Genomic DNA, 72089 nt, shown 5'->3' with positions numbered 1-72089 from the left:
GCTCGTTTTCGCTAAAAATTGCCTAGAAAAGATCGTTCTCCTAACTTCAAACATTCATATTCTACCATCAAACATCAAAATACATGCATATCATTCATGGGTAAATTTTTAAACATAAACCCTAACTCGAAATAATGGTAGAAATAGGTAGACCGAGCTACGAGGATTTCAAAAATGTAAAGAACATTAAAAACGGGGCTTGAATGCACTTACTATTGAGCTTGAAAGCTTGGAAAAAACCCTAGCTATGGTGAACATACAAGTTTCAGCCAAGGAAGAAGATGGATGGACAAAATTTTGGCTTATTTTTCCCATTTTATTTCTTTTAATTACCAAATGATAAAAATACCCTTAAGGCCTTTCTTTAAAATTTTGTCCTATTCATGCCCATTTTTGTCCATATAAAGTATAACGGTCTAATTTCCATTTAAGGACCTCTACTTAAAACCCCGATTTCAATCAAGTACTTTATGAACTAGAACATACATTTTCCACCTATTTCAATTTAGTCCTAAACATCAAATTAAACACCCAATCATAAAATTTTCAACCTCGGATTCGTGGTTTCGAAACCATTATTTCGTTTTGGCCCTAAATCGGGCTGTTACATGTTATTCAATTTATACCAAAATCTCATAATCTCAAATCAACAATACAACCACTTTCAACCATGCATCATTTATCCTAATCTCACAAACATACCAAATTCAATTTACAACCATTTAGTACCCCTAATTACCAAATATCATCAAGCATTACATATCCATTATTAAACACATAACCAAAACAATATGCACATATGAAAACACAACTAAACCAACCAAATTAAGCCAACTCTCATGGCTATATATACAAAACCAAAACATTAAGATTTACAAGCCATTTCAAATGACCAAATTCATTTTCAAACTATATATCAAAATGACCATCACTCCTATACATGTCATATTCTCAAAATACTTAAATTTAAAAATACCAAAGTGATAGTAGAATAGTGTGATGAAATCTCCGATGATCCCCGAATCCGAGTTAGCTTTGATTTCACTATAAACACAGAAAAATTAAACAAAGTAAGCTATAAAGCTTAGTAAGCTCATACAAAATAAACTCAATTAATTATAAATACACAATTCAACCAACTAAATATATCATCACATAACTCATATTAGCTAACAAACCTTCTACATAATCAATCACATGATCAGTTGCGAAATTCAAAAGTTTCATCGATTCCATGCTTATACAATACTTGTACATATATGTACCATCTCTTACTAGTCTCATGCTTATCCATGTCTTGGACATACCCTTTGAAGCATTCAAATTAATATAGGATACTTAGGAATCTCGCACCCTAAGTGCCGATATATATAGCCGAAGCTATCTTAATATCTATTGCACTGAAGTGCCAATTCATAGCCGAAGTTATCTCAATATCATATCTCAATAATGCTCACTCTTGAGCTATCAACGGGTCTGCTCACACAAGCTGATGGTCATGACGTAACTACACGGTGCTGCTCACACAAGCTGACAAGAATCCGCAACACATGCTGGAATAAATTAGCCACCGGTAGGACGTATGGACCAGCACCCAAAACAATAATAACCTCTAATGACATGTCATTCGTATCCTAATCTATTCCTAAGGATCAATCGGGATTTCACATTGCCAAACCGTCGTTGAATGTGTCTGTAAGGTTGTATTTACAATTTATGCAATATCAAAGCATTTAAAATACATTTATAACAATGCTTATTACATACGAACTTACCTCAGATACAAAAACGGAGAATTAAGTCGATTAATCTGAAACTTTGTTCTTTCCCTAACCTAAATTCGTATTTCACTTTCTTCATCTAAATATAATCAAAATTAACTTATTTAATAATCTCTCTATTCAATTTAGTCCGCAATATACATTAAGGAGATTTTACACATTTTCCCCTAACATTTAAACATTTTTACAATTTAGTCCTTATTTCATAAAATTAGAAATTCATGCAATTCAACCAAAACCCATACTATTCGAATTTCAATTAGGTCCCTAGCAGCCCATATTTTTCATTTATTTCACAATTTAACCATGAATTTTACACATTTCACAATTTAACCCCTAATTGATAATTTTGTCAAAAAACACTTTACAAATGTTGTTTATCTAACAACAACATGCATTTTCTCTCATCAAAACAACAACATGCATTTTCTCTCATCAAACATCAAAATACATATAGATTCATCAATGAAAAAACCCTAAACCCTTAAAAAAATTTCAAAATAGTCCCTGGGCTAGCTAGACTAAGCTGCAACGATCTCAAAAATATAGAAATCATTAAAAACGGGACAATATTTACTCACCAATTGAGCTAGGAAGCTTAGCCGAACATATCCATGATTTCTCTAGGTTAGAATCGGTTGAAGAAGAAGAAGATGGACATAAAATAGTGATTTTTGTTTTAATTATTTTAGTTTATTACACTAGTTACTAAATTACCCTTTACTAATACATTAAAACTTATATAAGTAATCTCCATAAATGTCCATTTGAACAACCAATGGTCTATTTATCACATAACCCCCTCATCTATTTAATTTAATAACCAAATAGTACTTTTAGCTATTAAAACATCACTTTTGCACTTTACGCGATTTAGTCCCTTTTATCAAATTAACCATTCAAATGATAAAATTTCATACATTAAAATAATAATAAAATAATGATTTTGACTTCGGATTTGTGGTCCCAAAGCCACTGTTCTGATTCGACTAAAAATGGGCTATTACACAACACATCACTATAAACAACATCTTTCCCGGATTCAGGCTGAGTCAGAACAGGAGCTTCTGTCAACATGTTTTTCAACTGATCAAAGCTCTGTTAACATTTATCTGACCAGATAAACTCATCATTTTTCTACAATAGCTTGGTCATCGGTAAAGTAACTATCAAAAAATTCTTAACAAAATGATGATAATAACCAACTAAGCCCAGAAAACTGTGTACCCAATAAATAGTCATCGGAGCTTTCCAGTTAACAATAGTAAAAATTTTACTTGGATCAACATGAATACCATTTGTAGAAAATTACGTGACCGAGAAATCCAACCTCACGAAGCCAAAAATTACATTTACTAAACTTTGCATACAACTCTTTCTCGCATAAAATCTATAGAACAATCTGTAAATGCTAAGCATACTCGAATTCTATTTTAGAATAGATTATGATATCATCAATAATTACAAACACAAATATATCTAAACGAGGTTGAAAAACTTGATTCATTAAATCCAAAAAAATAGCAGGAGCATTTTGTTAGTCCGAATGATATCACTAGAAATTCGTAGTGACCATATCGAGTTTTAAAAGTTGTGTTTAACACTTCAACATCTTTAACTCGAAATTGATAATAACCCGATCTGAGATCTATTTTTGAGAATATTGTCGCACATTTCAACTGATCAAATAAATTGTCGATCCAAGGCAAAGGATATTTATTCTTTATTGTAACATTATTCAACTACCTATGATCAATATATAATCTCAATGACATGTCTTTCTTTTTCAAAAATAATATAGGTGCACCCTAAGGAGACACACTCAACCGAATAAAACCTCTGTCTAACAATTCTTGTAATTGTGTCTTAAGTTTTTTCAACTCAGTTGGTGCCATTCTATATAGTGAGATTGATATCAACGCAGTTCTAGGCATCAAATCAATACCAAATTCAACTTTATGACATACATCTGTGAACTAATTTACATTCGATACCTGATTGAGCTTTGACTTTGAATCTCGAGTATCAAGAATATAGGCTAAAAATGCCTCACAACCTTTTCGAATTAATTTGTGTCGAAATAGCTGAAATAACTCCAGTAACACTTCTTGATCTATCAGACTCAACTGTAATCATTTCACCTATCTGACATCTCAAATCAATTTGTTTTTATCTTCAGTTTACCACAACATCATGTAGCGTTAACCAATCCATTCACATATCAAATTCCCAAAAGGGCAACAATATCAAATCAACAGGAAAATCACAACCGTAAATTCTCAATGGACATTTACAACATATTGAATTAACTAACACACTATGACCTAGTGGATTAGTAACTCTGACATCAAACTCTGTTAACACAATAGGTAAATTCTTATCTGCTACTAATACCATGCAAATATATGACTAAGTTGACCCAAGGTCAATCAATGCATACACAGTAACATTAAAGAGATAAAATGTACTAACAATAATGTCAGGTGTATCAGCTTCCTCTCTGGCTAGAATAGCATATGCTCGTGCAGGAGCTCTAACCTCTGATAGGCCAGTTATGTCTTTAGTGCCACTTTAATTTGCTCTAAGATTATTACTCTGACCTGGACGTCTACTCTTCTGAGGTGTTGACATTTGCTTTTCATTTTTTTCTTCATTTTCTCCGGCTAACCTTGGACAATGCTGCACAGGGTGATCTGTTGAACCACATCTGTAACATGTACCTATTTTAGCCCTGCACTGACCGACATGTAATCTACCATAATGTTCACACATAGATCTCAGAACATATAGGACACTAGCCATGATATCAATAGGTTTAATCTGAAACTTTGAATCATGTGTACTGACTTGTTTTTACTCGAAAATCTAGATGGTAAAGTAATACGAAAAAAATCTTCCTTTGGCTTCTTTGTCAATGGTGCAAAAAATGACTTGGAAAAACCTCCTTTACCAAAATCCCGAGTCTTTCTTTCTCTCTGTTTCTTGTTGTTGTACACTTCCTCCATCTTTTGAGCCCGATCAGATAATACCACGAATTATCATATTTTAGTTCCTCCAATCATCTTTTTGATTTCATCATTTAAACCATCTTCGAATCTAAGGCACATTTCTTCCCCATTTAGAACAATTTCACAAGCATACTTACTAAGATGTACAAACTCTCTTTCATATTCAACTACTGATTTATTTCCCTGCTTTAGTTCAAGGAATTTCTTCTTTTTCCGATCTAAGTAATGTTTGCTGACATACTTCTTTTTAAACTCAGTATTAAAGAAATCCCAATTAACATTATCTCTTGGTACAATAGTGGTTAACATCAACCACCAACTATAAGTTTCATCTTTCAATAACGATATAGCACATCTCAAATAATTGTTAGAAGAGTAGATTATTTCATCAAAAACTTGTTGGTTATTCTTAAGCTAGTACTCGGCTTTAGCAGGATCATCATTAGTTCTGCCCTTAAATTTCCCATCTCTACACTTTTTATCCTTATCAGCAGGGATCCAACAACTCGTTTCGGTCGTCTGAGAGGGTGGAATTATCAGAGGAGATACTACAAGGGGTAGAGGTTGTTGAGCCACTGGATTGTTTCACATGAATTCTGTGAACCATTGGCCCATTAAACCAAAGAAAATGTTTTTTACTTCATTTTTTGACGCCTAAGGAATCAGTAAACTATAACTCGCTTCCTATTCAATAGTCGGAATATTACTATTAACTTTATCAATGTTAGCATGTTTAAATTCTATCAATATCTTTAATATCTATAAGAAAAATAGGGGTTAGATCAAACCAATCAATATCACACTATCAAAGGTATATATGGCATGTAATTGATAAACTCCAAGCACGCTACGTTCATTCTGAACATCAACTAAACCATAGCTTTGATACCACTAAATGTAACACCCTTAACTCATCTCTGTCATCAGAATAGGGTTATAGAGCATTATAATTCAATTTAAGGCATTTACATTCAAACAAAAATAGTTATGAAAAAGGAATTATATCATTAAATAATTATTATAATTTGAAATAGATATACATTTCGAGCCTACTGAGCCCTAAAATAGTTTAGGAACATTTCAAGATCAATTTGAAACAAAACAAAAAAGTATGGAAAAACTTAAAAATTTTGAAAATAAGGGTCACACGGCCGTGTGGCTAGGCCGTGTAATAGACCCAAACCATGTGGATATTCGAACTCTAGACACACAGTCCTGTCCCAGCCCATGTGTCCACCCATGTGAGTATTTGAAATAAGGCCACATGACTATGTCGTAGTCTGTGTGTCAGCCCTTGTGTGCATTCGGGTCGTGTCGCCAGTCAGGTGCTAGACCATGCTTGAAATTTTTTTGAGACACACGGTCGTGTCGCAAACCGTATCTCAGACCGTGTGAAAGCTGCAACTAACACAATAAAGTTACATGGTCATCTGGAGTGGCCAGCGGTGTGACAACTCATGTCCCAGGCCGTATGCACCAAAATGTACCTTCAAAATCAAATTTACCATAATCAATTTACTTGGACGATAAGCAATCCAGTTACCATCAATTATACCTACTCAAAACATGATTAAACAAGCTCAAAACATGTTAAAACATCCATCCTAAGTGTCGAACCAACATGCTCTAGTTGACACTATAATTCAATAATCATATCAATATTTCATCTCAACTATATTACATGCAATCAAAATACTCAAACACTGTTAACATTTCATACCAAAACACCACTTCCTTCAATCCATAATTCAAATTGCCATATTCACACTCTTTTATAAGACGTAGACCACATATAACAAGTTCCATACAATCAAATATAGCAAACCAAAACCATATTCACATACACCTAAAAACTATATAAAGACAAGCATCATTCAAATTCAACCAACCTCCCATGTAACAGCCTGGTTTAGACTCTAGACAGAATAGTGGTTTCGGGACCACAAACCCGAGGTTAAAAATTATTTTATTATTATTTTTGGTGTTTATAATATGTTAATTGATATGTGTGAAAGTTTCGTGTGGAAATTTTATCGTTTGTTTGCTTAATTTGCAAAAAGGACCTAATCGCAGAAAATGCAAAGGATGTGTTTTAATGGCTAAAGTGTCAAATTGCTATGTTTTTATATATGCGGGGTCCTTATGATGCAATTATACCATTGAATTAATGCATGGACATTAATGGACATGAGATAGTGGAATTATAATGAAAATAATAAGGCTAAATATGTAAATGGCTTATTAATGTTTATTAATTAAAACAAAATATCAAATTAAGCCATTATCATCCATGGTTGTCGAAAGTTGAAGAAGAAAAGAAAGGAAAAAGAGTTTTAGGGTTTCGTCTAGGAGAATTTGTGATTAAGATCAAGAAAAGAAGAATTCGAATTTAGATCAAGGAAAATCGAAGATTATCGAGTAAATGATTCGAATCGTCAATTCCGAGTACGAGGTAAGTTCGTATGTGATAAATGATGTTACAAGTATGTTTTAATAATTTGATAATGCATAAATTGTATATATATTTGACTATGGTTTGAGTAAGATGATAAATCAACTATGTTTGGCACTAAGTGTGTGATTTGAAATAGCTTCGACTATAAATAGCACTAAGTGTGCGAAATGAAATAGCTTCGGCTATATGAGTCACTAAGTGTGCGATATCGAGATAACTTCGGTTATTTGAGATGGCACTAAGTGTGCGAGATCGTTCCAGCTTCGGCTAACCATTAAAGCACTAAGTGTGCAAATTCTTAAAGCATGGAAAGACTTTTGAATTAATTAATGTATTTGAACGAGAGGTGAGAATGAAATGAATAAGTACGAGAAAGTTCATGTATGTACGATACCTATGTGGTAGATGATACTATGTTTATGAAGCTTGATGAAATTGTATGAATATATTAAATGTGATGGAATAGCATTGATGGATGATTTATAAACTACTAAGTGTTTGTTATTTGATGTTTTCGTATTATATATACTGTTGATTATATTCAGTGCGAACTTACTAAGCTCTAAAGGTTACTATGTGAAATGTTCTCTGTTTTACAGTGTTATAAAGCTAGCTCGGATCTGGGAATCATCAGCGACTCATTCACACTATCAGACATCTATTTTGGTGTCATTTTGAGAGTTGTATATATGGTATATGGCATTTGTAGGCTGGAAGTATTTTAGTATGTTTTGTGATGTGAATATCTAGCCCTGAGATTTGGCTTGTAAATGTTGGTATGTATGGCCTTTTAAGTTAGCCTAAATGATGTGTTTGATAGGTAAGTCATATGATGTATATAATGTTCATGTGATGATTTGAATATGGAATGTTGAATTGGAAAGTTTTGTGGTATGAAGTATGTGATAAAATGATAAGTTTATGTATTTGAAACTTATGTAAGTTGTGATGATTTTGGTACAATGATTAGGTATGTTTTGGTTGTGAAATTGAGTAGTGAATTGAATGGTATTTCAATGGCATGAAATATATACAAAATGGTTGAATTGGTTGCCTATGAATGTATGCAAATAATGCTAAAATTTTGTGAGTTTTGAGTGCGTGAGATAGGTGGGAAATGTAGCTTAAACCAAGCCTAATTTCACCCCACACGGTTGAGCACACGGGCATGTGTCTCGACCATGTGTCTGTTGTAATTTAGTTATTCAAGTCAGTCTCAAGCACGGCCTAGATAGACGGGCATGTCTGGTGGCTGTGTGAGGCACACAGCCTTGGTACATGGGTGTGTGTGGCCATTTCGAATGGTACATGGGCTAGACACATGGGCCTGTGGTCAGTCGTGTGACCCAAGTCAGTTTCAACCACGGCCAAGCCATACTGGCGTGTCTTGTGTCCGTGTGGTGAAGTCAGTATATATGTCTTGTTTCGCCACGGCTTAGACACACAGGGGTGTCTAATGTCGTGTAAGGCACACGGCCTGCTCACACGAGTGTGTGAACTTTATAACTTTGAAAAATGTTTAAGTTTCGAAAAATTTTATATGTGCTCGGTTTAGTCCTAACCTTTTTCTAATGATTGTTTAAGGTCTCGATGACCCTAGTAAGGGACTTATTGTTGATGTTTTATTATGATTCGAGAATGATGTATATGATTTGTTCGTAAAATATTTCAATTTGTCTAGTAACGCCTTTAACCCTAATCTGGCGACGAATACGGGTTAGGGGTGTTACATCCCAAATAACTTATATGGTTTCAATTCACCTAGTACATGCCATATAACCCAAGTTAAACATTCAAAAACTACCACAAGACTTCTAGATAGTGTGATTCTTTGAGTCAATCCGATCTCCCGTTTCTACCAGAACTTATCTACAAGAAAATAATAGAAAAGACACAAGTAACCTTACTTAAGCTTAATAAGTTCCACAGATTAAAAACAAGTAACTTACCAAATAAACTTATCTACTACAGAATACAAAAAAGTCATAAATCATAATATTGTCATCCATAATCGAATCATAGTGAGTTTTAAACTTAATTACAAATGGAACAATCCAATCAATTACACTATACCATTGAAAATAAACTCGATGAACATTATAACAGACTCGAATACACAGTTAACCATCCAAACACTCCAAAACACTCAAATGAGCTAACTATTTGAGAACACACTTGGGCACTAAGTGCCAAGCCCGTAGGCTAACATCCTTCTGAAACACACCTCGGCACTTAATGCCAAGCCCGAAAGCTTTACATCTGCCTCTAGAACACACCTGAATCACTATAATGTAATTTGATAGTTCACAACAAATGTTGAACTTCGGTATATTCAGTAAATAAGAATAAAACAGAATCATCATCTCAACATCAATCTCTTACAGCACACGATAAAACCTATTGGCATGTCAATCGTATCATATCCTACATTCATTGGTTCACTTTTTTATTAAATAACAACATTCAATATGATTTCAATCTCAAATTAACCCACATACTACACTTCAATAGTTTTAAGCCATTTAGCAATTTCATTTCATAATTAATTAAATGCTTAAACTATACTAAAATTAAACTGTATGAACTTACCAGTGCCAAACTGCAGAAACATCAAAAGTTTAAGGACTAATCAACAACCTTTCGTTTTCCACGATTATCAACTTGCCCTTGATTTATAATACAATTTATTTTAATTATTAACCTCTAATTCATAAACTATTCAATTCAATACATATAATTATTTATTTACACTTTTACACATTTGCCCCAAACATTTACTTTTTATACAATTTCTTCCATAATACTAAACAAGCCAATTCCCATAATTAATACATAAACCCAATATTGTCGAATATTTAACCCTACATATACAATTCATAAATTCTAAAATTTCTCACAAAATCCTCTCATTTAAAATTTTAATCAATTCAATCCCTATTTTTAAAATGTATAAAAATTTACTTAATAAAATAACTCAAAATCCACATCAAGCACCCAAAAAAATACTCTTTCAAGTAAAAAGCTTCCAAAAACATTAACGGTAGACTTTCTAACATTCAGCAATTTCTCAAATTAATCCCTAAACTAGTTAGATATCAAGACAACGATCACAAAAACATCAAAAAAACATAAAAAAAAGGGGGCAAGAAATGCCTTACATGCAAAGATTCAACACCAAAAAAAGCTTGAAGCTCTCCCCCAGCAATGGCATTTGGCCAAAAGAATAAAAAATAGAAAAGATGATACCTTTTCGTCTTTTGTTTATTTCTTTTTATTAATAAATTACTAAAATGATCTTTTAAAATAATAAGAATTTCAAACTAACCAAGTTATCATCACTCATTATAAATAATATGGGCTAATTACCATAATAATTCTCCTTTTCAATATTCTTTATCTATTTACTCATTTAACTAAAAGAAATCTAATTTTTATCTTTTACAATCAAGTCCTTTTCAGTAATTAACCATCTAAATGATAAAATTTCTTAATAAAATTTAATACAACACTATCGACCTCATAAATATTAATTATTTAATGTTTTTGAACTGACACATTGGAGCCATGGTCCCAAAATCACTGAAAATTGGGTTGTTACGTCCTCTTTTCTAAACATGGTCATCTCTAGATAAAAGATTTTATAGATGCAAATTGGGTTGGATCTCTGGATGATAGGGGGTCTACGTCTGGATATTGCACTCTTGTGAATGAAACTGTAACACCCCTCACCTGTATTCAATGTTGGAATAGGGTTATGGAGCATGACTGAACCTATAATACAATTAAACATTCATTTTCAAATTTCAAATAAACATTATTCAAATTCAACCACATTGTTCCTATTACGAGCCTACAAGGCCCAAAACATGTATTGGGGTGGTTCGAGACAAACCGATAACTCAAGAGATTTTTATGAGACTTAGAAAAAAAATTTCAAACTACAGGCGACACACGCCCGTGTCACAGGCCGTGTGGACATTCGAAATAGGATCACATGGCCATGTCCCAGCCCGTGTCCTACCCCGTGTAACTCTCTGACTTAGGTCACATGGCCAACACACACTCCCGTTTGACTAGCCCGTGTTCCCTAAAAATGGCCACACACGCCCCTGTGCCAGGCCGTGCCAAAACTTTAAGGTATACTGACTTATGCCACATGGCCAAGTCACGCACCCGTGTGCTGGGCCGTGTGGAGCATATTGACTTAATTTTTAATTCAACACCAAGGGACACACAGCAGTGCAACATAACCGTGTGTCACACACGGCTGAGACATAAGCCCGTGTCTCTGCCCATGTGGACAAAAATAGGCTATTTACCAAGCCATTTTCCCACCCAATTTGCATGTACCTACACCAACTCAAATGGCACAATTCATGGCATAAAAATAAGAACCTCAACCAAGCATAATTCATACCATTTCAATACCAACCAATTCAAAACACTCCAATACAACAATATACCATCCAATTTCATACCAAAATTCCTAATCACAAATCATCAATATAAACATTTCCAATTTTGTATCATTTAGTCTAATCTCATAAACATACCAAATTCATCTCTCAACCATTTAGTACCCCTAATTACCAAATACCAACTAACATCGCATATCCATAATCAAGCACATAATAAGAACCATATTCACAAATATATACACAACCAAACCAATCAAATTAAGCCAACTTTCATGGCTATATATACAAAACCAAACTCTCAATATTTATGTGACAACCCTAATTAGACCCTGGTCGAAATATGCTTTCGAGACCACATTACCGAGCCAAAAATTTATTTTTGTGTTTTAATTACATAAATTTTTGTGTGACAGTGAATATATGAGAAATTAAATGCTTAATATTAGCTTTAGGAATGTGAATTAATTCGAAAAGGACTTAATTGACGAAGTTAGAAAAGATGATAGATGAATTATAAGGAGTAATTAATAATAGGGAGAGGAAGCATGGCTTTGCATGTCAAATTACCCATAAAATAAATGGTGGCCGGCCAAGGAGTGATGATGCTCCACTCATTCTAATTTAATATGTTTTTTAGTTAACAAATGATGGGAATAATAATAGGAAAGTGAACAAAAAAAAGGGTGTTCATACTTGCCATCTCCTAGCCGAAAAACCAAGAAAAGAAAGGGAGAAAAATTTTGAAGAAGTTCGCCATTGCTTGTATCTAGGAGGAGTGTTTGATGTTGTGGCATGAAAATGAGGGAGTTTGAATGCTTAATAAGGAGGGAAGAAGGAGTGTTCATGTTTTCTTTCTTTTGCAATTGTCGTAACTAGAGAAAGAAGAGGAAGCAAGATTCGCCAAGGTGGTCCTTTAGATCAAGGTATGTTCAATGATATTTTGGAAGTTTACACAACCTTTGGGTGATGAGTCTAAATTCTATCTATCCCATGGTTGGATTTGGGGTTGTCGGAGAGTTAGGCTTTGACTAAGAAGCTTAAAAAATTTTAGTTGATACCTTGATGCTATTAACATGTTAGTTATATGTATGTGTTAAATTGCTTGTTATGTTAGCATGAAAGTTGAAGTTGTTAAGTCACTTTGTTGGAGGTGCCGAATTTAGGACTAAGAAGAGAATGAGTATTCGGCTAACATGGTTGAAAGGTGGATGTGCCGATTTTTTTTAGATTTAGACTATGAGAATGGTTATAATGGGCTTTAAGATGTGGAACTTAAGAAATGTAGTTATATGTGGATTTACATGATGTTACAAATAGATGTGAAAATATGCTAGATTAGGAAAATTCGATCAAGTGTTCATGAGATGAAATTAGATGTTTAAATGATGTTATAGTTGACATTGTACATACATTCGGCCATCTAATTTAGTATGAAGGTGGTGTTAAATCTAATTGTGATGCCCATTCGGAAGTGTATATATATATATATACATAAGTATGCCCATTCGTGAGGTTAGCTTTGATTATGTGTATAATCGACTAAATGGGTAATTAGTGAGGATGGTTGCCGAATATACTAACATACATATGCATGTGTAATTGGATTATAAATATTTAGCAAGGTGGTTAAACTAGTTGATTTATTGATTAAGCTCAAGGAGCTAGAGGAGGAGAATCAAGCAAAGGCAAAGAAAAGATCATCGAGTAGCCGAGTTGGAACCGTCTTACCCAACACAAGGTAAGTTATTAAGCATATATTTTGTATTAATTTCAATGATCATAACATCTATGTAATGATGCTGAATGGAATGATAAATATATATATATACATGTATGCATGGGGTGATGAAAGTATTGTATGAAAAAGAAAAGAGGTGAGATGTATTGAGATGTTGGTTTCGGCACTAAGAGTGCGGGTGTAAACATTCATGATCATGAGATTGGCACTAAGTGTGCGGGTTCAAATTGTATAGCACTAAGTGTGCGAGTTTGATTATATAGCACTAAGTGTGCGAGTTCGACTATTAAGCACTAAGTGTGCGGGCTTATTATACATTCTCTAATAAATATACATGCTCTAAGTGTGCGGCCTTATCGAGATCATGAGATTGGCACTAAGTGTGTGGGTGTAAACATTCATGATCATGAGATTGGCACTAAGTGTGCGGGTTCAAATTGTATAGCACTAAGTGTGCGAGTTTTATTATATAGCACTAAGTGTGCGAGTTCGACTATTAAGCACTAAGTGTGCGGGCTTATTATACATTCTCTAATAAATATACATGCTCTAAGTGTGCGGCCTTATCGAGTCAATCATGGACAGCGGTACGAGTAAACACCTTGAGCTCATGAGGAATAGACATTTTATTTATATTTGGGATTGAGCTTGGTAAGTCTTGAACCTATGTGGTGATTATACTTGAAGATAAATGCATCCAATGTCATATGGTGTAATGTATGAAATATCAAAGTAGGGCTTGGTATGAGATCAAACCGAAATGCCTAAGGAATTATAGCACAGTTTGGGTATGGATGGAGGATTTTAATCCCGCATTATTTATTTTCTCTTATGATATATTATTAATGAACGGCAATGTAATGCTTATGACTTACTGAGTTATATACTCACTCGGTGTTTGCTTGTCACCTACTTTAGGTTTCTTGGACTCGTCTTTTTGCGTGCGTTTCGGATGCCATCAAGTCATCACACCGCTAGCAACTTTTGGTATTTTCTTCTTAGTTGGTCTAGGAGAACATTTCGGCATGTATAGGCTATTATGTTTGTTTGAAATTTGGTATGTAACCTTTTAGCCATGCGAAAATGGCATAAATGTTCGGTTGGATTTGGTTTTATGATGTTTGGTCACAAGTCTTAGTAATTCGGTTTTGGTTGAGTATTGGTTGAGGTCTACTCGATTATTACGCCATATGTCGTGGCTGATTTATTTTTGGTGCTATACTCATGATATGGCTATAGTGTAGTAGAGAGATGGCCGGTGATGATTAGCCTCTGGCATGGCTAGTCATGGTCATAATTTGTGATATGTATGATGAATTACTAGTTAGATCAAGGAGAAATCACGAAATAGGCATAGTTGCTTTAGTAACAGATGCTAGCAGCAGCAGTGACATGAGATTGAAAAATCACTAAAAATAGTAGGAATGGAATTAAATAATGAATAAATTATTTAATCGAAGCTCGATGAGTCTATTTTCATATAGAAGAAACGAAACAACCATATGAGCTGTATGTTAGGAGATAATTAAACTCTTGTGAAACAGGGCCAGAGCGATTTCTGGATCCCCTGTCCTGACTTTAGAAATTCACCCTAAATTAATCAGAGACAATTAGAAGTCATGATTTATATTTATAGATTCCCTTTTGAGTCTAGTTTCATTAGAAACCAACGGCATAAGTATTGGAGCTCTGTAAAGGGAGATATCTAAGTCGTAATACACAAGGGTCAGAGTAGTCAAACCCAGGAACAGGGACGAATTTAACCAATAAACTGTACCAATTGGCCCGGCAAAAAAATTCTACAAAAATTCTACCATATAGATATATGAGTCTAGTTCCGGGGAAAATTTACGGAACTGGATTTCGAGTTTCAAAACTCATGATATGATTTTTAGTACCACTCGTACGCAGATTGGCAGCTTGTCTGGGAAATTTCTAATAAGTGGTTTGAAGTCTGTTAACACCTCGTGTTCGACTCCGGCGACGGTCTCGGGTTCGGGGTGTTACAATTTAATTGGTATCAGAGCTATGGTTTAGTCGGTTCTAGGACTACCATAGCGCGTATGAGTCTAGCTATACATGCCTTAATGTTTGTGCTTAATAATGTGATGACTTCTGACGGTTAAAATTTTTGTTTTGATTAGCAAATGGAACCCGGGGTAGAGAGACCCTTAGCGGATGACATTGAAAGTGTAGCAGCTGCTCCTGCGCAAGGGACACCGCCTGTTGAACCTCAGTCATCTGCGAATAATCAAGGTGAGGGGGCTAAACAAGCCTTCTTCACCATGATGAATTAGTGGGTCGCGCAATATGCCCGAACCAATCCTATTGTCCAACCATTCCCGAATTTGAATAATCCACCCCAAGAGCCCGTAATGCCATCGCCATCGATCCCGTGAGGCTAAGTAAACCACCAGTAGACTTGATTAGGAAGCGGGCTGAGGAGTTCAAGGCCATAGTTACCGATGATGCCGAAAGGGCCGAAGTTCGCTTGATAACACCATTCGAGTGTTTGATGAACCGACATGCACACCGATGAATGTCTAAAGTGTGCTATATCCTTGTTGCGAGACTCACCTACTATTGGTGGAGGACCTTGATTTCCATAGTCCCAAACGAACGAGTTACTTGGGATTTCTTTCAAACGAATTTCGAAAGAAGTATATTAGTCAACGGTTCATCGATCAAAACGTAAGGAATTCTTGGAACTCAAGCAAGGCCGATGACAAGATCTCGAATACGAACATGAGTTCGTAAGACTCGATCGGTATGCTCGGTAGTGTGTGGTGATGAGGTTGCTATGTGCAAGAGATTTGAAGAAGGATTGAATGAAGATTTAAAGCTACTAGTGGGTATTTTGGAGATAAAAGAATTCGTAACACTAGTTGAACGAGCTCGCAAGGCGGAAGAACTTGGAAAGGAGAAGAAGAAGGCTGAATTTGAAGCTAGAGACTATCGTAAAAGATCGACGGTAAAGCTCCGGTCTCTACTGTAAAGAAGTTCGTGGAGGACACTAATAAATCGAGGACGATCAGGGAATTTCCATTAGAGCACGACCATCGACGGACTCGAGCTACTTGGTAGCTAGTGTGGGCAATAACCGTCAAGAGAAACCTGAATGCCCCCAATGTGGAAGAAGACACATAGGTGAATGTTGGGGTAAGTCTACTAACAGGGCCTGTTATGGATACGGTTCAAAGGACCACTTCATTAGAGATTGCACGAAGCTTGATGAGAAGAATAAGATGCAAGGTGCAAGACCTAGTGGAATGACAGCTAAAGGTAGGCCACCGAGAATTTCAGAAGGTAGGGGTGGTAATCAGAGAGGGGCCTCTGATACGGCTGTTCGATCCGAGACCCGTACTCCTACTAGAGCATATGCCATTCGCGCACGAGAGGAGGCATCCTCCCCTGATGTTATCACTGGTACTTTCACTCTCTTTGATACTAGTGTGATTGCGTTGATTGACCCCGGCTCTACTCATTCATATGTATGTGAAACCTTAGCATCCAAAGAAGACTTTACCTATTGAGTCTCTCGAGTTCGTAATTGAGTGTCAAACCCTTTGGGTCAATACGTACTTGTTGATAAAGTGTAAGAGATGCCTCTAATAATCCGAGAATCCTGTTTTCCTACCGATTTGATGCTTTTACCGCTTGACGAATTTGATGTCATTCTTGGTATGGATTGGTTGACCGTACATGATGCAAGGTGAACGTAAAAGAAAAACCATCGATTTGAGGAGTGCACATGATGAGGTAGTCCGAGTTGAGTCTACCGATTTGAAAGGGTGCCAGCGATAATATCTTCAATGACCGCCGAGATATGTGAAAAGGGTGTGAAACATACCTTGCGTATGTATTTGATAGCAAAGAGATGGAAAGGAAACTTGAATCAGTACCAGTGGTTTGTGAGTATTCAGATGTTTTTCCTGAAGAGTTACCGGGGTTGCCACCGGTTTGAGAAGTGGAATTCGGCATCGAAATTGTACCTGGTACCACGCCAATCTCAATAGCCCCGTATCATATGGCATTAACGAAATTAAAGGAATTGAAAATTCAATTGCAAGAATTGATGGATAGAGGTTTCGCTCGACCGAGTTTTTCTCCATGGGGCGCACCTGTATTGTTTGTGAAAAAGAAGGATGGAACCATGAGATTGTGCATCGACTATCGTCAGTTGAATAAAGTGACAATAAAGAATAAATACTGCTTCCACGTATTGATGATTTGTTCGATCAATTAAAGGGAGCCTCAGTATTTTCCAAGATAGATTTGAGATCTGGTTATTATCAGTTGAGGGTTCGAGACTCGGACATACCCAAAACTGCTTTTAGAACGAGGTACGATCACTACGAATTCTTAGTGATGCCGTTTGGGCTCACTAATGCCCCTGCGGTATTTATGGATTTAATGAATCGAGTTTTCAGGCCATACTTGGTTCGGTTTGTGGTTGTGTTTATTGACGATATTTTAGTTTATTCACAAGGTGAAGCTGAACATGCCGAGCATTTGAGACTAGTATTACAGATTTTATGAGACAAACAGTTATACGCAAAATTCAGTAAATGTGAATTTTGGTTAAGAGAGGTTAGCTTTTTGGGACACGTGGTGTCCGCATCGGGTGTCAGAGTGGACCCGAATAAAATTTCGGCCATACTCGATTGGAAACCTCCAAGGAATGTTACTGAAGTTAGGAGCTTTTGGGACTTGCGGATACTACCGACGTTTTGTAAGGGTTTTCGATGATAGCTGCACCGCTGACAAAACTACTCCAAAAGATGTTGAGTTTGAATGGACGTAAAACCGCCGTAAAAGTTTCGATCGACTAAAGACCTGCTTAACCAAGCTCCAGTGCTAGTACAAATGAGTCCCAAGCAAAGAATTTTTCATTTATAGTGATGCATCCTTACTTGGGCTAGGTTGTGTGTTGATGCAAGAAGGTCGAGTTGTGGCTTACGCGTCGAGACAATTAAAACCGCATGAGAGAAACTATCCGACCCATGACCTTGAATTAGCGGCCATAGTGTTCGCCTTGAAAATATGGCGGCATTACTTGTTTGGAGAAAGGTGTCATATTTATTCGGACCACAAGAGTCTTAAATATTTGATGACTCAAAGAGATCTAAATCTGCGACAAAGACGTTGGCTTGAGTTGTTGAAAGACTATGAACTTGTCATTGATTATCACCCGAGGAGGGCTAACGTGGTGGCCGATACTTTGAGTCGTAAAGCACTGTTTGCTTTGAGAGCGATGGATGCTCACCTATCCGTTTCGCACGATGAGGTGCTAGTAGTTGAATTAAAGGTCAAACCATTATTGATTCATCAAATACTTGAATCCCAAAAAGTCGACGCTAAATTGGTCGCTAAACGAGCTGAATGTGCCTCGAATGAGGAATCGGAGTTTCGGATTGACAACAATAATTGCTTGACGTTCAAGGGTCGGTTATGTGTTCCAAGAAATTCGAAACTTATTTCGATGATTTTGAATGAGGCTCATAGTGGCGAATGTCTATCCACCCGGTAGTACTAAAATGTACAACGATCCAAACGTCAATTTTGGTGGCGGGTATGAAACGAGACATTTCTGAATTTGTTTCAAGGTGTTTGATATGTCAACAAGTAAAAGCGGAGCACCAAGTGCCATCGGGATTACTTCAGCCAATCATGATACCCGAATGGAAATGGGATCGAGTGACAATGGACTTTGTATCTAGGTTACCTTTGACTCAGAGTAAGAAAGACTCGATGCAGGTTATCATTAATAGATTGACCAAGTCGCTCATTTTATCCTCGTCGTGCATGATTTTTCGCCGATAAATTGGCGAATTATACATCTCCCAAATTGTTCGATTGCATGGGGTACCTATTTCTATCGTGTCGGATAGAGACCCAAGATTTACATCGCGATTTTGGAAAAAGTTACAAGAAGCGTTGGGTACTAAGATGCATTTAGCACCGCATTTCATCCCCAGATCGATGGCCAATCTGAACGAATAATTCAGATACTCGAGGATATGTTGAGATGTTGCGTCTTAGAGTTTTGTGGTTCATGGAAAGATATTTGCCTTTGATTGAATTCGCACAACAATAGCTTTCAATCAAGCATTAAGATGGCACCTTACGAGGCCTTATACTGTCGTAAATGCCGTACCCATTATTTTGGACCTGAACTTAGTGAAAGTAAAATTTTTAGGTTGATTTGATTAAGGATGCCGAGCGAAAGTTTGAGTAATTCGTGAAAGTTTGAAAGCCGCCGGATCGTCAAAAGTCGATGCGGATTCGAAAAGAAAAGACATTGAATATCGGGTTGGAGACAAAGTATTTCTCAAAGTTTCACCGGAAGAAGGTGCTTAGATTTGGTCGTAAGGGCAAACTAAGTCCGAGGTTCATCGGTCCGTATGAAGTATCTCGAATGAGTTGGACCGTTGGCATACCGATTAATTTTGCCCCGAGCTTGAAAAGATTCACAATGTTTTCCATGTCTCGATGCTTCGACGATATAGGTCCAATTCGTCGACGTAATCACTACATCGAGATCGAGATTCACCTAACTTGAGTTATGAAGAAGAACCGGTTCGCCTTTTGATGCGTGAAGTAAAAGAGTTGCAAAATAAGAAAATCCCATTAGTGAAGGTGTTGTGGCATAAACACGGAATTGAAGAAGCCACTTGGGAACTTGAGGACTCTATGAAGGATCGATATCCAAAATTATTCACCGGTAAGATTTTCGGGGACGAAAATTTCTTATGTGGGGGAGAGTTGTGACAACCCTAATTAGACCCTAGTCGGAATGTGGTTTCGAGACCACATTACCGAGCCAAAATTTATTTTGTGTTTTAATTACATAAATTTTGTGTGACGGTGAATATATGAGAAATTAAATGCTTAATATTAGCTTTAGGAATGTGAATTAATTGAAAAGGACCTAGTTGACGGTTAGAAAAGATGATAGATGAATTATAAGGAGTAATTAATAATAGGGAGAGGAAGCATGGCTTTGCATGTCAAATTACCCATAAAATACATGGTGGTCGGCCAAGGAGTGATGATGCTCCACTCATTCTAATTTAATATGTTTTTTTTTTTAGTTAACAAATGATGGGAATAATAATAGGAAAGTGAACAAAAAAAAGGGTGTTCATACTTGCCATCTCCTAGCCGAAAAACCAAGAAAAGAAAGGAGAAAAATTTTGAAGAAGTTCGCCATTGCTTGTATCTAGGAGGAGTGTTTGATGTTGTGGCATGAAAATGAGGGAGTTTGAATGCTTAATAAGGAGGGAAGAAGGAGTGTTCATGCTTTCTTTCTTTTACAATTGTCGTAACTAGAGAAAGAAGAGGAAGCAAGATTCGGCCAAGGTGGTCCTTTAGATCAAGGTATGTTCAATGATATTTTTGGAAGTTTACACAACCTTTGGGTGATGAGTCTAAATTCTATCTATCCCATGGTTGGATTTGGGGTTGTCGGAGAGTTAGGCTTTGACTAAGAAGCTTAAAAAATTTTAGTTGATACCTTGATGCTATTAACATGTTAGTTATATGTATGTGTTAAATTGCTTGTTATGTTAGCATGAAAGTTGAAGTTGTTAAGTCACTTTGTTGGAGGTGCCGAATTTAGGACTAAGAAGAGAATGAGTATTCGCTAACATGGTTGAAAGGTGGATGTGCTGATTTTTTAGATTTAGACTATGAGAATGGCTATAATGGGCTTTAAGATGTGGAACTTAAGAAATGTAGTTATATGTGGATTTACATGATGTTACAAATAGATGTGAAAATATGCTAGATTAGGAAAATTCGATCAAGTGTTCATGAGATGAAATTAGATGTTTAAATGATGTTATAGTTGACATTGTACATACATTCGGCCATCTAATTGAGTATGAAGGTGGTGTTAAATCTAATTGTGATGCCCATTCGGAAGTGTATATATATATATGCATAAGTATGCCCATTCGTGAGGTTACCTTTGATTATGTGTATAATCGACTAAATGGGTAATTAGTGAGGATGGTTGCCGAATATACTAACATACATATGCATGTGTAATTGGATTATAAATATTTAGCAAGGTGGTTAAACTAGTTGATTTATTGATTAAGCTCAAGGAGTTAGAGGAGGAGAATCAAGCAAAGGTAAAGAAAAAATCATCGAGTAGCCGAGTTGGAACCGTCTTACCCAACACAAGGTAAGTCATTAAGCATATATTTTTTATTAATTTAAATGATCATAACGTCTATGTAATGATGCTGAATGGAATGATAAATATATATATACATGTATGCATGGGGTGATGAAAGTATTGAATGAAAAAGAAAAGAGGTGAGATGTATTGAGATGTTGGTTTCGGCACTAAGAGTGCGGGTGTAAACATTCATGATCATGAGATTGGCACTAAGTGTGAGGGTTCAAATTGTATAGCACTAAGTGTGCGAGTTTGATTATATAGCACTAAGTGTGCGAGTTCGACTATTAAGCACTAAGTGTGCGGGCTTATTATACATTCTCTAATAAATATACATGCTCTAAGTGTGCGGCCTTATCGAGTCAATCATGGACAGTGATGACGAGTAAACACCTTGAGCTCATGAGGAATAGACATTTTATTTATATTTGGGATTGAGCTTGGTAAGTCTTGAACCTATGTGGTGATTATACTTGAAGATAAATGCATCCAATGCCATATGGTGTAATGTATGAAATATCAAAGTAGGGCTTGGTATGAGATCGAACCGAAATGCCTAAGGAAGTATAGCACAGTTTGGGTATGGATGGAGGATTTTAATCCCGCATTATTTATTTTCTCTTATGATATATTATTATTGAACGGCAATGTAATGCTTATGACTTACTGAGTTATATACTCACTCGGTGTTTGCTTGTCACCTACTTTAGGTTTCTTGGACTCGTCTTTTTGCGTGCTCGGGACTGTCATCGAAGTCATCACACCGGCTAGCAACTTTTGGTATTTTCTTCTTAGTTGGTCTAGGAGAACATTTCGGCATGTATAGGCTATTATGTTTGTTTGAAATTTGGTATGTAACCTTTTAGCCATGCGAAAATGGCATAAATGTTCGGTTGGATTTGGTTTTATGATGTTTGGTCACAAGTCTTAGTAATTCGGTTTTGGTTGAGTATTGGTTGAGGTCTACTCGATTATTACGACATATGTCGTGGCTGATTTATTTTCGGTGCTATACTCATGATATGGCTATAGTGTAGTAGGGAGATGGTCGGTGATGATTAGCCTCTGGCATGGCTAGTCATGGTCATAATTTGTGATATGTATGATGAATTACTAGTTAGATCAAGGAGAAATCACGAAATAGGCATAGTTGCTTTAGTAACAGATGCTGGCAGCAGCAGTGACGTGAGATTGAAAAATCACTAAAAATAGTAGGAGTGGAATTAAATAATGAATAAATTATGTAATCGAAGCTAGATTAGTCTATTTTCATATAGAAGAAACGAAACGACCATATGAGCTGTATGTTAGGAGATAATTATACTCTTGTGAAACAGGGCCAGAGCGATTTCTGGATCCCCTGTCCCGACTTTAGAAATTCACCCTAAATTAATCAAAGACAATTAGAAGTCATGCTTTATATGTATAGATTCCTTTTGAGTCTAGTTTCATTAGAAACCAACGGCATAAGTATTGGAGCTCTGTAAAGGGAGATATCTAAGTTGTAATGCACAAGGGTCAGAGTAGTCGAACCCAGGAACAGGGACGACTTTAACAAATAAACTGTACCAATTGGTCCGGCCAAAAAATTATACAAAAATTCTACCATATAGATATATGAGTCTAGTTCCGGGGAAAATTTACGGAACTGGATTTCGAGTTTCAGAACTCAAGATATGATTTTTAATGCAACTCGTACGCAGATTGGCAGCTTGTCTGGGAAATTTCTAATAATTGGTTTGAAGTCTGTTAACACCTCGTGTTCGACTCCAGCGACGGTCTCGGGTTCGGGGTGTTACAATTTATAATCCATTCAATTGAATAAATTCATTAACAACACATATACCAAAATGACCAAACTCCTATACATGGCATATACTTAAAATAATTAAGTTCAAAAGTACCAAAGTGATAGTTGGATAGTGTAATGAAGTCTTCGACAATCCTGAATCTGAGATAGCTTTGGTTTCATTATAAAACAAGGAAAATTAAACAAAGTAAGCTATAAAGCTTAGTAAGTTCGGATAGCTTTGGTTTCAAGTTTGTCCCTAACTTCAAATTGAGCACTTTATGCATAGAATTTCTTCACGAAATTTTCAAAAAATCATGAAATCATATCATATACCTCAAAATAATCATAAAATAATTATTTCTATCCCGAATTTTGTGGTCCCGAAACCTCTATTCCAACTAGACCTAATTTTGGGCTATTACAATAGAACCTTAAAGTAAAGGTCCTTAAGTAGTAATTAGACCATTATAATGGTAAGTGGACAATATTGGTCATCCATTTTAAATGGATGATTTAAATGGTTTATCATTAAGGTTATTTTTTTGTAATTTAGTTATTAAAGTTTAATTTAATAAAAACAAAACAAAAAACTTTGGTTCATTCTTCTTTTTCGACTGAAACTAGGGCTAAGAGAAGCCATTTTTGTTGTCAAACATTCGGCCATTGTTCTTACTTGCAAGTAAGTCCAATTTTTTTCTGTTTTTAATAATTTCTATGTTTTTAATATCGTTGCAACTAGGTCTAGCTAGCCTAAGGGCTATTTTGCAAAATTTTTAAAGATATTGAAGGATGCCATTGATGATGTGTGTTTTGATGTTTGATGATAGATTATGAATGTTTGTTGTGAGATATACAAGTTTTGTTAAGTGATTTTTAGTGAAAATGCAAATTAAGGATTAAATTGTGAAATGTGGAAATTTAGCAGTTAAAATGTGAAATAAATGAAAAGTATGGGCTGCTAGAGTTATAATAGTAACTCAGCTAGGCTTGGGTTGTGATGAAATTGAATGAATTTTGTTTTACGAGCCTAGGGACTAAATTGTAAAAGTTGTGAAATTCTATGAGTAAAAGTGTAAATGTGCTTAAATGTGTGTTTTGGATTAAATTGAATAGAGAGATTATTAAATAAGTTAATTTTTAATATATTTAGATAAAGAAAAGTGAAATTCAGATCTAGATCGGTGGAAAACTAAAGTTATCAACTAATCGACCTATTTTGTCGTTTTCACATCCGAGGTAAGCTCGTGTATTATAAGTTTTGATACAAATTTATTTCATATGCTTTGATATTGCATAACTTATGAATATGAGATTATGGATATGATCGGTAGTGATTTGACTATGATTCGACATATGCTTTGATATTGCATAACTTATGAATATGAGATTATGGATATGATCGGTAGTGATTTGACTATGATTCGACATTCGAAATCCCGGTTGAACCTTAGGAATAGTTTAGGATACTAGTGAAATGTCATTAGAGGATATAAGTTACCTTAAGTTGGCTTGGGGCCATGATATTAGCACTTCGAGTGCGAGTTATACCGATTTATCTTCGGGTCATGAATATCGACTGATTTGGTTTGGGCCATGATATCAGTATTTCGGATATAAGCTACCTTGATTTGGCTTCGGGCCATGGTATAGGTACTTAGTGTACGAAACTCTTGAGTATCCGACTTCTATTCCGAATGGTTCAACAAGTAAACGAAAGATGTGATTGAGTATGAGAATGATATGAGATGGTACAGGTAAGTACGTAGCATCCATAAGTTTTGGTTCGAAGAAAATTGTGAAGAATGTGATTGATATCATAATTATGTATATGAAAGGTTTGTTAGCTAATATATACTAAATGTTGATATATTCAATTTTTTGTATTATAATCTTGATATTGAATTAAGTTTATTATATACGAGCTTACTAAGCTTTATAGCTTACTTTGTTTATTTTTCCCATGTTTTGTAGTTTTATCAAGCTATCTCGGAATTCGGGGATCATCGAAGATCGCTTCACACTATCCACCTATCCCTTGGTACATATGAACTTTGGTATTTTGAGTATATGACATCTATAGGAACTGGTCATTTTGGTTATGTGTTGAAAGTGAATTTGGCCATTTGAATTGGCTTCTAAATGTATATGTTTTGGGTTGTATAAATAGCCATGAGTGATGGCTTATTTAGGTTTCTTTTGGCATGGTTGAATCATGTATTGATATATGTGTTTATGCTTTGTGATATGAGTTATATGATGGTTCTGTGATGTTTGATGGCTATAGGTTTTATGAGTGTCAAATGGTTGAGTTAAAGAAAATGGTATGCTTAGAAATTAGGCTTGATATTGCATATTTGAGTTTAGCCATTTTTTATGATTTAAGGAAGTAAAGTTTGGTACAATTGGTATAGTATGTTTTGGTGATTTGTGTATTTGTAAAATGGAAGTATGGAATATGCAGAATTTATGTTTGAATTGGTTGGTTTAGATGATTAGATATGCTATGTGTTGGTGCTAATTGATGTGGTGTAGGTACATGCAAGTTTGGGTGGCAAAATGGCTTGGTAAATAGCCTATTTTTGTCCACACGGGCAGAGACACAAGCGTGTGTCTCGGCCGTGTGTGACACACGGTTATGTTACACGGTCGTGTGTCCCTTGGTGTTGAAATTAAAATCAAGTCAGTATGCTCCACACAGCCTCACACACAGGCATGTGACTTGGCCGTGTGGCATAAATCATATACCCTACAGGTTTGGCATAGCCTAGCACACGGCCTGGCACACGGGAGTGTATGGCCATTTTTAGGGCACACGGGCGTGTGTGTTGGCTATGTGACCCAAGTCAAAGAGTCAAACGGGGTCAGACACGGGTTGGGACACGGCTATGTGCTTCCATTTCGAATGTCCATATGGCCTGTGACACGGGCGTGTCTGTTAGCCGTGTGGGACACACGACCGAGCCACACGAGAGTGTGTCCCCTATTTTTTGAGAAATTTTCTTAAGTGTTTAAAAAGTTTCCAAATTTTTCGGTTTAGTCCCAAACCACTCCCAATGTATGTTTAAGGCCTCATAGGCTCGTATTAGGGACAAATTGATTGAGATTGAATGATGAATGCATGAATTGTGAAAATGAATGTTTAATTGTTTTATAAGTCCACTACTGCTTCGTAACCCTATTCCAGCATTGAATACGGGTGAGGGGTGTTACATAGGACGTACGGACCAGCACCCACATCACATAACCCCTAATGACATGTCATTTGTATCCTAATCTATTCCTAAGGTTCAACCGAGATTTCTCAATGCTGAATCTTCATCGAATATATCCGCAAGGTCATGTTCTCAAATAATTCAATAATAAAGCATTTAGAATATAATTATATTAATACTTATTAACATACGAACTTACCTCGAATGTAAAAACCGCGAATTAAGTCAATTAATCTGAACCATTATTCTATCCCCGATCTAAATTCGTATTTCGCCTTTCTTGATCTAAATATAATCAAAATTAACTTATTTAATAATCTCTCTATTCAATTTAATCAAAAAACACACATTAAAGAACTTTTACATTTTTGCCCCTAACATTTCAACATTTTTACAATTTAGTCCTTATTTCATAAAATCACAAATTCATGCAATTCAACAAAAACCCATGCTAGAAAAATTTTAGTTAGGTCCCTAGCAGTCCATATTTTTCATATTTCACATTTTAACCACAAAATTTACACATTTCACAATTTAATCTCTAATTAGACATTTTACTAAAAATCACTTAACAGATGTTGTTTATCAAACAACAAACGTGTATTTTCTATCATTAAACATCAAAACACACATAGATTCATCAATGAAAAAACCCTAAACCTTTAAAAAGTTTGCAAAATAGTCCTTGGGCTAGCTAGACTAAGCTACAACGATCTCAAAAACATAGAAATCATTAAAAGCGGGACAAAAATCATACCTAATTAAGCATAGATAGAATGGCCGAACGAAACCCTAAGAATTTTAGCTTTTCTTCTTATTAAATTTGGCTACAGAAGATGATAACCAACAAAATATGACTTTTGTTTTATTTATTATACCTTAATAACCAAATTACCTATTTAACATTATTAACAAACCATTAAAAATCAATTAAACCATGTAATAAATGTACAATAACATTAATAAGGGTATAATTTCAGCATAAGGACCTCCACTATTTAATTTCATAGCCATTTAATACTTCTAGCTATTAGAACATCACTTTTGCACTTTACGCGATTTAGTCCTTTTTATCAAATTAAGCATCCAAACGATAAATTTTCTTAACAAAATTTTTGCACATTCATATTATCATACTACAGACATTAAAATAATAATAAAATAATTATTTTTACTTCATATTTGTGGTCCCGAAACCACTATTCCGATTTGACTAAAAACGGGTTGTTACAAAAACTTAGTCACTTGGAAAAGCAAGAAGCAAAGTGTGGTTGCTCGATCAAGTGCTAAGACAGAATACAGAGCCATAGCTCAAGGTGTTTATGAGCTACTGTGGTTTTTAAAAGTTATTGAGGAATTAAAGTTGTCAAATAAAGGAAAATTATCCTTATATTGTGACAACAAGGCCACCATCAGTATAGCCCCAAACCCAGTACAACTTGATCGAAGAAAGCACATAGAAATTGATTGTCACTTCATCAAAGAAAAGTTGACTGTCGGCATCTTAGGCTTAAGTCATGTAGCCTCTAACAAGCAATTAGCTGATGTGTTCACTAAATGAGTTAACAATAGAAGCTATCATAATTTGGCTTGCAAACTGGGCATGTGTGACATCTATACACCAACTTGAGGGGGAATGTTGACAGCTTATTTTAGCTAATCTTATTATTGATTTTTAGTGTTTAGATTAGCTTAAAATTAGGATTATTGAATTAATATATTGATTATGTCTCCTTAGTTAGGCCTACTCTTTTAGTATAAATAGCCATGTAAATTTTTCTGTTGAAATATACAAGAGAAAAGGATTCCTATTATCAACAGTTTGGTTGGTACTTTTCTAGGTTGCAATGCTTTTGAATGTTATCTTTGGTTAATGCTACTTTGAATATTCTCTTTGGATCATTTGTAGCTATTATTTTGTTTGCTTGATAATATTATGCTTTGAATTTGCTGGTTGCTTTTGTTGATATTAAATTATCTTTAATTTGTACGTGTTCAATTACTATTCTTGTGTTCTTTATATACTCCTCTATTGTTTTTTTTTCCTTCTATCTTTCCTTAGTTTTTCAAATGTTTGATTCATGCATTTTTTTTAATTAAACAAAAAGGGGGAGAAGAAAGTAAAGTTTGCAAATAAGTACATTTTATTTCTACAAGCAAAACAACTTATTTTTTATTCTATAATTATGGTTTGAAAACTAAAATTGTTTTTCAACTAAATTTTAAAAATGTTTTCATTCTCAAACTTGAAATCGATTCTAAAATATTTAAAATATCTTCATCATTATATTTTTAAAAGGTACACTCAACTTGAAAATAATATTTGAGTTAAGGCGAGTTAGCATTTTTTTTCAATGGTTTTGTTATATCAAAAGGAATGAGATTTTTAATCATGTTTTTCAAATATTTTGATATAACAAAGTCAAATTATAGTCTCTTTTAGTTAAATTTGTGATTAAATGATAAAATCTTATAAAATTATTTTCAAGGGCTTACAAACTCGCAAACTGGTCAAACTTGTTATTAAATATATTTCATGAGTTGATTTCTTAAAAACACTTTGAAAATTATCACCTCCAAAGCATCTTTATAAAAATTGAAGACTTCTACCAGTGAAAGTGCCAACTTGTACCGATAAAAGCAAGTTAGTAAGCACCCTAAGGTGTTTTGTAGACTTCTATTGATACACAAAGGAACCTATCTACTAATACAAGTGGATTTCTACCGATGGCTAGAAAGACATCTACCGAAACAATATCGATAGTAAGCCTTTAAAAGTTCTCCTACACCTTCTACTAATACAACTATTGGCACAAGTCTACTTCCCTTAAAACCTTGAAACTTGTGTCAATACAAACCCATTTCTACCAATACAACAGTCTCCAACGGTTACATATTTAAAGAGTTTTACTGATACAAGTGTACTTATACCAGTACAAGTTCCTTGCAAGCTACAATTAATGCTCAAATTTATTGCTACAACCACTCTAATCTATTTCTAATGTCTCCAAACGTCCCCAAGGCTATTATAAGACATAAATACAAGTCAAGGGCTTCACATAGATGGCTAAAAAAAAGCTTGCAAAGCTAATTGTACAAAAATTTAATCTTTTCTTTGTTAGTCTCATTGTTCTTCATTTACACACTTGAGTAGCAATTTCTTTCACTCTTTCAAGTGTTGTATGGTCATTAAGTGAGCTTGATCATTGTAATATCAACCTTTAAGAGGTGTCTTTGATCTTTGATCTTAATTATCATTTTTGAAAGGGTTTGCTTAAGGTTTTGGGGAAGAAACCCTTTAGGAAAGTGGTTATATCTTGACCTTTGAAAAGATAGTGATTGTAAAGATTAAACCTTGTTCTCAAAATGTTACAAATTAGTGAATTTAGGAAAAATCCTTAGTTGTGATAAGCTAAGGTAATGAAGGTAGAAAATTGCTGCTGAACCATTATAAATTCTTGTGTCTTTCTTGTTTATCATATTTTCTTGAATCTTTTAAAACACCAATTCACCCCCTCTTGGTGTATCTTGTGCTTAACAACTCCTATTTATAGTGTTTTAAGAATACGAGTTACAAAGCTAATAGTTAATAAGATTAATAACTGATATTTTTCAATTACAAAAGCATTAATGGTTCCTTTTATTATAAAAGAATTTTGAATAAGAAATCATTTTGTACTCAGTGCTACAGGAAAAAGGTTAAGAGGAAACCTCTTTAACTACCTCTGTATCTGATCCACCAAGCTAAACTCTTTAGAACATCCCAAGAGTAAAGATAACCCGAGAATACTATTGTATTCCCTGGTTACTTCTGCTTCTACTTTGATGAGGAGATACTATGTGAAACATCTTTCACGGAACATCTCTTGAAACGCAAGATGATGATTGCTCTTAGATAAAAGTTGTTCTTGAATAATAGTTATTTAGACTTGTTCTAAACGTGACTTGTTCTCAACATAATTATTATCAATGTAAGGGTTGTTTCGAATAAGAGTTTTATTGTAGTGATGTTTTTCTTGGTAAAACTTGTTTTGAACAATGGCTCATTTTAAAAAATACAATTGTTCTAAATACAAGTTATTCCAAATAATGATTATTCTAAATATAACTATTCCAAAAACGTCATTATTCTAAAAAATTAATTGTTCCAAACTTTAGTTGTTCTTAACAAGAGTTATTTTTAAAAAGCAACTATATTGAATGATAATTGTTTCAACTAAAGTCATGTTCTTAACATACTTATTCTTAAACAACAATTAGTCGTGTTCTTAAGATACTTATTCTTAAACAACAATTATTCTGAGCAACTTTCCTAAACAAAAATTGTTGCTTCGGAAAAAATATTAAGTGAAACAGTGATAGTAATTATCTCACGCTTGATAGTACAATTTCTTAAAATATAATATTATTTATTTCAAATAAGATATAAAATATTAGCAACCGAAATAGAGCATCTCCCATCTTCATATTTGATGATACGTTCTATTTAATATTTGCAAACATATTTAATTTAATGTTCAAGAATATGATCATTTAGTTTAAATAATATAAACACAGAATTTCAAATTAAACATGAACAAACAAAAACATAATTTACAAGAAAGTACAGGTAGACGCACTAAACATGTTAAGGATCAAATACTACTCAAATAAGATGGGATTCCTCCCTTCATCAATTTCAATTACGAGGAGACGGTTTGGATCTGATCCATTTGGTCCTTCCGAGTACAGGGTTGGAAGGTAAGCTTTGTAAGCAGGCAAATAACGTGACACAAAATCTTCCACCTGTCAACATTCCCACACACTTCCATTCAGATATAAACAAACATGTATACACACACTATATTGCTCCACACTCTTATACTCCTTTCTGATGTGTGTTCCACATGTAACATGGAGATATGCTTTTCCATATACCATCAACAACACTCAAGAAAAATAAAATTGAACATATCCCGATTGTACACTCATCTTTTAGTTCGAATAACATGATAGATACATTATTTGCTATGCCCTACATTACTCGGACTCAAGTATGAATATTGAATAATGATATATTTTCATGTATTTTGGGGAAACCCCCCAAATGTCAAATTATCATTTCGATCCTTAAGTTTTTAAAATTATTAGTTTAATGGTAAAAAATACACTCCCCCCAGATTAAAAAAATTCAGTTTAGTCCCTTTAAAATCCTAACATAACAAGCATATACAAAGATAACATAGTACTATGACCGATTTAAAATTTTAAAATTTTAAAATGTAATTTTGCCCCCCTCTCCCTCCACAGATGAAAATATTTTAGTTTAATCCCTTTAAAATTCTAAAATAACAAGCATATACAAAAATAAAATTATATTTTGACCCTTTTAAATTTTTATAATTTAATTTTGATCCCAAAGATAAACTTCGGGCTTCGTCCCTGATGTATTTAAAAGTTTTAAAAGATCCTTAGAGGATTATATTTCAATACCCATATCCCTCAAGCACGAATACTTCACCAAAAGTGAAAAGTCGAAAAAATGTAATATATCACATAACAAATATGTAAAGGCACCTCTTCATCAGACATTCCAGGTTTCCCAGCCTCCCTCATGGCAACCTCAGCCTGCCCAAAAGAGTTAACAGAAGAAAAAGAAAATAGTGAAAGTTATCTATTATTGACGTAAAGTAATAACTTTTAAAATAAGAGTCCAAACCTGCAGACGCCACCGGTAGACACAACTTGGGTCCTGAATTTTGATAACAATCCATGCCTTAATGAACTTGTCCCATGCATCATAATATGCTTCAAGATTTTTATTTACTGTTTCCAGCTGCAAAAGTAAACATCAGCATCATCTATAACATAAATATCTCGAACTCAAGTGTGAGCGTAGGATGTCGATATATATATATTAAGTTATTTCATGTATTTGATAATTCTTTCAAAGATTACATTCTCATATCCATATCCAAATATGCACATAATATGAGTGTCAAATAAAGGTGCTTTGTGAAAAATGAAGAGTCGGAGTAACAAAGAACATCTCCAAGGGGTCCTTGAAGACTTGGGAGTTTGGAGGTTTAACACTAGGTATGAGTATCAGATGGGTTAAAGTACATGGGAAGTCCCTGTATTATAGGGACTGAATCAAATTAGTCCCTCTATCATTAAATGAATCAAATTAATCCCTATAATATTAAAAGGAACCAAGCAAGTCCAAATTGGGAGGTCCAATGTTGGGACCTCTCCGATACATTTACCATGTCAGAAGTGAGTTTTTGTTTAACACGGGCATGTTCAATTTTTCTAAGTCCTTTAATGTATTTGGAAGGTCTTTGGAGAATCATTTCCCCATATCTATGCCTGATTTTGTATCGGACATGGATATGTCAAGCAAAATGAAGAATTGAAGCAACATAGGTCTAACCTGTGGGTCAACAGCTTTAACAACTTCAGCAGGAAGGGGCTTAAAGCCAAGCATCCAGCCTTCATATAAAATAACCTGAACTCAAATCACGTAAGTTATAGAATAATTTTCGAGCAAATATAATCCAAGCACAACAGTACCAATCATTCCCCAGCTCTAGCTGAAGATTCTCTTACCGTTAACGGCCCTTCAACTTCTGGCCATACTGAAGGATCAGCTCTGTCACCCTTACCTCTATATGCAGACTGTAAAGAACAATAGAACTATAATGAGCAAAGTTCAACTAAAAACTTGGGTATAAAACAAGTAAAATTGATAATATTGAGCTTACTTTATCATATCGGGGAAGCTTCATCCTCCTGCCTGTATACAACTCAAACATCATCAATCACAAGGCGATGGATTAACAGCAAATCATGCCAAGGAAAAATGAGTGAAGACAAAAAAAAAAAAAAAAAAAAGAAGAAGAATACCTTCTTTAGTCAACTTGGTTAGAGCTGTCAGTGTTTCAACAGAGAATGGAAGATCATGGCTCCCAGCATTTCCACGTAACTGCAATAAGACAATATTTCATTCTATGGATACTACCAAAACAAATATCTATATTACTCAGATTTGAGTGTGTCAAAAGAAGTATGTGTCCAATATAGGTATATTATATTCTGTGTTTTTTATGTATATGCAGGGTTCTTGAAAGGTGAATTTCCTTACCCATATATATAGAAGTGTCGGACACCAATGTTAAACTCAAATAATTCAAAAAAAGAATGAAAAATCAAGGTACCATAGAAACAAATTATCCCACATTTAAGTAAAAGAAAAGTCAATAGGCACCTCCAAAAGTGCATTTCCTGGGTTCTCTTCTCTCAGTTTGGCCTATCAACATAAACTGTGTCAGAAACTGTAAGAAAAACTGAGAAAAGTTTAGCAAATGCCAAATACCTCACAATTATTACCTGACCCTCTGCTGTCAAATAGAAATCATCAATGGATAATGTTGCAGACTTTCTGAGGTTAAGGTGGATTGTCAGTAGTTTCAATTGTTTCCACTTTCACAGTTTATATTATAACTATGAGAAAAATGAGATATGAATCAATTTTATAAATTAAATTCTATTGCTCTTCTAGCTACCTGTTAGTGATCCTGAAAAGATAATCTAGAGCAAAGACAAGTGTCGTCTTTCCACAACCCTGTGGTGCACTGAAACCAATCTGCGTCACAAAAAGTTGGTCAGTGCAACAAGATCCACCAAATAGTCAAGCTACATTACTCGGATTCGAATTTGACAGTCAGATATGGGTATGTATTAGATATGAGTATGTCTAATTTTTCTAAGGTTTTCTTTCATGTATTTTGAGGATCACATCCAATGCCCAAGTCCAAATATGCATCGGACATTGATATCTTCAGACATAAAAATAATGGACTCAGAGTTACATAGCACAAGCCCTCAGCGATGAAAACCTTTCACAATATCCTAATCCTAATGGAATGGAACCCAAAATAGTTCTGAATTTTGTAAAGGAAAATCGAACAAGAATGCACACAACAATCATTTCAAAGACCTTATACATACCACTAAGGGAGGAATCTCTTCCCCATCTTTAAACTTGGACCTGTGTTCTGATATCTGGTCTTCGCACCATAAAAAGACTGGTATGTAATAGTGATAAAACCTTGCTTTCTCAGGAACAGTAAGGTAAAGTTCATTAAGCTGAAACAACCGACAAAGCTTTGATCCATAAAACAACCACTTGTCAATGGATTCAGCCACCTTTTCAGCAGTCAGTCCCACTTTGTCCATAAGAGGACCAGAACATATGAATTCATAAAGGTCTTGTACAGAGGAAACTTCTGCAGGTTTTGCAGGAAAAACCGAATATATTGGACCCTCCCTTAATCCACTGCCACTACTACTAGCATCAAGATTCATGGTGTTATCTTGCAACCATGAGCTGCTACTGCCTGCATATATAATTCAAAAAGAAGTGAAGATTAATTATGAACTAAACAGATAAGACATACAACAGCATTCAGCGTTGAGGGTATCGGAGGCCTCAGGATATATGTATGTTCAATTGTTTAAAGTTCTTCCGTGTATTGTGAAGGTCCTTAGAAGATCATATTTCTGTACCTATATGGTGAGAAGCAAAATGAAGCACTGAACAACCTCGAAGAAAACTCATTTCAGCATAAGAAAAAAAAAATTCCGAGAGCTCATAGAAATATTTACATCCAACGCGAATAATTAGAGTGTCTACTCAAAATTCCCAAAATTGGCTAAGGAAAGAACAACCCCTTCCTTGATACCTCCTTATTGGAAAATTTCCAATTCTAACCACAACGAAAACAACAAAGAAAACAATTAACAGTTCATGAAAAGTAAATCTAACAGCTAAAATGGACTTAAGCAAATTGAGTTCTTTAGTGGATAACCAGGGAAATTCTGTAAACAGAATAAAATATGTCTAGTTCACATTGTAATATAAGATTTTTGCTCCATTTTGTTTTCCTAATTCCTCATAAATCATTATTAAACAAACATTTGCTCCATTTTGTTTTCCTAATTCCTCATAAATCATTATTAAACAAACATTGAAAGACTAAATTCCTAACTGAAGCATCCCAAATTATTTTGAAAACATTAAGAAACAAAAGCAGGTTTCAAAAGTTCCGTTTTCTTAATCTTATCCTCACTTTTCCAGCCCATTTCAACAAGTAGATAAAAACAGAACATAAACCATAAATAAACAACTATAATAAGAACAATTACACATATAGAGAGATACCTGAAGTAGAGAAATGAGTAGATGGGATAATTGATGTGGATTTCGCAGAAAGAGAAGAGAAAGCAAAACTAAGCAAAGAGGACTTCGCTTTATGAATGCTTTTTGTCTGATTAATATAAACATTTTGATTTTGGTTTTGCTTTTGATTATAATAATGGGAAATTCTAATATTAAAATGCGAGGTGGCTTGGCAAGGCGTTAATGTAGTCAAAGCCGCCATGTTTTTTAATGTTTCTCTCTCTGTGGAGGAGGAGGAGGAGAATGAACCGAAGGCAAAGCGATTGGGTTGGGCTATTGGCATGAATATTTTCGTTTGTATTTATTATTAAACATTTTATACCATGTGGGACTGGCAGGGCATGTTGTACACAAGCCAAGAAAATATCATCCTATTCTTTACTTTTATTTGGTTTAGTATTATTATTATGAATTAAAATTTTTAAATATCAACATAAATATTTAATTTTTAACGAAAAATATTTTTGTTTTTCTATATTATTATTTAATTTTTATAAAATAAATAGTTTACAACTCAAGTTTTTGAGCAAAGCATTAACATGGTCGAATATAAATAAAAATTTAAAACTTATTTTTCATTTTTATGTAATAAAATTTATAAACTTATCTAGATGAAGTAATAAATTCATTTTTATTTTTTATTAAAGTGGGAAAAAAGGTTTAGGTTGTATTTGTTTTACTAAAAGAATTTCTAAATTAGATTGATTTTTAGAAAAATTAATATTTTCGTGTTTCGAGATGATGTACAATATTTTTTATTGTTTGACCAATTTTCCTAAAATCATTTTTGAAACTTGTTTTAGTGAAAAAATACAATATAAATTTTTTTATAAAATGGTATTTAGAAATTTTCCTTTGACAATTGAATTTTATTTTATAATAAGATAATATTTTATAATAAATAATATCTTATATAATTTAATAATAATCAATATCTAATTAAAACTTAGGGCCCGTTTGTTTTGCATGTAAAATGGAGTCCGAAAAATTATTTATGGAAAATGAGTTATTTTTTGGAAGAGCTAATATTTTCGATGTTTGAATGAATCTATATAAAATATTTTTGTTATTTTGTAGATTTCATGAAAACTTTTCATAAATCTTGTTTTAAAATTAAACAAACATACATTTGTGAATTTCTTATATTTTTATTATTTAATTGAGTTTATTTTTATCTATTAAATTTATATTTTACATTATTTTTGCATATATTGCAATGATTTATTTATAAATAAATACAAATATATAATAGTACCTAATTATTAAGCTAGAATATTAATAGTTATAAATTGAAAAAACTAAAATGAATAAATGACTCTGATTGTGTTATAAAGAAAAAACAAAGATTGAATAATAATAAATTAACTTCCAAACCACAATTAGTACTACAAATTAATAATATTATTCAAGTGCATATTTAATAATACACCACATTAACATATTGATATTTTTAACCTTAGGAAAATTTTTGAAGCCAAATTTTTCTGTGCTTCATACTTTTAGTCAAGAAAGCTTTGGCCTCGAATTCACGACCCATAAAATAATCAAACATACTACAAAGGAAGTCGTCATCAAATCCTTCCACCTCTATCAACATCACTTCTCCGTAAAGATATAGTGTCTTATCCTTGGTAAATTGTTCCAATGCATTAGCAATCTTACCAAGATGTTCACCCACAAAATTAATTTGTTCATCAACGATACTTTCTTGAGTATTTTTCCTTTTACGTTTAGATGTGCCAGATGAAGATGTTTTGGTTCATACTTCTTATGTGCCTGTTGGATATTATACATAATTAAAATAACAAGTAAAAAGAAACTAAAATATATTTAACATATATATTACTGTCACTGCTACATCATATGTCGCTCTATCACATGTAATCATTTTCATGTTATCATCCCATCCAAAATCACTTTAAGCTTGAATTGTGCATATAACTTTCCATGTGTGTTTTGTAGTCCTCAGATGATTTTCCACATGCTTAGCATCACATTGAACTTGAAATCTTTCAAAAATAACCGCAACAACTCGATTGTTGTATTTCCTTTTTGGGCCTCTTCTATTAGAATTTCGAGAAAAATATGTTTCATTGGTTTTGTCCACTTGGATTGTTTTATTGTCCCTTATTTGTTGCATTTACCCATTCTATATTAATAATTTACATTTTTAATAATTTCAATATCCAACATGCTTAAAACATAATAACTTCAGTATCCAACATGTTTAGTTCAATATCAATATCCAACAAACATTAATATAAATCACCTCATCATCTTTGTAATAACTAAACCCAAGAATTCTTCACCTCATCATATTTGTTTTTCATTGTTAATATAAATCACTTCAACTCAAACAAACTACCAAAAACTATAACGCCCCAATTCTGATAGATCTAAAGTTTTGGGCATATAGAAGTAGACAGTCTGTATGGTGTGGTGTTATTCGCCCAAATGACCATTTTGGCGTATACGTGTAGGCGTACAGTAACTGCCACTTGGGTTGGTAAGAATTTGATTTCATGATATTCTGCTATATGAAGGAGATGTTCATGTTAAGGGATAAAATTGAATTATAGGACGCGTATTCACCAAAGGTATAGTACATCTGGTTTATATGGAATATTGTGTTAGTTAGACTTTTAGTAATCTAGTTGGAAACCAATTGTATAGTTCAGCCTGATAAGTTTAATGAAATGAACCTATTTATACTTTTCTCAAAAATTGTAGGCCAATAAGAAGGTAAGTTCTGATACGTATGATACTTGTTAAATTCCACTAAGTAATAAGTCATATTTATATGTGAGAATGTGTTCTAAAAGGGGTTCTTCTTTCTTCTTCTTTCTCTTCTTTAAGTGCCATCTACTGAAACCTTCCTTAAATATAAATGTATCTTACCTCTAGAAGTTAAGGTTCTTAATGATCTAGAAGTTAAGGTTCTTTTACGATCAATAGTTACTTTGCATCAAAGTAAGTATTTCAACTCTGCATGTTAAGCTTTAAATGAGTAAATTTGTAATTGGTAGCTGAACAGTGAAACTGTAAGTATAAAGTTTCTATACAAAATTAACAGTGATTGAATTGATAAGCAACTTGTATGTGTAAGAGCAGTAATGGTGTTCCTATGTTTTGTAAGCAGTGGTTGCTACGATTTCATGGTGAAAGCTTGAATCTGGAGTTCAAGCTGTTGTTCGTAGGTGTCAAGTGAGTTTTACACTGACTCTTGCATATATATTGTTCATATTGTGAGGCTTATAGAAATTTGATTGAATTATGGATCAGAAGTACTGAAAAGTATAGTATGTGATGATTGATGTATGAGTATTGAACCATTGAATTATGGAGAAGTATGCATATGCCTAAAATGTATGTTATGCCATGTGTGTTCTAATTAGGGTGTATGTTAGTGAAGTAAAAGGTTGAGTTTAGATTGTGTCAATGCATAAAGAGTTTGTCAAGAGAGTTTGTGCCTATTCATAGCAATAGTGTCTAATAGAGTCCGTCGAGACTAAAAACACAAACTCTGGTTGATAAGCTAATCCAGTTTCTAATGTGTTTTTAGATGATTTATTATGTGAATTAGTGAATTTGATGCTCCTAATTCTTTAAATTCATGTTTTCATACTTAGGTGAGCATAGGGGAGTGAAATGAGCGAAAAACGAGCCAAAATTGGGCAAAAAGAGTTATTTCCAGGATCCATGCGGCCTAGACATTTCCACACAGGCTAGCTACATGCCCATGTGCCAGTCCATGTCAATTTTGAACCTTGCTTCTCTTTTACACGAAAAAACCCAATTTTTAGGGTTTTTGAGCATTCTAAAGTCTATAAATACATATTAGAAGAGGACTAAAGGGGAGAACGCAAAAAAGAACGAAGAAATTACTTGAAGAATGCCGTCGAAATCAACTTAGAAGTAGGATCTCCTTCAAGATTGAAGATCTCCAGTCAACTTCTTTAAAAGTTTTTGGGTTTCTTTATGTTTTGTTGTTTTCCTAATTTTGAGATGTTGTCCTTCCAAAGTATGAACCAAATTCCCTAGATACCTAGGAAAGATGAAACCTATGATGGATCTTGTTATCTAATTTTCAGAATTACATGATAAATACTTGATTTCTTGATCTCAATTATGTGTACTTATTCCATGTTTAATGTTTTCATGATATTAATTCATGATTGATGTGCTTAATTCAGTAGAGCAAAAGTCCCTGTTTAGGAATAGATCTAGCATAATTGAGTGAAGTTACATGCAATCCTAGAAATAGGATGACATAAATCTATCGGATTAGAGTCAAAACTAATAGGGGAGTCCATAGATCGAGTTAATGCGACAATAGGGGTTTTAATTAGAAAGAGATTTCTTTTACTCTCGAAAGAGATATTAATATAATTTAGGGATTTCTACGGATCAAGACAATTGAATAAATTATTTAATTCAGATTTAGAATAATAAGTGAAGTCTAGGTGGATTCTTTCCTGGATATTGTCTCTCTCATCGGTTTTCTTCAAATATTTCCCCACTTTATTCTCTGTTTCGTCTTAGTAATTAGGTTAGTTAAGATTAGGTTAAAATAAATCGCTTCAATTTATTCGGCTAGATAGTAAAAAGATAGTTGTAACGCCCCTCACTAGTATCAGGTACCGGGATAGGGTTCGAGGCATTACCGGAACTTTACACTTTCAGTATACTAACTTGGGTCATAAAATTTCATTTGAATTTAAAAATTTTCAATCATGAACATCTCGTCCCTTGTATAGGCCTTCAAGACCTATAACATATCAAGAGGCAGTACGGACAAATACGGACACATTCGATTAACCTTGGGCTCCTCAAAAAATTTTCCTTAACATAAAGGGACACACGCCCGTGTAGGTGAGCCATGTGGACTCACACGCCGGTGTATCTTGGGGCAATCCCATGCCCTTCAACCGCGGGCAACACTGACTTATCAACGTGGCCATGGCACACGCCCGTGCTACCTGCCCGTGGATGACACTGTCATTTTAACATGGCCATGGCGCGTGCCCGTGTGGCATACCTGTGTACAACTTTGAGCTAAAATTTTAAGTGCAGGGGACACACGACCATAGCACGCACCCATGGGAGTGAACCGTGTGTCACACACGGCCTAGACACACGCCCGTGTGTCCAACCATGTGGACTTTATTAGGCTATTTTCCAAGCCTTTAGTCACCCCTTTCTACTACTTGAGCTTAGTGGTTATAAAGTTTGAGAGAAAACATGATTTTATACTTGTAAATAGTCTTAATAAAACTAGTTGTATGGAAACCTCGTATCATTGGTTCCATACAAGATAGGTTTTTTTCCCATTTAGTAGTTTTGGGTTCCCATGTGATAATGCTCTAGAATAACGTATTTTTATGTATTAATCATGTGTTTATTCTGGGCTTGATCCTACTAATTTGAGCTATTTATGTCTTTTTATCGATTAGGGACTGATTTGGAAGCAAAAGCAAATTTAAGGGACAAAAGTGCGAATTTGGAGATACAATGGGCTGATATGCGACGTAGGAAAAAGATTGTGCCAAAAGTGCAAGCATGGAAGACACAAGGACTAAAAACACAAAAAGAAGAGATTTTGTTTTATAAGACTCCATTTTATTAGGATAATTAATATTAAGATAATTATTAGGATTATTTAATTTTAGGATTTTATTTTAATTATCTTTAATTATCTTTAATTAATTGTATTTATCTTTTTAGAATTTAAGTTAAATCAGACTATCTCCCTAGCACTATAAATAGGGGGTGAAGTGACTCTATTGGGGTTCATCTTTTTCTGTAAACACTTTCCCCCTGAAAGTTTAAGCTTTTGTTTCTTCATATTTTCTTTCAATAAAATTCTCTTTTCCATTTTTATATTTATTTCTTTTTCCACCATTATTATGAGCCACTAAAACCTATCTAGCCGAAAGTTTTCAATATTCCCCAAAAAGGATTTTTGAGGCCTAGAATCCGTACTTATCCTTCTCGCCAAGTATTCATCATTTCTCCGCACTACGGGCTGATGCTTCCTTCCATGGCCCTTAAGAAGTAAGCTTTTCAGCATATGCAAAGGCAGCCGCTTTGTATGTTTTGGAAGGATTGCATAGTCGGTTCGTTAACTTACTGCGTCAGAGGTTGGCGAGCCAAAGAGACAAAATGGCGTGGGATTCGCCATTGAGAAGTGTTGATCTAGCATAGATTACTGGCTAGAGTCAGGTTCCCTAAAAATCGTAAGTCTAATCTTTGGAGCTGGTGGTCGTAGGCTTCCTCTTCCACTATAACTGGCTTACTTGAGTTGAGAAGGGTCATTTAAAAGCCAAGTATCGAACCCAAGGCGGAATGAGACAACTGGAGGCTGGAATCTACCAATAAGAATTTCTTTTCCTTTAACTCTCTTTATTATTTTATTATTTTCATAATCACAATTTCATCAACTTTAGATTCTTTTTCATTCTTTTCGGATCAAATCTTTAATTCATTATTTTTATTTTTTTTTCGCCACGCAGTTTTCTTGGGCACGATTACTTGAGATTTGAGAAACAAGCATTCGTATAATTCGATCCCTGAGGATTTGACCCTACTTCCCCTTTACTGTTCTTTTTCATTATTTTACAGGGAATAGGATATTTTTGGTGCTCTCAACGACGCATCACCATGTCATTTTAATTCATCCGAAATTGGCTCGTTCATGTAACTCATTGCCAATTGGTAACGACTCATCACTTTTAATTTAAACCATGCATAAAATCGTAGGTCATAGCCTACTTTAATTAAGCCAATTTTCATGGCCATATACAAAAAGACAAACATATTTTTACATGCCTTCATTTGGCAAACCAAATGCCACATATAACAAAATACTCAAAAATACTATACATGCCATTGAACAAAATAAACAAAGTCTTTATACCAAAGCTTGTTTAATTGATAGTGTGTTGACTCTCCAATCGTCTTCCAGTCTTTATGAGTCCTCGAGCTCTGCAAAATAGGGAAAAAGAGAGGGTAAGCATTTACATGCTTAGTAAGCTCGAATAATCGGAAAGTAAACTTACAGAGTAGTTATCGTACATCCATACTTAAATCATGAAATCATCGAATATAAAATGATTCCCTATCACATGCACTCAATCAATGAGTTAGTCACATAACAAAGCATCATGTAATTTATGTAGATGAGCTAATTTATGTAATTTATGTAAATGATTCCCTAGGCCGTGTGAAACCCGGAGCTAATTTTTTTCAAAGTCAAAGAGTTACACGGGCAAGGCACACGGCCATGTGAGAGACACAGTCGAGCCACACGGGCGTATGAGATCTTACATGAGCGTGGAAGAAGCGAAGGAAAACACACATGGTCTGGCACATGGCCGTGTGACCCACACGGCCTAGCCACACTGGTGTGTCCATGGCCATGTGAAAACTGGGTTAATCACCCCATTTTTTATTTTATTTTATTTATTATTATTTTTTATATTTTTTATATTTTTTATTTTACTAATTTTTTATTTTATTTATTATTCTTATACTTATATTTAATTTTTTTTGTTATTTCTATATTTTTAGTATTTTTTACTATTATTATTACAATTGGTATCATTGAGTTTATTATTATTATTTAGTATTGTTGTTGTTGTTGTTGTTGTTGTTGTTTTTAATCTTTCTTTTTAATTTTGTTTTAGTTGCTTTATTTTTTTTTATTTTCTTTGACTTATTTTCATTATTATCTTTTGAAATATATATGGTTGTTCCTAATCGAGTTATAACACCTTAATCTTCATTATTATTTGTGTTTATTTTCTTATTAGTTTGCTCGGAATCATGAGTTACATTTAGATTTGACTACAATTCCGCTTTTCACTATTCTGGAAATTTCATCCAATATTTAGGGCAGTTTCAATTATCTCCCTCTCTTATGATATTATATTTTTACTGTGATTATTTTGGTTTGTACATTGAGGACAATGTACATCTTAAGTGTGGGGAGGTTATTTATATGATTATTAGAAAATCTCTGAATTATGTCTTGTGTTCAAGTAATTTTCTCATATTACTATTAGAATGAATTATTATCGATTTGTAATTATCATTGATATGTTTTACATTAAATTCATAGATATTTGTGCATTGATTGTTTTAACTTTAAGATATGAGAGAATCAAGCATGATAAGTCTATTTTTAGAATTAAAATTTTTTTAGGTTATTTCCCTAAATTGCGGTATTATCTTGAAGTTTGAGATTTGCAAGATTGACATCAAAAACTGTAATTTTTGTGAGATTTTGAGCCTTTAGAGCATACACTTTTCTTGCTCATTTTATTATTGGTTATGAGTGTGTCAATATTGAGTTGTTATTTGAGAACTTGCTTCAATTATGCATGTCAAGACCACGCCTTCAATTTGATATACTGAGATGATAAAGGCACTTAGGTTTTGACCCACTTATCCTACAAAAAGCCTACCTCTATAATTAACCCTTAGTGAACCCCTTTGAGCCTAAAACACCGTTTCTTGATCTACCCATTAATGTTAACCCATAACTGATTTTTTTTCATTGAGATTTGTTCCTGTTTTATTGACCCCTTTTTTGTTGAGATTTGACTTGGTTAGTTGCCTAACTATGTTCTTTTGTTTAAGTTGTTAAATTATTTCTTATTATCCATTGTTCTCAAAAAATAAAAATAAAAAGAGCAAAAAAAAAAAGAAAAAGAAAAATATTTATATATATACATATATGTTGATTATTACTAGTTCTTTATTAATTGAGCTTGAATAGTTAAATTCATATTTTGAGAAGAAGCTCGTTTTTCTTGATAAGTTTTCAATTGATGTAATTTTTCAACATTAGTTTATTTTTCTAGTTTGACAATTTATCAATTCAATCTCGATTCTAACCCTCTTTTTCAGCCTTTCTCCACACCTTTAACCTAAGCCCCATTACAACCTCTTAAAGACCTTTTGATTTATGTATCATCTCATTTTATAGTAGTGGAGATTTGATTTTCATGTAAGCCTATGGTAATAACTTTTCATGTTTGACTATTGAGTGCATATTCTTGAACCTTAAACACTTTGAGTGATTTGAGTGAATCTTTAGTGAGGATGTCAATTCTTGTCGATTTTGAATTAAAGGTAATTACTTAGATAAGGGGAAATACCTATGTTTTCATGCTTTATAAATGTTAAAATTAGATTGTTTGAATATTTAGTGGTCTTTTAGTAGAATTATCAATGTATGATTATTTGTGAATTATGACAAAACATTATTAAAGAGAATTACAAGTTGAGAAAGATTAATTTTAATTGTAAGTTGAGGATTTTGCTTGAGGACAAGTAAACGCTTAAGTGTGGGGATATTTTATAAGTCAGAAGAGTAACATGTTTTTAATCCAATTCTTGATGTGTTTTTGGATGATTTATTATGTGAATTAGTGAATTTGATGCTCTTAATCCTTTAAATTCATGTTTTCATACTTAGGTGAGCATAGGGGAGCGAAAAGAGCGAAAAACGGGCCAAAATCAGGAACAAAAGAGCTGTTTCCAAGATCCACACAGCCTGGACATTTCCACACGGGCTGGCCACATGCCCATGTGCCAGCCCATGGTGATTTCGAACCCTGCTTCTCTTCTACGTGCAAAAGCCCAATTTTTAAGGTTTCTAAGCATTCTAAAGTCTATAAATAAATATTAGAAGAGGACTAAAGGGGAGAACGCAGAGAAGAACGAAGAAATTACTCGAAGAACGCCATAGGAATCAACTTAGAAGCAGGATCTCCTTCAAGATTGAAGATCTCCAGTCAACTTCTCTAGAAGTTTTTGGGTTTCTTTATGTTTTGTTGTTTTCCTAATTCTGAGATGTTTTCCTTCCAAAGTATGAATTAAATTCCCTAGATACCTAGGGAAGATGAAACCTATGACGGATCTTGTTATTTAATTTTTTGAATTACATGATAAATACTTGATTTCTTGATCTCAATTATGTGTAATTATTCCATGTTTTAATATTTCCAGGATATTAATTCATGATGGATGTGCTTAATTCAATGGAGCAAAAGCCCCTATTTAGGAGTAGATCTGGCATAATTGAGTGGAGTTGCATGCAATCCAGAATATAGGGCGACATAAATCTACCGGATTAAAGTCAAATCTAATAGGGGAGTCCATAGATCAAGTTAATGCGACAATAGGGGTTTTAATTAGAAAGAGATTTCAATTAATCAACTTAGAGTCAGCTATTTTTACTCTCAAAAGAGATATTAATATAATTTAGGGATTTCTACGGATTACAACAAGTGAATAAATCGTTTAATTCAAATTTAGAATAATAAGTAAAGTCTAGGTGGATTCTTTCCTAGACTTTATCTCTCTCATTGGTTTTTTTCAAATATTTCCCCACTTTATTCTCTATTTCGTCTTAGTAATTAGGTTAGTTAAGATTAGGTTAAAATAAATCGCTTCACTTTATTCGTCTAAATAATAAAAAGATAGTAATTACTAGTACTTTTAGTCCTCGTGGATATGATATTCCCGACTCACCATAGCTATACTATCATTTGATAGGTGCGCTTGCCTTTGTTGTATTTTAGTTAGTTCATGATGTCATCACTGATATGAACTTTGAAGGAAAGCCCATGGTCATGGCACCCTCTGAAAAGAAATAAGAAATGGTGATTACCCAATGGGTTTATCTATGTGTCCTAGGACGATGATTGGCAAACTTTATGTAATGTACATTTAAGCAAATCTGTAACACCCTCTAACCCTTATTCGTCGTCGAAACAAGTTTAGAGAGCAGTACTGGACCTTTCAAATCAAATACATCTAAAACATGTTAAAATAGCCTCATTCAAATACATCTAAAACATGTTAAAATAATTAACCTAATAACCTAACCAACGTACCCTCATAGGTACATTACATACATCAACCAAAAAAATCCAATAAGACTTCATTCAAGCCAATTTAAAATCATGTCAATTTTCAACCCAAATATGTTTATATCATAGTCACTTAAACATTTACTCATACATTCCATATTAAGCCTTAATATAACATACATACATATAAGCAACCATTATCATCTTATATTATCATTTACCATTATCATTTTATATTATCATTTACATTCATTTTCCCAAAATGACAACTTAAAACATCCTAGGTACATGCCATTACCAAAAAAGAAATATACATCACCATATTTTGAGATCGGGATTGTTGTGGATACCGAATCAACTATCAACTTTAACACCTAACCTCCGCACGGAAAACAAACCGTACGTTGAGTATGAACTTAGTGATATCTCTATAATCCAAATGCTTAAAGGTAAATTTATATAACATCCATATTAAGTCATACAATAACCACAATTGTGCAATTAATCAATTCATAAATATGCATCTATAACACATTAAATTCTTATCTTTTGCTATCCCAGATAGCTTTTCATAATACGATCCACCAATCCATGTATCTCATTTGCATCTCACATTCAACACTTTCCATTTCCAATCATAATATCATTTCATTTAATTACCCCTATTAACACGACTCGAACTTGGACGGATACATGGATCCAACCAAAACACACCAATTTGGTATCCAGTGCCTCATCGGATAATTCGAAGTAATAAATTGACACCCAGTGTCTCATTGGCCTTGTTGAAGTAAATTGGTACCCAATACCTCATTGAATTTATCTGAAGTAATAATGTGACACCCAGTGTCTCATCGACTCTGTAACAGCCCTAACCCGTATCCGTCTCCGTCTCCGGACTAGGGTTATGAGGCATTACCAAACATATCGAAACATTTAATAATCAATTCACAATTATCATCCACACGTCATAGCATCATAGTCAAACTTCACCACAAAGTCCCATTCTTAGGTCATCAAAACCTTAAACATGCTTTAGGAAGGGGTCGGGACTAAATCGAGCACATACAAAATTTCTCATAAACTTAACAATTTTTCAAAGTTATAGAGGTCAAATGCCCGTGTGAACAGGCCGTGTGCCTTACACGGTATTAGACATGCTCATGTGTTTGAGACATGGCAAAATAGGGCATACATACTAACTTAAACCACACGGCCGGAGGAATGCTCGTGTGTCTTGGCCGTGGTCGAAACTGACTTGGGTCACATGGCTAAACACACGCCCGTGTGTCTAGCCCGTTTACCATTCGAAATAGCCACACACGCACGTGTGCCAAGGCTGTGTGCCACACACGGCCACCAGACACGCCCGTGTGTGACTTGGGTTACATGGCTAAACACACGCCCGTGTGTCTAGGCCGTGCTTAAAATTAACTTTAAATTGTTAGACTACCCCAGAGGACGTACGGCCATATAACATGACTGTGTGTCGCACACGGTTGAGACACACTCTCGTATCTCTACCCGTGTGGGTAAAAATAAAAAGAGGCTATTTACAAAGCCAATTTGCCACCCTTAATGGTCATCCCTACAAGTTCATAATCAAGCATCATATAAGCAACATTTTCAGCCAAATTCAACTCCAAACATATGTCAATAAATTAATTTCATATTCACTTTCTATACCAAAATATACCAAAAATCAAATGCCAAATTCGTTCACTAGTATGTGATCAACATCTCAAATTACCATATCAACCTCATACCAAGATTATACCAAATCCATAACTAAATCATTACTCAACCAAACATGTAACCAAGATGCCATACATACATACCATGAAATATACTTTCCAAAATGAACTTATACCATGCCCGAATATACACAACATTAACAAGCCATTTTCGCATGGCTATATATACAAATCAAAATGAACTATATCGAAACTAGCCTATACATGCCAAATAACCAAAAACTCAAAGCTTTTATCTACCAAAGCGATAACTCGATAGTGTGATGAGATCTCCAACGACTTTCAACCCGATCAAGTCACCGAAACTCTATAAATATAGGAAAAACACACACAGTAAGCTTAGAAAGCTTAGTAAACCATAAGCAAATAAATCGTCTCAATAATATTTATAATTCAATTTAATCAAGTCAAATTTAGCAAATCTCAACCACATATATAGATTATCATACTCATAAATTCATACGTCCAAATTAATTAACTCTATTTATCTTATTTATCAATGAACATATAACTATGCTTTCAAATTTAAATAACAACCGTTAGCTCAATCATATAAATCAAGCTCGCCAATATTCCTTACATCGCCAACCAAACCATGGTCATTTATTACAAATCATATATAAAGTTATATCCCTTTTTTATAAACACTTCCAAACTCAAACATCATAATTCCCTTATCACATAAACCAAATTCGCGTACATGAATCATATAGTCAACCAAGATCAACTTTATTTTACTAATCATATATTATACACAAAGCATACTCCAAATCAACCATTTTAATTTCATTATTCATTCAAATTTTTGAACCAAATAATCATACATCAAAACCATGTTTCATGTTTCATAATTCTTATGTCCGAAACAGAGGACCACAATTTCATATAATGAGCGTATATAACACCTCATTCATTTGTATACATTCATATCATTCGTTGTAATATATTTTATGTATGATCATATGAAACATACTCACCTTTCATTTCTGAATTTCATAAATAAATCACACGTACCTGAATCAGATACTATTTCACATAGTTATTCATTTCTTGGAATGTCCGTTAAACCGTTCGGAATCAATAAGGATACTCAGATAGCTCATAAGCTCATACAATGCTAGCGTCCCAGACGTGGTCTTACATGTAATCAAATATCGATGCCACTATCCCAGACAGGGTTTTACACGAAGTCATATACAATGTCAATGTCCTAAACATGGTCTTACACGTAAATCACAAATCGATGCCAACATCCTAGACGTGGTCTTACACGATAACATATATCGGAATCCTATGCCATGACATATGTATCTTACTATTCCTATGGTTCGTACAGGGCTTTTCAGATGTTGTCACATTATCGGAACTTCTTTAATTTCACATATTCAATCAATCCATGCTTGAAAAGATTTTCCAAAGCTCAATTCAATTCAGCAACATATATATATTTCTTTACAACTCAATTCAGCACATACATTTCAATTTAACAACATTTATTTACTTATGAACTTACCTCGTACGGACACGAACGGACTGGAGCGACTATTCGATAATTTTTTACTTTCCCCGATCCAAATCTGATTTCCTCATTTATTGATCTAATTCAATACAAATTTGGCTTGTTTAATAACATATTCATTCAATTTCATCCAAAAATACATAATTTGGACATTTTGCATTTTAGCCCTTAACATTTCACATTTTCACAATTTAATCACTATTTCAAAACAACACAAAATACTCAAAATTTAACTATGCCCATGTTAGGCCGAATTCACCTCGGGTCCTAACAGCCCATTAATTCAATTTATTTCACATTTTAACCCATCAATTTACAAATTTCTTAATTTAGTCCTTAATACACATTTTTATCAAAAATCACTTAATAAAACTTGTTAATCTATCATCAAAATTTCATATTTCATCATCAAGCATTCAATAGCTCAAATACTCATCAATGGAATTTCACAAAATCATAGAAAAATTCATAAATTAAGGCATGGGCTAGTTAGAACACAAGCAACGATCTCAAAAATGTAAAAATTATCAAAAACCAAGCAAAGAACATACCTTAATCAAGATTTAAAAGGTCGAACCCTAAAACTCTAAAATGGCTTCTTCTTCTTCACCATTCGACTGAAACAAATGTTTTTGCATGCTTCCATTATGTTTTCTTTATTTTAATACACTTTATTCACAATTTACAATATTAACCTTTTAATTTAAAACAAATTTCAACAATACCAACTCCCATAAATGTCCACTAACGCTTAAATGATATAATTACCATTCAAGTACTCAAACAATTAAAATCTATAGTCATTTAATGTATTTAACTTATAGAATTCAACTTTTACACTTTACGCGATTAAGTCTTTTTTATAAAATCGAGCACACAAATGATAAAAATTTCATACATATCACATAGCATGTTGTAAACACAAAAAATAATATTAAAATATTTTTTGACTCAAATTTGTGGTCTTGAAACCACTGTTCTGACTAGGGTCTAAACTGGTCTGTTACAGACTCGAAGTCGAAGTATCCCTGAACTCTTCCAATCTTATGGCATGCCATCTATATCGACTCAGCCCGATACAGTTAATAGGGTTTTCAATTTCTCAATTTAATTACAATCAAAATCCACACCAATCACACACATTCACATAATCTCAATTCAATATCAAGATAATAACACTCATCTTATATACTTACCATAACATTTAATCAAATCATAACAAATAATAATAATAGATTCGAATTATAGAAATACAAACCGTAATTTTCGAGCTACTCTTCATTGACTTTTTCTTTTCCCTTCTTAGCCGAGGCTCCAGGCACAACGTTAACTACGGAATTGAAACAATTGAAATTCATCAATACAATACAATTTCACATTGAATATTTCAATTTGTACCCAACTTTTGCCTAAATTCCAATTAAGTCCCTAAACCGAGACTAACTTTATTTCTTCAAAATTAATTTCATATTTTCATTCAATTTCCACTTTAGACTAAATTCAACTCTGTAATTTCATTTAAATCCCTAAATTTTGAAATTTTCACAATTTAGTCTCTATTATTCAAAATTTATCATTTATTTTACAATTCAATCCCTTTTCATTTCAAACTTAAAATTCTATCAAATTAGTCTCAAATACTTAAATTATTCAACAGGCACAACATCTAAAAATTCAATATTTTCTAAAATTTCAACATAGATTAAGTAGTATTTAACTCTAGGACTCTAAAAACATAAAAATTACAAGAAAATAGACTAATTTGACTTACCAATTGAACTTTGAACCTTCAAACCCTAATTTTTCTTTTTCTTTTCTTTCTCCTTTTCTCTTCTCTATTCGTTCTTCTTATTCTTCTTTTCTAACCTTTTTCTTTCTTTTATTTACTTTGTTTATTATTTTATTTACTTTATGTTTTATATAATAATTTAATATAATAATATAATAATATTTACTTAAATTATAAGTAAATATATAATTATTACAAGTATATGTATATAAATATTACACATGTCACTAATACTACCAAATACTTGTAAATTATAGGTTTAATTACTTAATTAGCCCCTTTACTTTTTCTTTAATCTATAATTAAATTTTCATCATTTATTCAATTTAATCATTACACCTAGTTATCCTTAATTCAACCAAATTCACCTAGTCAAAACCTAATTAACCTCACAACTAATTTCATAAATATTTATTAAAAATATTTACGAGTCCATTTTATGAAAAAGGAGACCCAAAAATACACTTTCCGATACCCGTAACTATCGGGTCATTACAAAATCCATAAGTTAAGAATAGCCTTTGTGACGAACTCTAAAAATAGATGCCTTGGTGGCAAATTCTGATGGATCACCTTAATGGTGTGTTCTATCTAATTTTCTGTATGGTGTATTCTGCTAAGTCTATGTGGCGTGAACTATCAAAAATATCTGGTAAGTTATGAATTTGGTGTCTGTCTCTATGGTAAGATATAAGTAAGTTCTTGTAGTTCTATAATAAATGTAACCAAGATAAGGTATTTATATGCTCTGGAATAAGAGTTGAATGAAGTTTTAAGGGTTTTTCATGAAAAAGAGATATGTATATGTATGTCAGGAAAGGTATTTGTTATGGTGATCTGTAAGTATGAAAAATAAGGAATATCACACTTTCTTCGAAGTTCATTCTGAATCTGAGTCATTACTATTTGAATTATGAGATTCTGTAATAGCATGATATAGAGCTCATCTGTTATAAGCTGTGAATTATCAATATGGATATGTGTACAAAACTAGATCGGGGTATATCTGAGTGTGAACCAATAGTAGGAAATTTTGTGTATGTATCCACCTAAGACAATGCCAGTAAGCAATTGGTTGAGAGAAGAACATGGGTTAAGTTATGGATTATAGGAAGTGGTTTCTAAAGGTATATTTTGTTAAGAATGTATTATGGGACAAGAGATTTATGGAATGATTGGAAGGATTCCTTAGTTAACAAGATATGAAAGATTAGGTAGATAAGGGTATGAAAACTAGTTTATAAAGAAATGATAAGACTGTATGGTATCCGTCGAAGTAAATGAGACAGAGTAATAGTTCACTCATAGCAATTTCTACGAGACTGCAAAGCCTCCATTAAGGTATAGTTAATGAGCTCACTAAGTACTCTTGTACTTACAAGGTTGTTATCTCTTTTCAGGTTTGTTGAGAAAAGGCTCCACCTAGAAGGACAACGCCAAGAGTATGCCAAGTTGGTGGCAAGTAGGTTGTTATGCATACAATGGATTTGTGGTGTAATTTTGGATATGCCTATGAGTCTGTCATGAATTAGTTTCCAACTTGTGAAGTTTTGTATCAATACTAGTGTAATAAGCTATTCATCACATATTTTGTTCGAAATTTTCAAATGTTAAGTTTTCTTTTAGAATTTCTAATAATAAGTTTAAAAATTAAACGACAAAAATGAAAATTATTTTTGTTAAACATTTTGAATTGTTTAGTGACACTTGAGATCTGAACTTAGTGTATCAGGTTGGGTTGAGGGCATTACAAAAACACCCTATAAGAAAAAATCATCAAAAATACCAAAATTCAAAAGGCCTATTTATTTTCATCAATGAAGCATTTTATCAAACACTTTCTAAGTTGAACTCAATCCTTACAAAACACAAAAGAATCCCAAATAATAATAAGACTTCCAAAATTGCCATTTGAAGATTAACTAATCAATTCTCAATTACCAAAGGGCCATAAACTATTAATTAACCAATCAACATAATTTTCAATCTTGGACTCTAGGATAATGAGAAACTGTACTTTCAACTCAGTAACCAGTTGCTTAATCTTTATTTTCTTTATACTCAATCCTAAGCCCTTTAGGTTTTAAGATAAAATGCAAAACTTATTCAATACACAAAAATTTAGTACACCAATAGAGAGATTTGGAACAAAGATAATAGAAGCAAATATCAATAAACTGAATAAGAAACTAGCTAAGTGGATCAAAGCAACCAAACCGACCCAAACGCCACCCAAAAGCACTAACAATAGAAAGAAGGGAGTTGTAAAAAATATATTGGCAATCATTTACTTTAGTTGATTTACGTAGATCAATTTAGCACAAAGTAAAAAAAAAACTATAAGAAAAAAAACTCACTTAAAAATAAATAGACCCTTTTCGAATGAAGTAGATAGATTTCATTTCTATAAAAAAAATAAGTTGAATGCAAAACCTTGATAAGAAGAAGATAGTGATATACTTTTATAGGACTAGAAAGATTTCTTTTTTTTTTTTTAGTTTTTGGGGTTTCTTCAAATGCAGACAAGAAAGGAAAACTTGGTAAGGACGACAACCAACTGACATAGATGATTAGGTGAGGCCAACGGACAGAGATGAGGAGGAGAGGTGAAGGTTGACAGACAAAGACGACGAGGAAGGGAGAACGACTATTATTCAAGTCAGTGTTGAGAGTGAAGAGGAGTAGAGAGAATATCTTACGGGATAAAAATCAGTAAGACGTTTTCCTTAAGAATGCACTGGTTTTACCCGAGTTTTAGAGAATGTTTTCCTTTGGGAATTCATTTTTCACCAAACAAACATTGTAAAACAATGAAAATATTTTACGGAAAATATTTTATCAATAAAAAATGAACCCTTAATTTGAAGTTACATGTTACACTCCTAACCTGTATCCATCGCCGGACTAGGGTCACAAGGCATCACTGAACATACACACAGTTCCGAACATTCACATATTATCACAGGCCTTATCATATATATAAGAAGGGCATAAAACTAATTAAATATACACATGTTACATTTACAAATCACAGATTAATCACCTTAATTATAATCGAATGCTATAATAAAAATTATAGCTTTTATTTAATAATTTTATACAAGTGCAGGTTTAACCACTTAAGTCATATTACAAGATATTATGCCTCTTAACAATTATGGCGTAATTAATTTCATAAATAATCAATAATAACACATTAAACATTTAAATAATAACAATTCTATCATTTAAACTTAAGTTAAAAACTTAGTAAATGCACATCAGTATACAAATATTTTAAATATATATATATATAAGTTATTTATAAAATAACCATTTTAATATCAATACATACTCCACATGTACTCCTATTTATTTTAATCAACTAAGCCTATTTTACAAATTATATATGCATGACACATGTGTATGTACTCTCAAAACAAACCGAAAAATAATAATAAATATTATTATACTTTATTCATATAACAACCACAGCGTAAGTGCATTCATACTTTTACATATATAAGCTCAACTAACAAGGCATATCTAATCAAATTAACACTTGTCTTTTACTATGATAAACAAATTATAATAAGTACATATCATTGTTCCAAGCCGTAAGGAATTACCGAATACATCTTATACATATATCTTACTTGTCATTTAACTAGTAGGTTATGAACTTGGTTCATTTTACAACCTTTATACTTTGTATAGCCGAGACACATAACAACTTATTAAACATTCTATAACATGAATATAATCTTAACATGAGTTTAATCCAAGACCACATAACAACTCGTCCTTTTACATCATGAGCTGCCACACTTAACATGAATATATATATATATATATATATATATATATATATATACCGAAATAATATTCATTCATAATCAACATTTCTAGCTACCATTTAACCGAATAAAATTGCCAACCAAAGAAGTTATTACTATCAGTACAAGTCAATACCGTAGTATTTCAACCAAGGTAACATATCAAATATATTTTATACTTACCAATTTGTCAAGGCCAAATCATTCAAAATACATCCCGCCACAAATCAACTTCAACGTACAAAATACATATCACCAAAAACATTCAACCATAGCACTTAATATTATTATCAAAATGAACACAAACCATAACTAAACTTAACAGATTTTAAGCAAGGTAGTTAAGCCATTTTTGCATGGCTAATATACATTCATTTCCAGAATAACTACCCCAAGACCAGCCTATACATGCCATAATTTAAGTTCAGCTTAAAGGAACCAAAGCAGTAGACAGTGTGATGAACTTGGCTGACAAATCCCCGAGCTTGTAGTTGACTTCCAAAAATCTATAAAACATAGTAACATAATACACAGAGTAAGCTACCGCGGCTTAGTAAGTCATAAGCAAACAAACAACTCATTATCATAATTAACTCATATTAAATATACGAATTGCATTAACAACATTAGCCACCTAAGCCGAATACATGTACAATCGTTTAATGCAACACAAATCAATTTCCCAAATCCAATAATCATAATATCCACACATCCATTTATTCTTTTATGCAACTTAAAAGTCAACTATTAATATCCCATATATATAATACTTAAGTAACCGAATATACAAATCTTATATACATATATTGAATAACATTTCAATGTTACACAAATTAATCATTCACAAGCCGAATACACATATCATTATCCATGAATTCTTCATTTGCATTATACATTATTTATAGCTCATAACAATAATACTATCTTACCTTATCTTAAATAGATATCAAGTTAACTCATACCTGACCATTTAGCTCATATTATACTATCCGAACACAATTACCTTTGCCCGATGAACCATTCCGAATTGGATAGGACACTCGGATAATCACATAAATCGTACAATGCCAACATCCCAGACGTGGTCTTACATGTGACCACATATCGATGCCACTGTCCCAGATAGGGTCTTACTCGTAAACACATATTGGAATCAAAAGTCGATTCCATGGACTTACTTGCACACATATATCGGAATCCCATATCATGAATACGTATCCTAGCTATTCCTAAGGTTCATAGGGGCTTTCGGACGACGTATCTCGGTCGAATCAAATTCAGAAGTGTAGTAGCCACATTTAATCATATTCGACCATAGTATATTTAAATTCTAACATTTCATAACAGCACATAAATATAATATTAAATTACCAATAAACTATTTATTTGTTTATAAACTTACCTTGAACGATACAAAACGGAATCGGGCAGCTAGTCTACGACTTTCGTTTTTCCCCGATCTAAGTCCGATTTCTTTATTTCTTGATCTAAACATATTCAAATTAAGCTCATTCAAACATATTTTCATTCAATTTAGTCCAAAAACACATAAATGGAAAAATTACCATTTTACCCCTAACATTTACAATTTTTACAATTTAGTCCCTATTGCACAAAACAAAAAATACAAAAAATTTCACAACACCCAAGTTAGGCCGAATAGCACCCATGCTCATACAAGTCCACATATTTTATCAATTTCACATTTTAGTCCCTCAAATTATTATTTTTGCAATTAAGTCCTATTTACTCAAAATCATCAAAAACTCTAATACAAAATATGTTAATCTAAAACATATCTTTCATTTTTCGTCATCAAACAACAAAAATAACAAGCTATCAACAATGGCACAACTCAAAATATTCATCAAAATCAAAAATTAAAGCTTGGGTTTTGTAGTACTCGAAGCAACGATTTCAAAAACGTAGAAATTATCAAAAACCGACAAGAAAACGAACCTTGATTGAGCTCCAAATAGGCTGAACCCTAACTTGCTTTCTTTTATTTTTATTTTAGTTTATATTCCGCAATGAAGAACAATAAAAACAAGTATGTAAACTTTACTTTATGTTTTATGTTATATATGTTATAATATATTATTTTACAAAAATAACCTTAGTTAATGAATTAGAAAATCATTTATATCATACCCATTACCGTCCCACACCATATAAATTGGGCTAATTTCATCATAACCACTCCCATTACAAAATAAACTACCCACTTTTCAATTTACGCGATTAAGTCCTTTTATTTAATCGGACACCTAAACGACAAAATTAAATTACAAAAATTTCACAAATATAAATTCACACAAAATAAACACAGAAAATAATTCTTAAATATTTTTCTGACTCAAATTCGTGGTCCCAAAACCACCGTTTCATTAGGGTCTAAATTGGGCTGTTACATTACATATATTTGTTGGCCGAATATCATACGCAAAAGTATACGTATTGTAGCAAGTAGTATAAAAAATCACTCCTAGGTAGAGCTATTACTAATTATAATGCTAATTACCAAAGTAAATTTTTTTCATACCAAAACTAGCAAATAAAATTTAACAAAGCAATCTGAAACGAAATAATCAATCAATAGTAAAAGCCTACTATTATTATTTCATCCAATGTATTAGCTAATTGTTCAATATGTAACATCCCTCACCCATCTCGACATCTAGTATGGATGGGAGATGCTACCCGAGCACACACATAGCGAAAATCTCAACAACTATTTAAGTAATCAAACTTTGAAGAAATTAAATAAAACCATAAAATTTAGATAAAATCATTTTTAAACCATTTACAAACATTTTACAGGTGATCGAAAATGTCTAGGTTAATTTCGAGCTTCGATGGGTTCAAAATACTCAAAACAGTGCAATGGTACAAAATCAAGGGTTATGTATAGATACATATACCCCATGAACTGATACATTGGACAAAGTATCGTTACATAAGCTTATGTTCTGATACTTTGGCTAGACACTGTAACTTTTTAGCTATTGACTTGCAAAGTTATGATACTTTGAGTATAAGTACCAAATATAACATCCTATACCTAGTTCGATTCTCGGTCTAAGCTATAAGATATTACAAATATAAATGATAACATCATTCACAATTTAATAAAAAAAATAACCAAATAATCCATTTGCAATCATTATACCTAATTCGAGCTTATGGAACATTTAAAACAAATCGAGAACAATTTTGGATTAAAATGAAGCTTTTAAAAAAATTTGAGTAAAAAGTGAAAACATAGGTCACACAGCCATGTGGCCAGGCCATGTAACGGATCTCTGCCCGTGTGGCTCAAGAATATGGCCGTGTAACTCTCTATGATCTTGTAAATCTGGGTCACACGACTGTGTCCTCAAATCGTGTAACTCTCTATGATCGCATGAACAAACCTGCACAAAAAATCAAAGAGGCCACATGGCCGTGTCATGCAACTGTATGGGACACATGGTCGTGTGGCAGACCGTGTCCCAGATCATGTGTGCCCAAAATACCTTCAAACACAAGCCAATTCACCTACAATTTCTTAGACACCAAAACATGCATTTACCACTACATTAACCTATTAAAAAATGTACCAAATAAATTCCAAATATCATATGCCATAATCAAACTTTTATACCAAACTTTCTAATGCCAATATATTCCAACCAAAATTCCAGAAGATTATCAAAACAAAATAGCCATTTCAACAACAAACCTCCAAGGAAGACATCAAATGACAAGTTACCATTTCAAGATACCAAATACCAAAATCATGTTTACAATTCAAATGGCGCAAATCATCATCTCACAAAATAGAATCAATATGATATACCTAATTAGTTTTATCACATTCATCACAAGTTGATCATAAAACATGAAACTTAACATTACATACCAACTTTTAACCACATCCATGTTGAACATTTTCAGTATTTTATCTATGTATGTACCTTATCTTAGACCTAGGAGTTATCTTGATCTATCTCTATAGATTTTAATTCATAATATGAAAATGGTCTCACCCAAGTTCTTCATAGAAAAACAACTTCCTAACAAAGTCTTAACGGACTGTAAAGTAGGTATGTCATTTCCCATTATCAATATGTCATCTATATATAGTACCAAAAAATACAAAGTACTCTCACTAACTTTCTTGTCATCATAAGGCTCATCTTCATTTTTTAAAAAACCAAACTCTTTGATTGCATCATTAGATTGAAGATTCCAACTTCCTAACTCTTTGATTACATCATTAGAATGAAGATTCCAACTTTGTAAAGGTTGCTTCTCCATATACGGATTTTTGTATCTTACATATCTTTCCAGCATCCTTTGAATCAACAAATCCTTCAGGTTGTGTCATGTACACATCCTCTTCCAGTTTCCCATTAAGGAAAGTTATTCTAACATCTATCTGTCAGATTTTATAATCATGAAATGTAGCTATCACAAGCAAGATCTGAATAGATTTAAACTTGGAAATATGAGTGAAGGTTTAATCTAAATTTGGCAAAAAAAATTGGTGAGTAACCACCTCTGGTATGGTTGTACATTACTATCCATGTAGGTCAACTGACCGCCACCAGACATGCAAACATCTGGACTGGAAATACTATAATAAAAATATAGAAGATAGAACAACAGTGCCCGCAAGTATACGGGTCAAATTGTAATATAATAACTTTACAATGGAACAATTCAGTAAGTATTCCAATGATTGAACCCAAAAGAGGTCAAATCAAACCAAAAACTATTTTTTACACTGTCATGGCTAAATAGTATTAATCGAAATTATAGTATGAATAACCAAACAAAAAATTAATCAAGGAAAATAATAAAAAATAATTAAATAAGGCTAATAGTCGAAATTTACTCAATGAATTTAGCTACTCATGGATCTAAATAAAAAAAATCCTAACTTTAATTAAACATGCAAAGAAAATATTAAACAAAAGAAAAGGGAAAAAAAGATTGATTTGTTTCGATATTAGATGCGCTCAAAAACTGAAAACCCTTTAATAATTGTCGAGATAGCATCGATTGCAAATGAAAACCAAAAAAAAATTATGAACTATTGAAGAAATGAAAGCTTGGAATTAAATCAAATCCAAGTCTGAAAAAAGAATAAAAATTACATAGAGAAAATAAAACTAAATTGTAACTAAAATTAAATATCTAAAATCTAACCTAAAAACAACCTCCTCAACTAAGCCTAAACATAACTATATATACACAGTTGTTTCTACCCTAATTAGGTCAAATACAAGCCATTAAACTGAATAAAGTACATTGTGCAAACGAAAACACCATCAACAATATTTTGGCCTCTGTCATAGTAGTGTCGCGACACCACAGGACTGGTGTTGCGACATAGAACTTCGAATGAGTCTTTTCTTGTTTTGAAATGTGGTGTTGCAACACTGCATGCTAGTGTCACGACATCAACGTCCTCCCTAGTGTTCCTTGGCCTGAAAATGATGTATTGCACACTAAATTGGCTCATCAGTCCTACCCTAGGCCCATATTGGCCCAACGGGTCGTTACAATACCAAAATATGTGTAAAAAAACTCTTATTTTACTAAAACTACTAAATGGGAAAATTAATTGAAATACTAATAAAATGGTCCAAAAACAAGCTCATTCAATGTCGAAAAGACTCTGATTTACCACAATGAATTGTGGTAGATCATCAACCAAGGTTCATACTTGGTTAACAAACATGGAATCCATTTCAAACCTCATGGTCTCGTGCTATTTCTTAAATTGTGTGCTTGCTACCGATTCTTAATAAGTGTTAGGCTCATTTTGATCTATAAGTAGAACATTGCCTTGTATTGTAACGAGAAATCCATATCTTTCAAGTGCATAGCGTTCTTTTAAAGAGCTACCGGGCGATTGTGTTTCCACAACAACTTGTGGAACTTGTTGTTCTATCTTTGGTTCAATGGTATTTATGGTTCTCAAATTTCTTCAAGTTCAATCTTCCTCCCACTTCCTTTTCTGAATACAAGTTCCCTTTCAAGAAAGACACTTGTCTGAGCAACAAGCACTTTCTTTAGGATATCCTACAAAATTGCATTTTTCATATTTGAGTTCAAGCTTAGTAGACGTTTGACGTTTAACATAAGTTTCATAACCCTGAATCTTTATGAAAGACATACTAGTAAGCTTCCTAGTCCACATCTTATGTGGTGTCTTTTAAATTGATTTAGATAGAACAAGATTTAATGTGAAAACAATTGTCTCAAGTGCATGTCCCCAAAAGAAAATAAAAAGATCAACATGATTCATCATTGATCGAACTGTGTCTAACAATGTTCGATTTCTTCTCTTAAAAACTCCATTCTATTGTGAAGTACCAAGAGGAGTAAATTGTGAAACAATCTCACATTCCTTCAGAAGGTCATTAAACTCTAAGCTTAAATATTATCCACCTCGATCCGAATGAAATGCCTTGATATTTTTGTCTAGTTGATTTTTACTTCATTTTGAACTTTTCAAGGGCTTCAAATTTATGGCGCATGAGAAAAATATACTCATATCTACTGGAGTCATCAGTAAAAGTAATAAAATATTGAAAACCACCTTCGGCCTGTGTATTCATTAGCCAACATAAATTACTATGTATTAAACCCAATAAATCACTAGTTCACTCAATTTTTTCAGTAAAAGAAGCTTTAATCATTTTACCTAATAAGTAAGATACACATACTTCAAATTGTTCAAAAACAAGTATATTAAAAAAATCTTCTTTTTTTTTTTTATGGAGCTTGAAGATGTGTTCCTCACTTATGTGGTTCAAACAATAATGCCAAAGATAAGTTTAAATTGAGTAATTTGTTTTAGGTCTTTTAGTATTTATGTTATAAATAGACATATCTTGATATAAAATGCAGAGGTTGTTTACCAACATTGTTGAATAATAAAAACATTATCGAGATAAAAGAACAATAATTATATTTAGTAATTATCTCAAACCCAACTTTTAATTAAAACATTACGTAGTTATACATAATATGGATACCCTGAGAATTTTACTAATTGTGGTTTCTCATTTTTTTTTTGGTTGATATTATAAGTTAATGGTTAAATTTCAATTTTGGCCCTTAAACTATGTTGAAACTTGAGATTTAATATATATACTTTTAACTTTTAGCATAATTTGGTCTATCTACTTTGAGAATGTTATTAGTTAATTTAAATAGTTAATACAATCAACATGTTAACATGAATTTTTCTTAAAATACTATACCAATAAAAAATATTTTACCATGATAATTTCAAATGGATATTCTTAAAAAAGAAAAATTCTAATTAATACTTTCAATATTGTTAAGTGAATATCAACGAATTTTTAAAATTTAAAATGTAACATCAAAAATTTAATATAAAATTTTAATTCTAAATTTTAAAATCTAAAATTAAAAATTAATTTCTAAATATATTAAATATATAAAATTTAAAACATATTTTAACCTTCAAATTTTTATTATATAATTTAATAAAAACAAATACCCGTAGATATATAAATTCGAACATTATAACTACACGACTGGCAGTCATCCCTTATGTTGTCTTCCTAAAAATTAAAGCAATTAACAAGCCTTTTGCTTTTGTGCCCCACCTTGAATGTAAGTTCCGTTATTGGGTCCACCATAACCAACGGCCTAAAACGCCCTCAAAATATCAAAAGGCTCAAATGTAATTTCGTACATTAAGGGTTCAAACGTAATTTCACTCCTTCCTACCTCAGTCTCCCCCTTCCTGTTTAAAGTTCAAACGTCGCCGTGAATACACCACCATATCCATTCGACAACTCAAAGCCGGAAAAAAAAAAAAAGATTTTTCTTCTTCAAATTTAGAACCCTAGAATTTGTGAGGTTTGCTGTTTTTGGATTTTCATGGTGAATTCGAAATGGTTGGAAATTCGCTAGCTGGACTGCAAGAGCACTTGAAATTGGCTCAAGAATACGCTCTCGAAGGCCTCTACGACACTTCCATTATATTCTTTGATGGCGCCATTGCTCAGATCAACAAGTAATTTCCTTCCTCTTTTCATTTTTCTCTTATTTTCTGGAATTTCAGCCACTCATTCTTTTTCTTTTCCTTTTTTTTCGGCGTAAATTTTCGATTTATTATGCAGTTTTGATTCACAATTAAGTTAGTTACATTAATAGTTATTTTCTTAAAATAATTTTGAAGTGCGTGGGGAAAAACGCAAAAGAAAAATGTTAGCTTTATCAGCTGAGTTTGCTTGATATCTTATTTTATTGGGTCACAATGTGCTTAATTGTTCCAGATTTTTTGGTCAAATATGCATTATTTTTAACTATTGTTTGAGCTAATTTGCAAAATTTGTTGATCTTTTGTTATGCATTTAGGCATCTAACCAGTCTTGATGACCCGCTAATTCGTGCAAAATGGATGAATGTAAAGAAAGCACTATCAGAGGAGACAGAAGTTGTGAAGCAATTGGATGCTGAGAGAAGGTCATTTAAGGAAGCTCCTAATGGGCGGCGTCCTTCTTCGCCACCGATTCATGCTAAGTCATCTTTCGTATTCCAACCACTAGATGAGTATCCAACTTCATCAGGTGCCCCAGTGGATGATCCTGATGTGTGGAGGCCTCCAAGTCGGGACACTTCAAGTAGAAGACCTGCTAGGGCTGGTCAAGTGGGCACGAGGAAATCTCCACAAGATGGGGCTTGGGGTCGTGGCAATACCAGAACAGGTACAACTGGACGAGGTGCAAAGGCAGGTGGTTCAAGTAGAACTAACACAGGGGCCAGAGCATCTACCACTGGAAAGAAGGGTACTGGCTCAGGGAAATCTACAAAAGGAGATTCGGCAGTAAGTTCTGGTTGACAATATGCTTCGCCAGTTAACTTTAACTTATTACTGTCTTTGAAGTTGAGATTTCAGTATAAAGCTTAACATGTTTAGGTTCAAAATGTAATGCATGTGCCAAATTTGCTGTTAATATATGAAGCTGCTTTAATACAACTCCAGATAGTAGTAATAGGGACAAGAACAATTTTGCTATTTCAAAGTCAAACTACTTTAATTTGATGTTCTTAATTTTTTGGCAATCAATTTGCTTTTGCAATTTCTCAGAATGGTGATGCTGAAGATGGAAAATCTAAGAGGTCCCAGTATGAGGGACCTGATCCAGATTTGGCGGCAATGCTAGAAAGGGATGTTTTAGAAACCACGCCTGGAGTACGGTGGGATGATGTTGCTGGTCTGACTGAAGCAAAAAGACTTTTAGAGGAGGCTGTTGTTCTTCCTTTATGGATGCCTGAATATTTTCAAGTACTTGCTCTGTTGCAGCTGAATTATCATTAAGTATTATTTAGTAGAGGACATATAATAGAGCCAGATTGATTCTCATTTCTTTCATATAATATGATTTTTATGTTATTTCTTCTGATTTCATTGCCTTGAGTTTGCATTAAATAAAGGGATATAATGATGTTAATTTAAGTTTAGTTTTCTCTATACAATTTAATGACTACGGAAAATCATTGGTCAATTTGTATAGAAGGTTCTTGTACCATACATTTTTGCCATATCTAGGCCCTCTATTATGATTTCATAATTTCTAGTCCATATAGTTTTCGAAATGTGCATTGTTAGTCTTGAGGCCAACTTTTTTTCTTTTAGTATTGTCAGATAATTTAATGTGACTTTATTTTTAAACATGCTATACCTTGGCAAAATTTGGACAAATATTACCTTTTTCTCAATTTTTGTCTTTTTCTAAATGTGCAAAAAATTATCCAACTGTCATGACATTGCATGTTTAATAGAAATAAGCCATATCTAATTATTTGACAGAATTAATCGGAAAAAAATTTGGCCTCAGGATTGAAAGTGTTTATTTCGAAAAAGAGACTAAATCCAGAAAGAAAGACACATGGTACAAGGACTTTCTATAGAAATTGACCAAAATCATTAAGATGGAGTAATTTTTGTTTTGAAATTTCTAGAAAATTACAGAATTAACTTTTCTGCATATATTTTTTCTCCCACTTCTAAATGTGTCTATTCTGGCATATACTGATAGACAGGTTGAGTTATTTTCTTGTTTGTCTTTAGGGTATTAGGAGACCATGGAAAGGCGTTCTTATGTTTGGACCTCCTGGTACTGGCAAAACTCTTCTAGCTAAAGCAGTTGCCACTGAATGTGGGACAACATTTTTCAATGTTTCTTCTGCTACATTAGCCTCAAAGTGGCGTGGTGAGAGTGAGCGTATGGTCCGGTGCTTGTTTGATCTTGCAAGAGCTTATGCTCCTAGTACAATTTTTATTGATGAGATTGACTCTCTTTGCAATGCCCGTGGGTAAGTTTGCTGCTTGTTTCTGTGCTTTGGCTGTTATCCGGGATCTACCTTGGCAGTTGGCTTTCTTTTGTTCTTGGTGTTCTGAATGTAAATTTTTGTGCATATAGTCTAGCTTGATGGGAGACTGTATGTGCCAGTATTTTAATGTTTTACTTGGAAATTTACATGGATAGACATGCTCTTGTTTTCTTCTTCTTCTTCATTTGTGCATCTCTCTCTCCCTCCCTCCCTCCCTCCCTCCCTTTGTTGCAAGGCTTTTGCTCTTGACTTTGATTGCATTTTTTTTTATGGTTTAGGGCTTCTGGGGAGCATGAGTCATCTAGAAGGGTAAAATCTGAACTGCTTGTTCAGGTAGATGGTGTAAATAATACTGGTACAAATGAAGATGGCAGCCGCAAGATAGTGATGGTTTTGGCTGCAACTAACTTCCCATGGGACATAGATGAGGCACTCAGGTTGGTCCTGTTTCTTTTATTTGCACCTACTCCATAAGTTTGACGGATCTTATGATTAAGTTACTAGTTTACATTTGTTGTTTCTAATTGTTCTTCATGGAATGTAGGAGGCGACTGGAAAAGCGAATATATATTCCTCTGCCCAATTTTGAGAGTCGTAAGGAGCTCATTCGGATCAATCTAAAAACAGTTGAGGTAAATATTCTCACTAATCTATGATTAGTCTTATGATTCTTAAGGCTTTATAATATGGTTATCTTCTTTGTTTGTTTGTTTGTTTTTCCATGCCACATTTGATTTGTTTCATTGATGCTTTGTTTTTCTTGAACTTTAATTTATTATTTATGTGATGAGTCAGTAAAATGAAAATTTTTAGCCCTGGTAGCATAATGGCGATGATGCAGCTTAGTATATTTCTTTTGGAAGCCAAATAGAAGTATACACATGAATCATTTGAAAACTATAGATGATTTGAAATGTTTATAGAATTTTATGATAGGTAGATCATATCTCTCTCAACAGCCACCTTTGTCACCATAAAGAAGAAACTACTTGGCTATCAAGTTTTGCTCTCATCAGATGGACAGATTTGTGTCAGACATGGGTGTATTATAATTTATTTAGCCATGGACCCTGCACCAATGCAGTTTTGTGTGTGTGTTTTACTGAAAGATTTAGTGCTTGGATCAATAGTTACCGATCCAAAAAAATCTTCTGAAACTTGCTCTTGTTTCCTTGCAAATGGTCCTGAGAAAACATTGGTCAATGGCTAGCATACTATGCCTGATATGAAATTGAGTTTGTCTGCCATTTATTGTACTTGTGGTAATGTGGCAGGTGGCTGATGATGTGGATATTGATGAAGTGGCTCGTCGTACTGAAGGGTATAGTGGGGATGATCTCACAAATGTTTGTCGCGATGCTTCCTTAAATGGCATGAGGCGGAAAATAGCTGGTAAGACACGTGACGAGATTAAGAACATGTCCAAAGATGAGATTTCAAAGGATCCTGTTGCTATGTGCGACTTTGAAGAAGCCTTGGCAAAGGTCCAGAGAAGTGTTTCACAAGCCGATATTGAGAAGCATGAAAAATGGTTTACCGAATTTGGATCAGCATAACGCAAAACCGGAAACCTGTAAGGGGATGGTAATATTGTCTGCTTTCCTGATATGTTTCATTGAAAGGGTGTTTCATTCTTATTATATTTCCCGGCATTTTGTTTGTGGCTGATTGTATGGAGGTTGGAACATTGTTGTTAGTTGTACCTGTAATCTGACCTAGGTTCACCATTTTATCACTGTGCATTTAATCAAAATCTGCATTTATCAGGGTTTATATGTAACTTGGTCACTGAATTTTTTGACTTCTTACTTGGAAAAGTAAATTTCGCTATTAAGTACTTAGAATTTGTATTTCATCAGAATGTTACTTCAGTAGAGTAACTATCTTTTATCGTGGTTTCCTCTAGATGAACCATCTACATTCAATGTGGAGCTTGCCATTTTACATTTACATGTAGATGGTTCATTTTTTAGTAAAGTGGCAAGCTATTCACTTTTCCTATAAAGTGAATAATTACTAAAAAATGAATTGCAGAGATTTTACCAGAAGTGAATAGTTACCAAAAGTGGAAGGACTAGAAGTACAATTTTATCAAAAGTGAATAATTACTAAAAACTGAATTGGGACAAAAAGATGAGAATGGATAATCATGAATTATGAATAAGTGTTGGCATAGTTTTTAACCATTAGATTTGGTGGGAAATTGAGATTTAATATTAGCCATTGAATTTAAACCATTAAGGTTAAATATTTTATTTATTAGATAATATTTAGAAAAGATGGATAAATATTTTCATCCTTACATCAATCTTACGCCACAACAAGAAAAAACGAAGAGAAGTTCTTTTTTTTCTTATAATTTCATCATTTTCTTATAAACTCATCATATTCTTATATAACATATTATAAATTTGTAAAAATTAAGACTCTATTTGTTTGCCATAAAATCATTTTTCGGAAAAGGTTTTCAGTCGTTTGTTCGGCTGAAAAGAATTTCCTAACGTAAAATGAATTACCTTAACACGGGAAATGAGGCCTTTAATTTGAGAAAATGTCTTGCCGTTTTTATTTCGGTAAGACATCTTCAGGAAAAGAAGCCAAGAACTCTCAACACAATGGTTACTGCACCACCAGTCGGCATATATACTTGGAGTCACCCTCCCCATCTATATCCATCTTTTCCATTTCACTGAAAATTGAACCCTAGAATTTTGATTTGAATCACTCCGAGACAGCCAAGGTGATAATCTTAACTCGTTTTAATCTTCTTCTTCTTTTTTTTTTTTTTTCTTTTTAACTTGTTTAGATTTGTTTCACTTCGAAAGGCTCACTTAATCTGTTTTTATTCTTCTTTGATTCTTTTTGTTGTTTTAGTTTACTGTGAATTTGATTCGGATTTGAAGCTGCCTTCCTTTTTTTTTCAGTGTTTGTGTGGTTGTTATTATAGATTAAAGATTTGAGAAAAACCGTTTTGTTGTGCTTAGTACTACCTGATACAAGTTTGGATGAAGAAATTTCAGTTTAGGTTTTTTACTAATTGCAGTGTTTTGAAATTAGAATTGCTAGTTGCTTAACACTTTGCATTTCTGTGAGAAGCAATGTTAATTGCTTGACTATCTTGTGGATGTTGATAACGGAAATTTATGGTTCTATAATTTGTAAACTGAGAGGCTTCTGTTATTGTGTGTTTTAAGGGGGCAAATTGATGGCCTTGAGCTTATAGCCTTTAAGAATTTTACATCCCGTGCTGCGATGGAGGCAGTCGGGTCATGCCTCAAAAACAAGTATTCCGAAGGACTACTTGGTAAAAGGTATATACTATGTATAATTGACCAAAGTGAAAAGAGATTTAATTTTGTTTTTGGCTTTGATTTAATTGATTGCAGCCGATGATCTTTTTGTTTATTACAGGTACTATGGTGGCAATGAGTACATTGATGAACTTGAAATACTTTGCCAGAAGAGGGCTTTGGCAGCATTTCATTTGGATGAAAAGAAGTGGGGCATTAATGTTCAATCGTTGCCTGGTTCTCCGGCAAACTTTGAGGTTTATACAGCTATTCTTAATCCACATGATCGAATAATGGTAATATTCTTCTGCCTGTTTTAGCTACCGTAAATTAGTGTTTTTCTGCTAGACGGTTCTCAAATCAATGATTTCTTAATATAACTGGTATAGGGTCTGGACTTACCTCATGGAGGACAGTTGTCACATGGATTTATGACTCCTAAAAGACGAGTATCTAGCACATCAATCTATTTCGAATCAATGCCTTATCGACTTGATGAATCCACAAGTTATTCCTCATTGTTTGACTTACTGAGTTTTAGTAGTTGGTATGTTTGCTTGGTGGTTGATTCAATATGATAGAAATATGGAACAGGCCTTGTTGATTATGAAAAAGAAAAAGAAAATCTATTTTTACTACAAAATATGTGAAGAGTTACTGATGCTTTGGTGGTTAATTTCTTTCATAGTGATTTCAATATAATTTCAGTGTCTTATGGAGCACTTTTTCTTGTTTATAGGAAAATTTTTAGATTTGATGTATGGTTTTGTTTCACCTTCATCTTACGTATATTGTTGTATGGTTTTGTTTCACCTTCATCTTACATATGATTGCTACTTCTTTTTTGTTTGGTATAACATTGATTAACAGCAGGATTTTCGATGATGTCATTGATGCTAATCCCCCTTAAAAGAAATAATCGATGCTAATTGTGCTGCAAATGCTACTGAACACAAATATAATGACTATTTAAATTATGATCTAACTGGACATTGATTAATGCATTACTTCTGAAGTCCAAAACTATTGATTTGGTTCTTACATACAAGTTATAAATTTGCTCTTTCAGATTGCATATTCCACTGCTGAGGTTGACATAGTAAAAATTTGTCAGTGAAGAATTATTGGATTCGATGAAACCTTGGTTAGTATGTCTGGATTAATTGAAGGTCTTCCAGATGCTGTTGCCCTTAGATGCCTAGCAAGAGCTCCCTTCTACCTATATCCTAAGTTGGAGCTTGTTTCCCGTTCATGGAGAGCTGCCATTCGTGGCTCTGAGCTGTTCAAACCTCGACAGGAGGTTGGCTCAGCAGAGGAACTTCTTTGTGTGTGTGCATGCGATCCTTCTTTCTAGTATAATTTGGATAATATTATTAATTTTAGTATTAATTGTGGTTTGGAAGCTAATATATAATTATTCAACCCTTGTTTTTTATTTTTTATAACACAATTAGAAATAATTTATTTGACTTTGGTTAATATTCTAGCTTAATAATTGAGAATTATTATATATTTAATTTGATTTATTTATTTTAAATAAATCATTGCAATATATATAAAACAATTTAAAATATAAATTTATTAATATATATATATATAATAATAATAATAATAATAAACTCAATTAAACAACAAAAGATAATAAATTCTTAAATATATTTGTTTAATTTAAAAGCAGCTTTTATGAAATATTTTCAGAAAATTTGTCAAACATCGAAAATATTTTTGATGATTCATCCAAACACCGGAAAAGTAAATTATTTTTAGAAATTATTTGTTGAAAAATATTTTACTAGCAAATAAACGAAGCCTAAATTAACTCGATAGTAAATATTTTTCATGATTTCATCCTAAAGAAAAATAAAATAATAAAAATTTTTGAAAGCATTTTTTAGATATTATGGATGAATGACTTCCCTTTCCTATAGAGTAAGCTCCTTTAGAGCATCATGAGTTTGTTCTTGTGCCTTCTCACTTGATGGTTGATCTATTTTCCTATTATTATTAAAAATTTTTGCATCGTCATCATCAACACAACTTTCTATGAGGAGGTTTAGAGTTATAAAAAACATGTATAGACTTTTCTACTATTAAAGTTATTTTATTAAAGACTCGATAAGCTTTAAAATTTAAACAATAACCAAGAAAAATTCATTCATCATTTTTTTCATTAAATTTGCTAAGATTATCTTTTCCATTATTTAAAACAAAATACTTACATCCAAAAGGATGAAAATAGAAAATGTTAGGCCTCTTATTTTTGAAAAGTTTATATGGATTTTTCTTTAAAATAGGCCTAATCATTACTTTATTTACAATATAGCAAGCAATGTTTGTGATTTCCATCCACAATACTTTGGCAAATTATTTTCACAAATCATGGTTCTAGCCATTTCTTCTAAACTTTGATTTTTCCTCTCAACAACTCCATTTTCTTAAGGGGTTCTATGTGCAAACAAATTACGGCTAATACCCTTTGAGTTGCATAAATTTTCAAAACTAAGATTTTGAAATTCGGTTCCATGGTTACTTCTAACATTAGTGATTAAGTAACCTTTTTCATTTTGATTAATTTTTGAAAATGTGATGAATTTCTCTAAAGCTTCTTTTTTAGTATTTAAGAAAAGAACTCAAGTAAATGAATAGTTATCAACAAGCACAAATGTATATTGTTTCCCACCCAAGTTAGCTGTTCTAATAGGTCTAAAAAGATTTATGTGAATAAGTTGTAAGAATCTATTAGTAGATACATCATTAATAGGTTTAAAAGAGACTCTTTTATGTTTGCATTTATTACATGCATTACAAACTTTATCTAAATCAAAATCAATTTTTGGTAAACCTCTCACTAAGTCATTTTTA

At 33.2% G+C, this 72089-nt stretch overlaps 3 protein-coding genes across 5 annotated transcripts; 2 read left to right on the top strand and 1 right to left on the bottom strand.

The window, feature by feature from the left end:
* Positions 1 to 31072: 31072 nt before the first annotated feature.
* On the bottom strand, positions 31073 to 36125 carry LOC108461868 (D-glycerate 3-kinase, chloroplastic-like). The gene is made up of 12 exons (XM_017761840.2): positions 35795 to 36125; positions 34582 to 34970; positions 34137 to 34216; positions 33961 to 34012; positions 33839 to 33880; positions 33478 to 33556; positions 33336 to 33367; positions 33181 to 33249; positions 33005 to 33079; positions 32291 to 32407; positions 32149 to 32199; positions 31073 to 31377 (listed from the first exon to the last, which is right to left on the bottom strand). The coding sequence occupies exons 1-12, from the start codon at positions 36093 to 36095 to the stop codon at positions 31234 to 31236; spliced, it is 1431 nt and encodes a 476-aa protein (XP_017617329.2). The 5' UTR covers positions 36096 to 36125; the 3' UTR covers positions 31073 to 31233.
* Positions 36126 to 63491: 27366 nt separating this feature from the next.
* On the top strand, positions 63492 to 67493 carry LOC108460948 (katanin p60 ATPase-containing subunit A1). The gene is given in 7 exon segments (NM_001330019.1): positions 63492 to 63613; positions 63958 to 64426; positions 64691 to 64888; positions 65675 to 65919; positions 66216 to 66374; positions 66482 to 66569; positions 67212 to 67493. Coding segments are annotated over 7 exon segments (1563 nt in total).
* Positions 67494 to 68215: 722 nt separating this feature from the next.
* Positions 68216 to 70706, top strand: LOC108466625 (serine hydroxymethyltransferase 3, chloroplastic-like). 3 transcript variants are annotated; one of them, XM_017767011.2, is made up of 5 exons: positions 68222 to 68677; positions 69132 to 69248; positions 69349 to 69523; positions 69617 to 69774; positions 70297 to 70706. In XM_017767011.2, coding segments are annotated over exons 2-5 (393 nt in total). In that variant the 5' UTR covers positions 68222 to 68677; positions 69132 to 69189; the 3' UTR covers positions 70298 to 70706. The 3 variants fall into 3 exon arrangements, with proteins under 3 accessions (XP_017622501.1, XP_017622500.1, XP_017622499.1); XM_017767012.2 differs by lacking the exon at positions 69617 to 69774 and having other exon boundaries at positions 68216 to 68677; XM_017767010.2 differs by lacking the exon at positions 70297 to 70706 and having other exon boundaries at positions 68223 to 68677; positions 69617 to 69949.
* Positions 70707 to 72089: the final 1383 nt, after the last annotated feature.

The sequence above is a fragment of the Gossypium arboreum genome, chromosome 2 (assembly GCF_025698485.1).
Source record: "Gossypium arboreum isolate Shixiya-1 chromosome 2, ASM2569848v2, whole genome shotgun sequence".
NCBI classification, from domain to species: Eukaryota; Viridiplantae; Streptophyta; class Magnoliopsida; order Malvales; family Malvaceae; genus Gossypium; species Gossypium arboreum.
Note: the sequence above shows the minus strand (reverse complement) of the source record. Positions and strands in the feature narration are given on the sequence as shown.

Bases quoted from the DNA above. Each gene is read 5' to 3' on its own strand.
- LOC108461868 (XM_017761840.2), bottom strand. From the start codon at position 36,095: ATGCCAATAGCCCAACCCAATCGCTTTGCCTTCGGTTCATTCTCCTCC. The intron at 33,557-33,838 runs GTGCCTATTGAC...GTCTTATTGCAG, and splicing joins CAGGAAATGCACTTTTGGAG to TTACGTGGAAATGCTGGGAG. The intron at 32,408-33,004 runs GTTAGACCTATG...TTACTTTTGCAG, and splicing joins TTAAAGCTGTTGACCCACAG to CTGGAAACAGTAAATAAAAA.
- LOC108466625 (XM_017767010.2), top strand. From the start codon at position 69,190: ATGGAGGCAGTCGGGTCATGCCTCAAAAACAAGTATTCCGAAGGACTA. The intron at 69,249-69,348 runs GTATATACTATG...TGTTTATTACAG, and splicing joins GAAGGACTACTTGGTAAAAG to GTACTATGGTGGCAATGAGT. The intron at 69,524-69,616 runs GTAATATTCTTC...TAACTGGTATAG, and splicing joins ATCCACATGATCGAATAATG to GGTCTGGACTTACCTCATGG.